Below are 72,089 nucleotides of genomic sequence, written 5' to 3' on the forward strand. Positions count from 1 at the left end.
ATGTGACATTTTGCAAATTGCAAAATTTTCCATTTTTTCACGACATTTTGGTATTTTTCACAAAAAAACACAGACTGTATCGACCCAAATTTACCACTAACTTGAAGTACAATGTGTCACGAGAAAAAAATCTCAAAATCACTGGGATAAGTAAAAGCAAAAAAAAGTTATCCCCACTTAAGTGAAACATGTCAGATTTGAAAAAAATGGCTGTCAGGAAGGCAAAAACTGGCTCTGTCAGGAAGGGGTTAAGAGACAATTTTTGGCCGGCATGCCAAACACAGGACACTGTGGTAAGTGTCAAGCCCCACAAGCCGACCTTTTTCACTGCTTGTGGGCGTGCCCATTTATCCGCAAATTCTGGCTACAGGTAAAATCTTTCGCCCTAGACCACCTATTAAACTACATACCATTTACTGCGGAGTGGGCGATTTTTGGCATACTTCCCGAACAACAGAGGATAACAAGAGGCTGCAAAAATCTATCAGTTGCAATCAGTGCAGCAGCTTGCAAGGCTATTCTACAAAATTGGATTGACCCCTCCCCCCCCTCCCTTAGAGTTATTCAAGGTAAAACTCCACCATCTGTTCATGATGGATTGCTTGGAGACCACACTGCATAAAGAAAAACTCACAAAAACTTATTTTAACACATGGGAGAGTTATATTAATACATTACCGAGAGATTTTCAGAGCAGGATCAAGCAAACCCTCCAGAACACAGAATATTACGAAACAAGATTGGTACAGGGAGATCCACCAATTCCCTAGGATATTGACAAGGAAGAGGGTCTGGAATGGGGGACGGGAGTTTCTGGGGACACGGCCTCCCCGCTGATGATATTTAATAATTGAAACTAAAAACAAGTGTCGAACAATGACTGATGTGGACACAGGTTAATTGTCAATGCTGTTTGTATTTTGAACTTCTTTTATTTTTCTCATTACTCTTATTGTGATTCAAGCTAATATGTATACCAGTAACTCTGTGTTCATGACAACATCACAATTATTTTGTACATATAATGCATTTGACAAATGTATTGTAAGGAGAAAGCATAATAATAAAAAAATAAAACTTAAAAAAAAAAAAATACTGTATATTTACTACTAATATTTAGTACCATTAAAAAATCATGCAGTGTATTCCATAAGGTAAAACCGCTAACCCCCATTGCTTAAAAACTGTTGAAATGTCCTCTAGAAGTTAGAACTCCGGGTGGAACACATTTCCTGTTTCTAATTGGAACGCATTGCTCCGTGCGACGAAACCGGAAGTTCCTCAGCACTGCGTCATACCTAATAAGTGTAAAATTAATAAAATAAAAAACACCTATCTATCTCTAATCTGCGCAGCAGCCTCTTCAGTATAGCACCCACTCCGGTGGGCACCTAAAAAGAACTGGGGATTCTGGGATGCAGTCGGAGGAGCCTACCAATCTAAAAGCTTTGGTATAGGTGCCTGGCTCCTGCGGACCCTCCTACATCCCAATGTGAAGCTGTGTCACCAGGACCATTGAAAGAGAAATGATTTATGCCCAAAATGCAGTATACAGCAGGGTACATGTATGCATAGGATTTGGCAGCATCACGCGAAGGAGATTTTGGGAGAAAGTCCAAATTATAATGGTCAAGGTGGGACTACCGGTAGAATATCTGGATGTAACTATGTATTTTGGGCATAAACCCACAGGTAAGGGCAATGACCCGTTTATACCACCGGTGGAGAACCTAGCTGCTCTGGCAAAAGTAATAATAGCAGGGAAATGGAGGCGCATGAGGCACCGGATTTATACCACGGGATCCATCTGGTAAACCATACAGTAGATAATGAGAAGTACACATACACCAAAAGTAATAATGTAAGAAAGTGTCATCAAACGTGGGAGAGATGGACGCTGTCAGAATTCTATGAGGCTTATACAGGAGTATACACAACTATACATATACATTATACAAATCCACACTATTACACAGGACCAGACAGACACAGGAATAGCTTTATTATAAACTAGTTGATTCATCGCGCCCTACGGGCGCTCTTCACACCGTCGTAAGGGGCTGCGCCCCCTTAATTTGTAAACGTTTGTATATGAGAAATATGGTTAGAATTGTATGAAAGATGCCCTGTATTGCAACTTAGGTGTCCGCGAATTGCAGGAGGGGGGGTCGCGGGGGGTGCCGCGAATTGCAGGTGGGGGGGTTGTGGGGGGGTGGATGCTGCGAATCGCGGGAGGGGAGGGATTGCAGAGAATCGCGGGAGGGGGGTCGCGGGGTGGGTTGCCGCAAATCGCGGGAGGGGGATTACGGGGGTGGGGGTTGCGGCGAATCATGGTAGGGGGGGTCGCGGGGGGTGTGCCGTGAATCACGGGAGGGGGGGTCACGGGGTGGGGTGCCGAGAATCGCGGGGGTGTGTGTGTGTGCCGTGAATCGCGGGAGTGGGGGTTGCAATGGGGGGGGGTGTGACGCGAATCGCCACAAGAAAAAATCAACACAGAAAGGTCAACACATGCAAATGTTGACATAAGTGTGGCACTTCATTGGTGTCCATGTCGACACATGAGAATGAATATGAAAACATTCAAAAAATGAAAAAAAAAAACTTCAAAAACTCATGTCAACCTTTTTCATTGTCGACCATAGCCATGTCAGTGTTTTCCATGTGCAATTTAATTCTGGAGCTGGCGCGAATCGCGGGGGGGTGCCGCGAATTGCGGGAGGGGGGGTTACGGGGCGGGGGTTGCGGCGAATCATGGGAGGGGGGTCGCGGGGTGGGGTGCCGAGAATCGCGGGGGAGGTGTGTGTGTGCCGTGAATCGCGGGAGTGGGGGTTGTGGGGGGGGGGTGTGTGACGCAAATTGCCACAAGAAAAAATCAACACAGAAAGGTCAACACATGTAAATGTTGACATAAGTGTGGCACTTCATTGGTGTCCATGTCGACACATGAGAATGAATATGAAAATATTCAAAAAATGAAAAAAAAAACCTTCAAAAACTCATGTCAACCTTTTTCATTGTCGACCATAGCCATGTCAGTGTTTTCCATGTGCAATTTAATTCTGGAGCTGCCGCGAATCGCGGGGGGTGCCGCGATTTGCGGGAGGGGGGGGGTTTTGGGGGGTGGGTGCCGCGAATCGCAGGAGAGCGGGGTTCATGGGGGTTCCGGTGGGGGGTTGCCGCGAGTTGCGGGGGGGGTGCCGCGAATCGCGGGAGGGGGGTCGCAGGGGGGGTGCCGCCAATCGGTGCAAGGAGGGGTCGCGGGGGGGTTCTTTTTGCCGCGAATCGCGGGAGGGAGGTCGCGGGGGGGGGGGGGGTGTTTTTTCCGCAAATCGGGGGGGGGGGGGGGGGTCACGGGGGAGGGTTTGCCGCGATTCGCGGGGTGGTGGTTATGCCGCGAATTGCGGGAGGGGTCGTGGGGGGGTTCTTTTTGCAGCGAATCGCGGGAGGGGGGGTCGCGGGGGTGTTTTTGCTGCGAATCGCGGTAGGGTGGGTGGCGGGGGAGCGGGTGTTTTTGCAGCGAATCGCGGGAGGGGGGGGCGCGCGGGGGGGGTTGCCGCAAATCGCGGGAGGGGGGCGCTCACCTGGTGGCTGTGGAGTAGCAGTGCTGGGCAACATGGGAAGGCAGTGGGTGTCTGGCACTGTCTGTGGGCTCACTGGGCTGGTTCTCTATCACATACCTCCCAACATGACCCTCTCCAGGAGGGACACAATGCTCTGTTTCTAGACTTCACCTTAATGTATGATTGCCATCACCTGTTTTAAACAGGTTAATTTCTCAGAAAGGTGTTCAGCACAGATGAAGGCAATCACACATTAAGAGGAAAGTCCAGGAACAGAGCGTTATAGACACAGACACCCACTTTGAGTGACAGATGTAGCCAAATATATAGGAGATGGCAGTATACAGAAGGTGAGATAGATGAGGCACAATGTAAGTTTAGTATAACCGGTATAATGGCATCGCTTGTCAGATATAAAGCACATATACACTGCACAGATATAAGGTAGGGGAAAGGATGGGATGTAACTAGGGGTGCCAATCCCGGGGCATTTTTTCAATCCCGGGATTCGGGATTGAAAAATGCTCAATCCCGGGATTGGCTTCCCTAATAATAAAAAACACCCTGGCCGCCCAAGCGCTGGGCGGGTGGGTGGCAGGGACCGCTGGGTGGGAGGGTGGGTGGGTGGCAGGGACCGCTGGGTGGGAGGGTGGCAGGGACCGCTGGGTGGGAGGGCGGCAGGGACCGCTGGGTGGGAGGGCGGGTGGGTGGCAGGGAGCGCTGGGTGGGAGGGCGGGTGTGTGGCAGGGACCGCTAGGTGGGCGGGTGGGTGGCAGGGACCGCTAGGTGGGCGGGTGGGTGACAGGGACCGCTGCCGCTGGGTCCCCGTGAGCGCTGGGTGGGTGAGCGGGCGGGTGGCCGGCCGTGAGTGCTGCCGGCCGTCAGCGCTGGGTGGGTGGGCGGGCAGGTGGCCGGGAGCGCTGGGCGGGCAGCCGTGGACGTGCGGCTGTGCGTGCTTGGAAATTCCAATCCCGGGATTGAAATCCCGGCGTTTTGGGGGCCAAATCCCGGGATCCCGCCGATCCCGATCCCGGGATTGGCCACCCTAGATGTAACATCTTATATCTGTATCATACGCATATTGTAATAAGAAATACTGAATAAAAAAAAAGCAGTGATTGGGTGGACGGTTGTATCCCAGGATGTAAATGTCCCAGGAGCAGCCTGGCTTCCTGCTGAGCTGGTGCCTGGAAGCCTGCAGTATGATTACAGTAATGTGGGGTACACATCAGGATGATTTATCCCAAAATGAGCCAACTTAGATACAATCTCGACCGATTTTATGTAAATTGGCCATTTCACTGCCGTTCTGATGCGATCCCGATCCGATGTGCAGCCCTGCAGATCGTTCGGTCTTCTCTAAGATCCTACCATTGAAGTGGGTTCGGGTCGCGATCACATCAGATGCAGTTCCTGAGCGTGTCGTAGGCTCCGCCAGATCGTGAGCGGGTCATACATTCCCCTAACAACCCGCTCACAAGCTGCATCATGCTGTTGTGTACCCAGCATAAGCCGGCAGCTCTGGAGAGGGGGGAGGGGGCTGGTTGTGTAGGAACATCAGCCATCGGGGGGGGGGGGGGGGGGAAATCGAGCCTGCATTGTGTTGGGGAGACTACTCTCAGGTGATCCCTGTGCATGCAACAGGGGTATCCTCTCATCAATGCTCATGTTTAATGTAGATCTGCTCATCAAAATGTTATTTTTCTGGTATTTACAAAGTATACATTTATTTATAAAACATTTCCCACACTGCAAGCATGGAAAAGGCTTCTCTGATGTCTAACAAGATGTGATTTATTGGTAAAACATTTCCCACATTCAGCATGAAAATGGTTTCTCACCTGTATGTAACCTCTCATGTATAACAAGACAGGATTTTCTGGTAAAACATTTCCCACATTCAGAACATGAAAATGGTTTCTCACCTGTATGTACCCTCTCATGTGTAACCAGACTGGATTTTCTTGTAAAACATTTCCCACATTCAGAACATGAAAATGGTTTCTCACCTGTATGTTCCCTCTCATGTAGAACAAGACTGGATTTAAGTGTAAAACATTTCCCACATTCAGAGCATGAAAATGGTTTCTCACCTGTATGTACCCTTTCATGTATAACAAGATGAGATTTATGTAGAAAACATTTCCCACATTCAGAGCATGAAAATAGTTTCTCACCTGTATGTAACCTCTCATGTATAACAAGACTGGATTTATTGCTATAACATTTCCCACACTCAGAACATGAAAATGGTTTACCACCTGCATGTACCATCTCATGTATAACACGACTGGATTTATGAGTAAAACATTTCCCACATTCAGAACATGAAAATGGTTTCTCACCTGTATGTACCCTCTCATGTATAACAAGAGTGTGTTTATTCCTATAGCATTTCCCACACTCAGAACATGAAAATGGTTTCTCACCTGTATGTATCCTCTCATGTATAACAAGATTTGACTTACGAGAAAACGATTTCCCACATTCAGAACATGAAAATGGTTTCTCCCCTGTGTGATGTCTCTGATGTAAAGCGAAAACTGACTGACTTATAGAACTGGAAGATATTGTATCATCTTTATGGTCTGCACTGTGTGTAGTAAGGTCTGAATGATCAGGAGAAGGTTCCTCATGACTAGAGGGACCAGATGAAATATCTGCACTGGGAAATGTTGGGTGTGTATTGGGGATAATGGGTTTTTCTTCTGGAGAATCTTGTCTGATGTTCTTATCTTCTAGTATATAATCTGGAGACAAGATGAGATCTCCCTCCGAGGTATTCCTGCTTGTGCGCCCATCTACAGGAAACAGATGAATGACGACAGACAGAATTGGTTACATTGAGAAGGAAATGTTCATGGATGTTTTATCACTTACACTGAACATGTCTAATGCTGCGTACACACTGGCCGATATATCGCTGGTCTGTCAGCCAATGAGTACCAGCAATAGGTCTGTAACCAGCGTGATCTCTACAACAGAGCCGATGACCGATATATTGGTGCATTGTGCTATGGTACATAAGGGGAGGGGCCCTAAACTGCACACCCTGGACATATGAGGTGCTACCTGCTGAGACTTGTAGTGCAGCAAGCAGGAGGAGGAGTTTGCAGGTGCACACTAAATATATATGCTAGACCTTTTAATATCTTGCTATATTGCATTTGAGGTTATTAGCATAGTAATGGCCATTAGTATCGGCTTGTCCACCGCGTCCAGGTTACCTCATTAGGACAAGTCCCTAACACTACTCTGGGACAGGTCCAGGGCACAGGGCCCCCCAGGCCAGCCCAGCAGAACCACCCCATGGCATCACATTAGTGTGAAATTAAAGTGATAGTACAAGGGATAGGGGAAATTATATGTGATAGGACTTACCAAGGTAAGAAGTAATATTAAATGTGAAGGGTGCTACATATATATTAAACAAACTAAAGGGGTGATTGAAAGTATACGATATGATGCCATGGAGCAGCCCAGCAACAGCAGCCCAAAGAGCCCTGAGCCCCAAACACGGTCCCACAGACTAACACTCAGCATATATGTATAGTAGGACTTACCCTCATAGTGCCAAGCTGAGGTGTGCAGTCTTGAATGTTGGGACTCCAACCTAATTAAAATCAATTTGCCCTGGACCTGTCCCAGAGTAGTGTTAGGGACTTGTCCTAATGAGGTAACCTGGACGCGGTGGACAAGCCGATACTAATGGCCATTACTATGCTAATAACCTCAAATGCAATATAGCAAGATATTAAAAGGTCTAGCATATATATTTAGTGTGCACCTGCAAACTCCTCCTCCTGCTTGCTGCACTACAAGTCTCAGCAGGTAGCACCTCATATGTCCAGGGTGTGCAGTTTAGGGCCCCTCCCCTTATGTACTATATATTGTGTATTCATACACACTGGAAGGAACTAGAGACGCCTTCCTCCTAAGCTTGCACCCCACCCACCTGTCCCAAATTGATTTTAATTAGGTTGGAGTCCCAACATTCAAGACTGCACACCTCAGCTTGGCACTATGAGGGTAAGTCCTACTATACATATATGCTGAGTGTTAGTCTGTGGGACCGTGTTTGGGGCTCAGGGCTCTTTGGGCTGCTGTTGCTGGGCTGCTCCATGGCATCATATCGTATACTTTCAATCACCCCTTTAGTTTGTTTAATATATATGTAGCACCCTTCACATTCAATATTACTTCTTACCTTGGTAAGTCCTATCACATATAATTTCCCCTATCCCTTTTACTATCACTTTAATTTCACACTAATGTGATGCCATGGGGTGGTTCTGCTGGGCTGGCCTGGGGGGCCCTGTGCCCTGGACCTGTCCCAGAGTAGTGTTAGGGACTTGTCCTAATGAGGTAACCTGGACGCGGTGGACAAGCCGATACTAATGGCCATTACTATGCTAATAACCTCAAATGCAATATAGCAAGATATTAAAAGGTCTAGCATATATATTTAGTGTGCACCTGCAAACTCCTCCTCCTGCTTGCTGCACTACAAGTCTCAGCAGGTAGCACCTCATATGTCCAGGGTGTGCAGTTTAGGGCCCCTCCCCTTATGTACTATATATTGTGTATTCATACACACTGGAAGGAACTAGAGACGCCTTCCTCCTAAGCTTGCACCCCACCCACCTGTCCCAAATTGATTTTAATTAGGTTGGAGTCCCAACATTCAAGACTGCACACCTCAGCTTGGCACTATGAGGGTAAGTCCTACTATACATATATGCTGAGTGTTAGTCTGTGGGACCGTGTTTGGGGCTCAGGGCTCTTTGGGCTGCTGTTGCTGGGCTGCTCCATGGCATCATATCGTATACTTTCAATCACCCCTTTAGTTTGTTTAATATATATGTAGCACCCTTCACATTTAATATTACTTCTTACCTTGGTAAGTCCTATCACATATAATTTCCCCTATCCCTTTTACTAATCACTTTAATTTCACACTAATGTGATGCCATGGGGTGGTTCTGCTGGGCGGGCCTGGGGGGCCCTGTGCCCTGGACCTGTCCCAGAGTAGTGTTAGGGACTTGTCCTAATGAGGTAACCTGGACGCGGTGGACAAGCCGATACTAATGGCCATTACTATGCTAATAACCTCAAATGCAATATAGCAAGATATTAAAAGGTCTAGCATATATATTTAGTGTGCACCTGCAAACTCCTCCTCCTGCTTGCTGCATTGTGCTATGGGCCTGTTTCTGGATGACCTGGTACCAAGTCCCAGAGTGCCGACCTGACGAATAGCCGCTACCCCACCCGGATCCACTCGCATGTGCCCAATGCTGGAGAGATCATTGAAATCTCCAGGGCTCAGGGCAGCTGACGCCATGTGAAGTCAGCTACCCGCCCCTGGCACGAGGCTGGAATTTACATGGGAATGCCCATGAAACACTGGGCGTTCCCATCCATGGCCCATCACCGCCAGTGTCCCCCCCCACAACCGGATGGACTACAGATCGGGCCCTATGTGTACAGGCAATCTGCCATCCGCCCATATAACCCGCTGCAGGAGCCAGCGGTGATTGGCAGCTGAAATGGGCGGGAGCATGTAAAGGTGTGACATTAGTCACAATGGATCAGGCAGGGGGAGAGGGGAACTTGTAGGGGAGCCCGGCACCGGTGAATAGGAGTCCTGCCGATACTGGTAAAGAAAAAAAAATCATACCTTCTCTTTCCCCCCTCATATTACCACATCACCTTGCCCCGGTCACCTCCCCTTTCTGCTCCCACCCTTTCCTACTTGTCGCTCTCTCCCAGTCCCCCCCTTCTCTTTCCCCCCTCATATTACCACATCACCTTGCCCCGGTCACCTCCCCTTTCTGCTCCCACCCTTTCCTACTTTTCACTCTCTCCCAGTCCCCCCCTTCTCTTTCCTCCACCCCGTCTGCCCCCCTCTCCCTTGCTCTCTTCCTTCTGCCCCATCTCTTTATCTCTGCCCCTAGTCTCTCTCTCTCTCATTACCTCCTTATCCAGATGCTGCTTAGACGCAGTTATACTATACTGTACTGTAGCCGCTATCGACTGAAAGTATCATTCACCTATTCTATCAATATAAAATAATTGGCTTCTGGCTACTGAGCTGCGTATATGCACCTTACAGGATCAGCACTAGTGATGGTGGTACGGGTCTGTTCTGTCAGCATACACACGGTGGGATATGAATGCAAAATGCAATTACAGTAACCACCTACAGAAGATTATATCTGTGGGAATTATTATTATAGTGTCAAATATGTACACCTAATATCTTTTTTTATTTACTAGTTAATGCTAATAATCTATACTTCTGTTATAGCGCTCTCTTAATTGTTATTTTATTTGTGTCTAATTAAGTTATACAGAATACCTATTGGGAGCTGCAATAGCCATAAGTCGTCTTAGAATTATCTCGTTAGACAGCATTCATTTTGATTGATTATTATATTTTCAATGTAAAGTATTAGCGCCCGATTATCAGGATTATCATTTTCTACCAGAGAGTGTGGGGAGGAGGCTGGTCATTTATCTGGGCTGGTAACACACAGGGACATGATGTGAGGGGAGAGCAGGAGTATAATAGGGGCTGATGGCTCCTGATGTATGAGATACACCAGAGAGTGTGGGGAGGAGGCTGGTCATTTATCTGGGCTGGTAACACACAGTGACATGATGTGAGGGGGAGAACAGGAGTATACTGGGGGCTGATGTCTCCTGATGTATGAGATACACCAGAGAGTGTGGGGAGGAGGCTGGTCATTTATCTGGGCTGGTAACACACAGTGACATGATGTGAGGGGGAGAACAGGAGTATACTGGGGGCTGATGTCTCCTGATGTATGAGATACACCAGAGAGTGTGGGGAGGAGGCTGGTCATTTATCTGGGCTGGTAACACACAGTGACATGATGTGAGGGGGAGAACAGGAGTATACTGGGGGCTGATGTCTCCTGATGTATGAGATACACCAGAGAGTGTGGGAAGGAGACTGGTCAGATCTCTGGGCTGGTAACACACAGTGACATGATGTGAGGGGGAGAGCAGGAGTATAATAGGGGCTGATGGCTCCCAATGTATGAGATACACCAGAGAGTGTGGAGAGAAGACTGGTCAGATCTCTGGGCTGGTAACACACAGTGACATGATGTGAGGGGAGAGCAGGAGTATAATAGGGGCTGATGGCTCCTGATGTATGAGATACACCAGAGAGTGCGAGGAGGAGACTGGTCAGATCTCTGGGCTGGTAACACACAGTGACATGATGTGTCACTCCCCCTCCAGCAGATCCGCCCAGCTGAGATAGTCCGCCTCCACATTCCGGAACCCCGGAATGAATACAGCTGACAGTGCTGGCACCTGCACTTCCGCCCAGGTGAAAATCCTCACAATCTCTGCCATCGCCATCTTGCTGCGAGTTCCGCCCTGATGGTTTAAGTATGCCACTGTTGTGGCATTGTCGGATTGAACTCGTACTAGCAATCCCTTCAGAAACTCTTCTGCTTGGCACAAGGCATTCCATAACGCTCTCAGTTCCAGTATGTTTATAGGAAGTATTGGATTCCTCCTCGGACCAAAGGCCCTGTAACCTTAGATGGAGCATAACTACTCCCCAACCCCTGAGACTGGCATCCGTTGTGATGACCAACCAATCCCAAGAGCAAAGGGACCGCCCCATCTGCAGAGTCTCTATATCCGTCCACCATTCCAAGGATATTCTTGTTTTCTGAGACAGAACCAGCCGTTCCGGCTTCATTGTATTTGCATTTCCGGACCAGCATGCTAGGATGTTCCACTGGAAGCACCTCGAATGGTATCTGGCAAACTGTAGCGTCTCGAAAGTCGCTACTATTTTGCCCAGTAACCTTACTCCCTGCCACACCTTCGGTGCAGGAGCCTGAATAAGTGTTAGCACCATGTGCCGAATCTCCACTGCCTTGGGATGTGGCAAGAACACCCTGTGAAGGTGTGTGTCCAGGATTACCCCGAGGAATTGCAGACTCTGAGTGGGTGTTAAATGCGACTTGGGAAGGTTTAGCACCCAACCCTGCTCTTGCAAGAACTGTGTCGCAATACTCAGGTGTTCCTGAAGTTTTCCCGCCGACTCCGCCTTGAATAAAAGGTCGTCCAGATAAGAAATAATTACTATTCCCTTTAGACGTAGAGCTGCGGCCATGACCGCCATCACTTTTGTGAACACTCTCGGAGCCGTAGCCAAACCGAACGGCAGTGCCTGAAACTGACAATGGTCTTCTCCAATTGCAAACCTTAGGAGAGCTTGGTGATCCTTGAAAATGGACACATGGAGATATTCATCCTGAATATCTACAGATGCCAGCAACTCCCCCGGCTCTATGCTCAGGAGCACAGAACGCAGGGACTCCATGCAAAAATGATCTACCCACAAGTGAAGATTTAAAGACTTTAAATTTAGAATAGGCCTGAAAGACCCGTCTGGCTTGGGGACTAGGAAGAGGATCGAATAAAATCCTTGTTTTCTTTCCTCCTGAGGCACCGGAATCACTACTCCCTTCTCCCTTCGGGACAAAGCTGCCCCCAAAAGAGTGGACCTCAGTGACGCAGTCCGAGGCAAAGGAGTAGGAACAAATCTCTTGGGTGGAATGCCTCTGAGATTTATCCGGTAACCCTCAGAAATGATGGAAAGGACCCAAGGATCCACTACGGATTCCCTCCACCGGTCCCGAAAGTGCAGGAGGCGACCCCCCACTCTGAGCCCAGAACTGGAGCACCCGCCTCGTCATGCAGAGGACTTATCATCATTTTTGGCTGCATGCTTTTTTGTAAAGGCCCCAAACCGAGACATGGAAGACTTTCCTCTGCTGGCCTGAAATCTGCCATGGCCAGTCTGTCCTCTGTTGGACATCCCGCTCGGAAATGGCGACCGAAAGGATGGCTTGAAAACTCCAAACTTGGAGCCTGAACTCTTGGAGGTGGTGGAGAGGAAGGTACTTTTACCCCCAGTAGCCTGTTTAATGATGGCTTCCAGCTCTGAGCCAAACAATAGCTCCCCCTTAAAAGGCAAGTTCTCAAGGGACTTCTTGGACTCACTATCAGCTTCCCAAGCGTTGAGCCAAAGAGCCCTCCTAGCTGAAACTGAGGTGATAGACACTCTGGACGCCATTTTAGCTCCTTCCTCACAAACATATTCTGCAGCACATCTCAACTTCTCTGCCAGTATGAAAGCCTCAGAATTTTGGTGGAGAAGACCACTCAGTTGCTTCGCCCACTTGATCATAGCTTTTGTAACCCAAGCAAAAGCAAATATAGGCCTCAAAGTATAACCTATGCCTTCAAAAATAGCTTTCAAGCAACCTTCCACCTTTTTGTCCACTGGGTCTTTAAAGGCAGCACCCCACTGGACAGGTAACGCAGTGGATTTAGACAGCCTAGCAACAGATGCACCCACTAATGGGGCTTTTTCCCATAATGTTCCTCTGGCATGGGGTACATATTAGCATACTTTTTAGCCATCAACAGTCTTTTATCAGGAGTTTTTCCTGATTCATTTATAACAGAGGTCATTCCCTCATCAGAGGGGAAGCACACAGGGTCCCTGCGACTCTTTTTAAACACACAAGAGACAGGAGTCTTTTCTTCCTCTGCAAGATTCAGAGTCTGTCTAACAGCCACAATCAAATCCTCAATGCCTGAAGTTAAGGCCTCAGCTTCATCACTCATGTCCCAACTCCAGTTCTCCTCACACACACACACACCATCATCATCCAAATCCTGTAAAATGGGTGGTGTTGATACAGATCCTCTCATCAGAGGATTTTGTAAACTGCTCCATTAAGGCAGTCATTTTATGAACCCCCTGAGCAGTATCCTGCATAGCTTGCAGCAAAAAGGGGCCCCCCTGAGCCGGGGTAACTGACCCCCCAGAAACCAGAGAAGAGGTAAAGTGGCCAGGAGACCCTAACAAGGAATCCTTCTGCCTATTCAAAGCCTCAGTAAGAGCATTCATAGACCTGCCCAACGCCAAAGCCCAAGCAGGTTCAGCTATCTACGTCCTGGGGGCGCGTGACCCACTGGGAACAGCCTCACAGGACGGGCATAAATCCCCCTGATCCTCATGTTCACATGTAAATTTAGCCTCACACTTCTTGCAGTAAATAAGCATGTCCAGCGCTCCCTCCTCCACAGCAGCAGAAGTAAACCCCTCAGCCATGTAAAATACAATGCAAAACGAACAGGCACCGCACAGAGCAATGTATCAGTGTACTTATCTGACTGTATTCCGGTCAGCGATCAGCGAGGGAACCGCTTGTTCGAAGAGACTGGAGTCTGTGTAAAATCACCCTGTCAGCTCCGCAGCGCGGGGAAAAGGCGCCAAAAACACAGTGCAGGAAGAGACCAAGTCTCTGCAACAGCGGGGAGACTAGCCCATCTGGTGCTTTCTCCCCCATCAGCCGCTCCCGCAGTTGTCTCTGCTTACCTCCTTGTACCTCCCTTCCATGGGACCACAATGGAGTCGTCCAACAGCGCCGGACTCCTGTGAGAGACTTCACTTCCCTGGCGGGATTTCAGTCTCTAAACCCTTCAAGATGGCAGGCGCCATCGCGGGGGGGGTCCATCCCCCAAGATCTCCTTCTGCAAGGAGCCGGTTAGGACACCCCCGGGGCCCAGGAAAGTCTCTAACACAGAGACGAAGCGCTGTGTAGAAGGAATAAAAAGTGTCCCTCTGCACACAGAGAGCTGACAGGACGCGCTTCTGTGTGCATGAACTTCAAGTAGAAGTAACTCACTGGAAAACCTGCTCTATCTTCAAAAAAATCCAAAGAAAAAAAACGCAGCTGCGAAGCATAGCACCCGCTCCTGTGGGAACCTAAAACTAACTGGAGCATTATGGGATGCAGTAGGGAGGAGCCTGCTCCCAAAGAAATTAGAAGCATAGGTGCCTGGCTCCTGGCGGACCCTCCTATCCCATCGTGAGCTGTGTCACCGGACTGGATGAAAGAGAAAGAGCCGAATTATACTCACCGATAACTCCTTTTTCTTCCTAGAGATCCCATGGCAGCCATAACACTGGGATGTTTCCCTTCCCCCATAGATTAGACAGGAGTTTTTTCTCTGGGACCGCCCACCTTGTGTATAACAGCCGCCTCCTCCTCCTTCACCTCAGTGTCTTTTGAATGTCTCCGTCATCCTGGAGAAAAAACACAGTAATAACATGGGAGGGCAATCAGTGGCTGCCATGGGATCTCTAGGAAGAAAAAGGAATTATCGGTGAGTATAATTCGCCTCTTTCTTCTACGATCCCCATGGCAGCCATAACACTGGGACATACCCAAGTAAACACACGGGAGGGAAAGCTGCATGAAATATTTATTATCTCGGGACCAGTCAAACTGACATAGCTCCTTGTAAGACATGATTCCCAAAGTGGGCAGTAGATACATTAAGTGCGTAATGGTTAGAGAAAGTATGAAACGAGGTCCAGGTAGCAGCCCTACAGATCTCTGTAATAGATGCCTTCGCCTTATTCGCCCATGATGTGGAAACTGCCCGAGTGGAGTTTGCATGGACGATAGGAGGTGCCACCTTGTTTTCTTTCTTGTAGGCAAATAGGATAACCTCTCTTATCCATCTCAAAATGGTTTGTTTGACTGGTGCTTCTCCTTTCTTTATTCCTTCTGGAATTACAAATAGGTGCTTGGTGGATCTAAAACTCTTGGTTCTTTTCAAGTATATAGAGATGGCTCTAACAAGATCTAATTTGTGCCACATTTCTTCCTCCTCATTCTGAGGAATTGGGTAAAACTCAGGAAGTGTTATCTCTTGGTTGAGGAGAAATCTTGAGATTACCTTTGGTAGAAATTCTGGGTGCGTCCTCAGCACCACTCTATCAGGAAAAACAGTCAGATAGGGTTCCTCAATCCACAGCGCTTGTAACTCACTCACCAGTCTGGCTGAGGTGACTGCCACCAGAAAGACCACTTTCCAGATAAGTAGTTTGAGTGGAATGTCTATAAGTGGTTCAAACGGATGTTTGGATAACACTGTAAGCAATAGGTTTAGATCCCAAGGAGCCACAATAGATTTGATTGGTGGTCTAATTCTCTTAATGGCCCTGCTAAACCTTTTGACCATCTTCTCTTCTGCTAATGGTCTGTCCAGTAGAATGCTCAAAGCAGAGATTTGTGCCTTGATAGTAGCTGTTGCTAAACCTAATAGGAATCCGTCAAACAAGAATTGTAATACTTCGCCAGTGGAAATCTTAGAAAAGTCACCTGAGAACTGACCCCATTTGTTGAATTTTATCCATGTTCTGTAATATGCTAATGAAGAGACATCTTTTCTGGCCTTCAACTTCATATCAGTGACTTGTGATGAGAGGTTATGCTTTTTTAATATTTGCCGCTCAATCTCCACGCCCTTAGACAATGTCACGGGTTCTGAACGTAGCACTGGACCTTGTCTCAGTAGATCCGGTCTGTTGGGCAATTCCCATGGTTTCTGTACAGATAGCCTGAGGGCATTCGAGAACCAACCCCTCCGTGGCCAATATGGTAGGATTGCCACCAGGTCTACTTTGTCCTTTTGTATCTTCTTTATCACCTTGTTTATCAAGGGAGAGGGCGGAAATATGTACCCCTGTTTGAACTGCCATTTGATTGTAAAGGCATCCAACGTCACTGCTTGGGCATGATAGTATTTTGAGCAGAATGTCCTCACCTTTCTGTTGGAGTGAGTAGCCATCAGGTCTACCTCCGGAACTCCGAACCTCTGTATTATTTCTCCGAATACCTTTTCGTTCAGTTCCCATTCTTCTGGATCCAGCAACTTGCGACTCAGGAAATCTGCAATGACATTTCTTCTGCCCGGTATGCACACTGCCGAGACTGAGAGAAGATATCTGACATTATCATCAACTTTCTGCTCCTGGTACCTCCTTGATGATTTATGTGTGAGACCACCGTCACGTTGTCTGACATAATTCTGACGTGAGTTCCCTTGGTATACTCCTTCAATCATCTTACTGCTTCCCAGACTGCTTGAAGTTCTCTTACATTTGAGGAATTAATCACCTCTTCTAGGGATCATACTCCTTGTACTGATACATTTGCCATGTGTGCACCCCAATCGGTTAGACTGGCATCAGTGGTTAGTACCAAATAACTCGGACTCTCCAGACTGGGTCTCTTCTCCTCCAGACCTCTTGTCCACCATAGTATGGATTTTCTTATCGGGCCCTTTAGTACTACTGGATGATGATCGCTGCATCCCCTTCGGATCAGAGGTAAAAGGTACCATTGAAGCTTCCTCATATTTGATTGAGCCCAGGGTATGACTTTTATGCAGGATGTCATCATGCCCAACAACTGTACAGCCATAATCAGTGTCACCTTCTTTGAGTATAGAACAGTCTCTATCATTCGCTGGATTCTTAGGCATCTCTCTGACGAGAGAGCAATATTGAAGTTTACAGTGTCTATTAGGACGCCCAGGAACTGAATATTTTGGCTTGGTGAAAGACAGCTCTTGACTTCGTTTATAACCCAGCCATGCATCTGTAGTGTCTACACTTTGTAGAACTTCTTCTTCCGAATCTCCAGCGATTAATAGATCATCCAGATATGGCCATATTAGGACTCCTAGTTTTCTCAATTCCGCAATCAGGGTGACCAATACTTTTGTGAATACCCTCGGAGACGTCCTTAGCCCAAAGGGTAGGCATGTGAACTGGAAGTGCCTGTTTGACACCGAGAACCTGAGGAATTTTCAGTGATAGGTGTTTACTGGAATGTGATAGTAGGCTTCCCTTAGGTCTATTGCGGCTAAGTATGCCCCTTTCTTTATTCCGGCCACTATAGACGTTAAATTTTCCATCCTGAACTTTATCATTTTTATGTTTTTGTTCAGGTCTCTTAGATCCAGAATTGTTCTGTATTCCCCATTGGTCCTCTTCACTAGAAATAAGTTTGAATAAAACCCTCTCTTGTGATGTTGCCTGGGAATCTCTTCTTCAGCGTTTATTTCTAGAAGTTGTTCTATCTTCAGTGACAATTCCCTTCTTTCTTCCATCGTTCTTGGTATTCTGGATCTTATAAACCGATCTTGTCTCGGAAATCTTGCAAATTCTATTGAATAGCCGTTCTGTATTGTGTTCAGGACCCATCTGTCCCCAATCGTCTTCCTCCATACATCTGGGAATTTCAATAATCTCGCTCCTATCTTGATTCTTTGTAGATAGTCATAATCTTCCACCTCTGTCAGATTGAAATAGTCCACGAAAAGGTTGCCGAAAGGACTGACGGGATAAGTTCGGATTCCCTCTTCTATAGTATGGTCTTCCGGGCCTGTAACTTCTCGCCTCCTTAAAAGATGGTTTAGGTGTCCCAGGATATGGGAAACGATTTCTCCTGTCCTGTGGGAGACGGACAGATTTACCTCCTGATCGTTTTTAAATCATAGCGTCAAGTTTGGATCCAAATAAATAATTTCCTTCAAAGGGTAGTGCTGTCAATTGATTTTTAGAATTTGCATCGGCACTCTATGGCTTAAGCTACAATGCCCTTCTTGCCGTCACTCCAGCCGCCATGGACTTTGATGCAAAAGACACAGAGTCAAGAGATGCTTCACATAAATAATCAACGGATTTTTGCATTATTTCTAAGCTGCGTAATATATATGACTTTGATATCTTGTCTTCTACATCGGTATGTAGGTTGGCTGCCCAGAGTCTAAGGGCACGGGATACAGAAGCAATAGCTACCGATGATTTAAGAGCCCCCAAAGAAGCGGTATGCACCTTCCGTAAAGAATTTTCTACTTTCTTATCCATAGAGTCCTTGAAAGCAGCCGCGTCTTCCACTGGTATAGTTGACCTCGACGTGAGTTCCGCTACAGCTGCATCCACCTTTGGTATCTTACACCATCCAATAAACTCTTCATCCTTGTACGGATACATCTTATCCACTCTGTTACTAAGGGTGAACTTCTTGTCCACATTTATCCATGCTTTAGCAATCATCTCTCTTACTACTTTGTTCAGCGGGAAGGTCCTTCCCCTTCTAGATCGGTCTTCAAATAGAGGATACTTTTCAACCGAAGTACCTGGGGCTTCCTGGTAGTTCATAGCTTTATATATGGTTTTTAACACATTTTCAACAATATCAAGATTGAAGGTCCTGTCATTCCCAACTTCACCCGATTCATCTGTGGAATTCTTTACTGGATCATCCATACCTGATGAACCTTCATCCGATTCCTGACTAAACCCAGCTTGGGATCTGGATCTCTTTGCTATCTGTGATTGCGCAAATTCGTCTTTAGATACAAAATTCTGCTTCATCCATAACATAAGTTCCTTCAGTATGATCAGGTTTCTTCTTTATTTCATACCTTGTGGAATCCTTTTGTTTTATCTCACAATTTTCACATAATGATTTATTCTGACTAGCAGAGAATACTTTGTCACATGACATGCACTTTGATTCAATGTATTTCTTCTTAAATACTCTTTTCTTCGGTACTGGTGTCCTTCTGTAGGCACACTACAAGAAAAAAGGGATTTTTGTAAGAAGTTACCATTCTAATCCCTTTCTCTGATATGGTCCTGGTGACACAGCTCAACATTGGGACGTAGGAGGGTCCGTAGGAGCCAGGCACCTATCCTAAAGCTTTTGGAGGGTAGGCTCCTCCCTTCTGCATCCCGGACTCCTCAGTTAAATCTTGCAAAGTCACTGGAATACATTAACTCAGTACAAATGCCTGCACATATTATATGCACAATTTTTTAAATTTTTTTTTACTTTTCAGCCATATATAACATGAAACATCATGAACACTGGCATACTTACAGAGCGTAAGGGAGGGATCGCTGTGTCACCAGGACCATATCAGAGAAAGGGATTCGAACGGTAAGTTCTTACAAAAATCCCTTTTTCTCTTTCAATTGTCCTGGTGACACAGCTCAACATTGGGACGTTCAACAGCCGGTCCTTTGGGAGGGTACGCTCAGGTCTGCAGCTCTCATCACTGCTCGCCCGAATGATGCATCCTCCGACGCGAACTCATGGAACCTATAGAATTTGGCAAAAGTGTGAACAGATGACCAAGTGGCGGCCCTGCAAACCTGCTCAGCTGTGGCCCCATGTCGAACCGCCCAAGAGGTGGCGACCGACCTGGTGGTATGCGCGTTGATCCTGGCCGGAACAGGCCTACCAACCTTCGTATATGCAAAGGCAATGACCGAACGCAACCACATAGCAATGGTCTGCTTAGACGCAGGCCAACCAATCTTGTGCACATCATACAAGACTAGCAAAGTATCAGTCTTCCCTGTCCACATAAATGCGCAAGGCGCGAACAACGTCCAAATTCCTCAATTTGTCCCTCTTCCTGGAACCCTCTGGGGGTTGAAACACAGGCAGAACTATCTCTTGATCCAAATGAAAAGCAGAGACTACTTTTGGCAAAAATTGGGGTACTGTTCGAAGAACAGCCCTGTCATCATGAAAAATAAGAAAGGGAGACTTGCAGGACAATGCTCCCAACTCTGACAATCTCTTTGCCGAGGCAACACCCAACAAAAAGACAAGTTTCCATGTAAGGAACTTAAGGTCAGCCGACCTTAATGGCTCAAAAGGCGCCCTTAGGAGACACTCCAGATCCAGTGATAAATCCCATGGAGCCACTGGTTGCTTGTAGGGAGGTTTCAACCGTGAAACCCCTTGCAGGAAAGTCTGCACCTCCGGTAGCAATGCTATCCTCTTCTGGAAATCTGTACCTTGAGTGACTGAAGGCTTAGACCAGACGAGAAACCATCCTGCAAAAACTCCAGAAATTTAGAAAGTCAAAATCGCAATGTATTCGACTTCTGCCTTTCACACCACCCAATATAGGTCTTCCAGACCCTATAATAGTTAGCCGAAGACACCGACTTCCTAGCCTTTACCATGGTGTTAACCACAGCCTCTGAGAAACCCTTGTTCTTGAAGATGGCGGTCTCAATAGCCAAGCCATCAAATTTAATGAATCCAGGTGGAAGAACGGCCCTTGGCTTAACAGATCTGCCCTCAGAGGTAGACGCCACGAGTCCACAGACAATCTCTGAACCCTCGAGTACCAGGACCTCCTTAGCAAATCTGGGGCTACTAGAATCACCGGAATTCCTTGGGATTGGATTCTTTTCAACACTCTCGCCAGCATTGGAAACGGCGGGAAAACATAAAGCAGATTCCCCTCCCAGGGGATAGTCATTGCATCCACTGCTTCGGCCAGTGGATCTCTTGTCCTGGCATAGAACCTGGGTACCCGATGATTGAACCTGGATGCCATAAGGTCCACATCCGGAGTTCCCCACTTTACTGTAATCTGGTGAAATACCTGTGGATTCAGGCTCCATTCCCCCTCTAGCAGTTCCTCCCTGCTCAGGAAATCGGCCTCGACATTCTCCACCCCTGGGATGAACATCGCTGACAACGCTGGAACATTCTGCTCCGTCCACAAGAAGATCCGGGAAACCTCCCAAATGGCCAGCCTGCTGCGTGTGCCTCCCTGATGATTCAGGTACGCCACAGCCGTGGCATTGTCCGTCTGAATCCGCAAAGGAAGACCCTGTAATCTTTCTCCACACAGCCCGCAGTTCCAGGATATTGATCGGCAGACTCCTCCGAGGACCACAAGCCCTGAAGGCGAAGGTCAAGAACAACTGCCCTCCAGCCCCTGAGACTGGCGTCGGTAGTGACTACCAGCCAGTCCCAGGACTGCAAAGACCGACCCCACTGAGGGAATCCACCTCCATCCACCATTCCAGGGAAGACCGGGTTTCTGGAGACAGCACTATGCGCTCTGACTTCATGGTCTGAGTATTCCCTGACCAGGATGTCAGAATGTTCTACTGGAATACTTGAGAGTGGAACCTGGCAAACTGTAGCATCTCGAAAGTCGCCACCATATTTCCCAGCAGTTTGAGACACCTCCAAACCGATGGACTCTGAGACCCCAGGATCTCCCGAACCAAGATGGATATGTCCCTGGCCTTTGTCTCTGGTAGAAATACCCAATGTAGATAGGTATCCAGGACAACACCCAGGAACTGGATTCTCTGTGACGGCACAAGCTGAGACTTTTGTAATTTAAAAGCCAACCGTGAACTTGCAAAAACCTGATGGCTTCTACCAAGTGACTCTGCAACCTCTCCGCCGACTCTGCTTTGAACAGCAGGTCGTCCAGGTACGGAATCACAGTGATTCCCCTCAGTCGGAGAGCAGCCGCCATCACGGACATAATTTTGGTGAATACCCTTCGTGCTGTGGCCAGTCCAAAGGGCAACGCCTGGAATTGCAAATGTAGGTCTCCTATTGCAAACCTCAGGAGAGCCTGATGTTCCGGGTGGATAGGAACATGAAGATATGCGTCCTGGACATCCATGGACGCCAAAAATTCTCCATGGTCCAGGCTTAGCAGCATGGACCGTAGAGATTCCATCTTGAAATGGTCTACCCACAGATGGAGATTCAAAGACTTTAAATTTAAGATTTGATAAAGCTACAGGACGCAGTGAAACGCGTTAGGTGACTGCCCCCCACCTCTGGACACAGCTGTGACACCTTTGTTTCATTTGGACATCATTTCCATTCATATTCTTCACTTGGACATTTTGTTCCTATTGGCGGACACCGTGCAAACTACCACTGGTCATCACCATCTACACCAGTGTGGACTGCTACTAAGCACGGAAGCCACATCTGTATTCCATCGCTGGGATCATTCATCTGGGATCGCTGCAGACAAATTCTGGTATTCCGAGTCAACATTCACCAGTCTCGCACCAACATATGGTCTGTTTACACCAAGCGATACTTACCACCTCCAGCGGCAACCATTCCAGCCGCATACATCGTGAGGACTCCCAGCATACTTCATATTCAAAGGATCCACCGTTTATTATTGGTAAAGTGCACTTACCTGCATACTTCATATCAGTGTCAACACAGCTTACTCTGACTGTCCATTGAGGCGGGGCCTATTCTTATTATTTACCATTTTGATATTCATTCCAATTTACGTTTATTCCCCCCCCCCCACTATCTTATACCATTATTGTATTATATTTATTGTCATTGTTTTATTATTGTGATTTTAACAGAATCAGTAAAATTGTTATACCTTTTCATTACTGGTATCCTTCATTGATTTAAGCGCTGCTTCACCCACCTTGTGTGAGTATTTCTTTTCTGTGGTTTTCTTCCAGTGGGGAGTGACTACCTCCACAGTAAAGCAGTTGCTTTCACTGGAGATCCAGCTCATTGCAAGGCGCCTGATTATTCCTAGTGAATACCTTTTTTCCCCTAAATTTAAGATTGGTCTGAAGGACCCGTCTGGCTTGGGCACCAAAAACAGAGTGGAATAAAAGCCCTTCTTCCGCTCGAGGGACCGGGATCACCACTCTAAGAGAGATTGAGCCGCCCCCAGAAGAGCAGCTCCTTTGGCAGTGGTGTAGGTATGAATCTTCTCGGAGGAAGACCTTTGAAGGGAATCCTGTAACCCTGGGATACAATGTCCAACACCCAAGGATCCCGGTCCAACAATGCCCAAGCGTCCCTGAACCATCTCAGACACCCCCCCACCTTGACCACCACTGGGATATTCCCCAGATAGTCATGCTGAGGGCTTATCCTCACCTTTGGTGCTCAGTTTCTTATGAAAGGAACTGAACTTTGACTTTGGGGCCTTGCCCCTGGAGGACTGAAACTTTCCCCTAAATGACTGTCCCCGAAAGGACGCACCCCCTCTAGGGGCGGGCCGAAAGGACGGCCTAAAAGCAGAGAACCTTGAGGACTGTTTAGCTGGAGGAGCCGGCAGGAAAGTACTTTTGCCTCCCGTGGCCTGCTTAATAATCTCTTCCAGCTCGGAACCAAACAACAGCTTTCCTTTAAAAGCCAATGCCTCCAAGGCCTTTTTTGATTCATTATCTGCCTCCCAGGCTTTAAGCCAAAGCACTCTCCTGGCATTGACGGACACCGTGGATACTCTGGAAGCCATTTTGAGTGCTTCCTCCTCAGCCTCAAGCACATACTCCGCAGCTGCTTTTAGCTTCTCAGCTAGCAGTAACACACCTGGATCAGCATGCAAAATTGTACATAAGTCATTGGCCCACACAATCATGGCCTTAGAGACCCAGGCTGATGCTATCACAGGGCGTGAAGTGAAGCCTACCCCTTCAAATATTGCCTTGAGGTTTCCTTCAAGCTTCTTGTCTACGGGGTCCTTAAAGGCTGCCCCCCATGGACAGGGAGCACCGTGGCTTTAGAAAGCCGTGCCACAGAAGCGTCTACCACCGAAACTTTTTCCCAGAAGGTCTGCATGAGCCTCAGGCATGGGGCATAGACTTAAAAATCTCTTAGGCATCTGAAGCCTTTTATCGGGCATTTTCCAAGCCCCTTCCAATAAATCCTGTAAACCTTCATCCGCAGGGAAGGTAACAGTCTCCTTACGCTGCCGTTTAAATACACCTCTTGCAGGAGTTTTATCCTCCACAGACAAACTCAGAGCCTGTTTATCAGCAGTAATCAAATCCTCCACCCCTGGGGCCAAGGAATCCTCAGAGTCATCACCCTGATCCCAGGGGATGTCTGTGTACTCTCCCTCCTCTTCAGATTCAGCAACAAGCAACGGCACTGAATAAGACCTTTTAGGGGTACCCACAGTATCACCATCAAATTTGTTTAACAAATCATTAAATCTGCTGATCCCTTTAGCAGTATCCTGCATGACCTGTAAGAAACCAGGATCTGCTTGGGTCAGAGGCAAGGAGCCAGAGGACTGCTGAGATGATGACATAGGTCTAGGGGAAGATACCAACACATCACTCTGCCTGTCCAGCAATTGCACTAAGGTATTTACAGACCTGCCCAGGGCACTGGCCCACGCAGGCTCCGATTGCTATACCCTCTGGGGTTCACTGCCCATGGGTCTCACACCTGCGCAAGTAATACACAAGCCCCCCTTGACCATCTGTTCAGGGGTAAAGTTTAGTGTACAAACACTACAAGCGCACAATGCATTAAGGGCTCCCTCCCCCAAAGCCACAGACTGTTGCTCAGACATGATGCAAAAGATAACACAGTCACAGTGCACAAAGTACAGGCGTTTTATACAGAGCCAATGTACCACAGTCACTTATCTGTCTGAAGCTTTCAGAAGTGGGGAAATCGATGCCCAGGAAATCCAATCACTCTGCAAGGATCTGTCAGCCAGCTCAGCTCCGCTGCAAGCGTTCGGAATGGCGCCAAAACAGAGTGAGGGAAGAGACCAAGTCCCTGCTGCTGCGGGGTCCGTGGCTTTTGGCGCCAACCACCCCCAGACAGCCGCTCCCACTGTAGGATCTCCTAGTTCCAGTGTCTCCCCCTCTGCTGGGGATCACTCGGAACATGCCTGTGACACACTGCTGTCCTCTCATACAGGAGCTCAGTGTGTAAGCTCCTCAGAAAATGGCCGCCGCCATCACGGAGCGCCTGTCCCCTACGACCCCCACCTAGCGTGAAGCCGGTTTCAGTGCGCTCCGGAGCCCAGGCAGCTTCTTAATAGAAGCTGTAAGCGCTGCACAGGGAGACCAGACAGTGTCTCCCCTGTGCACAGTGAGCTGACAGGACGCGCTTCTGTCAGCTCCTGCTGCGGTGTCAGTGTGAGGATTCAATGAGATTCCTCACACTGTGCCTACCTAGCTAGTGTAAAAGTTAATAAAATAAAAAACTCCTAACAAACTCTAATCCTTCGGCTGCTCCTGCAGCCCTTTAGAATAGCACCCACTCCAGTGGGCACCTAACACGAACTGGAGTCTGGGATGCAGAAGGGAGGAGCCAATGTTGAGCTGTGTCACCAGGACCATTGAAAGAGAAATAATGTATACTAAGTAACTAGAAAATAAAACAACTAAATGCCCAAAACCAAAGGGCTTACCTCACAGGGGCATTATCCAGCTTAGGGGGAGGAAGGCACATCCATATCGGCAAAAGCTAACTCAATGCAAGGAGTAGCGTTTGAGCTCTGTTTAAATAGGGCGACATTAACCCTTAATGCACCGCCAGTCTAATAATCAGGATGGCTGAGCGGAACAAAAATTGTTCCCTGTGTTTCCGGGGAAGTACTTTAGCTGCACACCAGTGTTGCTCTGGGCAGAAGTAAGACGCCGCCGCGTACTTCCGCCCTCACAGTGCTAACTCTGCAGCGTGCAGTCGCGGCTTACAGCCCAGACTGCAGCATGTCTCTTACCAGAGCCGCCTACTTATGCCTTGACTCCCAGACCAAAACGCTGTATCCATGCTGGGAAAGCTTCCTGAAACGTACGTACATAGCGCCATAATGTGACTGCATTTGCTGTGAAGCATTTCACTTCTGCAGGAATAATCAGGCATATGCATAGGGGTATAGATAAATCCATTCCCCCTCACATCTTCTTCTCCCCGGGGAGCCACCCCATAGAGAAGAGGTAACCCTGCTTGAAACAAACAAAATACTCCTACTCTGTCCTCTCTAAACGGACACAGGAAAAAAAGACACTGAGGTGAAGGAGGAGGAGGCGGTTATACCCAAGGTGGGCGGTCCTAGAGAAAAAACTCCTGTCTAATCTATAGGGGAAAGGAAACATCCCAGTGTTATGGCTGCCATGGGGATCGTCGAAGAAATGATTATTCCTCACCTGTGCTGATATCTTTAGGGATTTCCTCTTTATTACACTGCTGATCACCCCTCATATGTGTGTCTTCTGTCTCTGTATCTTCTTTCTTATCAGACACATAAGACTCTTCTCTTATCTTCATATCCGTCACATACGTCTCTTCTTCCTCTGTGTCTTCTGCCTTAATGTCAGTCACATACGTCTCTTCTTCCTCTGTGTCTTCTGCCTTAATGTCAGTCACATACATCTCTTCTTCCTCTGTGTCTTCTGCCTTAATGTCAGTCACATACGTCTCTTCTGCCTTAATATCTTCACATTGAACCTACAAAAAAATATCTCATTAGTAATGTTTGATGCTAGTGAGTTTACACAGTACAATATCCGTGCAGTCACTTAGGAATATTGGGGAGACCCTAATTCCCACCTACCTGATCCTCCTGTGGGGTCCTGTGAGTCTCCTCTGTACAGTGCTGGGAATACAGAGGACGGGGCCATCTCTCTGGGGTATCTCTGTTACTGGGCCCATCTGTAGGACACACAGTGACTGAATATATTGTACATGTGGATTAGCAAATGATACGTGTATATAGGGGGGCCCAATACCTGCTCGCCCCTGTACAATAAAACAAAGTCTCCTCTTACCCAGTGATGTGAGGGCCAAGTGATTCTCCATCATTACATTCCTGCACAGACCCTTGTGTTCCTCTATATACTCCCGTTCCTGCATGGAGAGATAGACAGTGACATCCTGACACCTTATAGAAACCCGACACACACAGTGATACAGTCATCACCCAGACACATCCCCCGGTGTTACTGTATAACGTCCCATTCCCAGTAGTCACCTCTCCGGTCACATCCCATGGTGTTACTGTATAATGTAGCATTCCCAGCAGTCACCTCTCCGGTCACATCTCCCAGTGTTACTGTATAATGTCCCATTCCCAGCAGTCACCTCTCCGGTCACATCCCCCGGTGTTACTGTATAATGTCCCATTTCCAGCAGTCACCTCCCCGGTCACATCCCCCGGTGTTACTGTATAATCCCCATTCCCAGCAGTCACCTCTCCGGTCACATCCCCCGGTGTTACTGTATAATATCCCATTCCCAGCAGTCACCTCTCTGGTCACATCCCCCGGTGTTACTGTATAATGTCCCATTCCCAGCAGTCACTTATCCAGTCACATCCCCCAGTGTTACTGTATAATGTCCCATTCCCAGCAGTCACCTCTCCGGTCACATCCCCCGGTGTTACTGTATAATGTCCCATTCCTAGCAGTCACCTCTCCGGTCACATCCCCTGGTGTTACTGTATAATGTCCCATTCACAGCAGTCACCTCTCCGGTCACATCCACCGGTGTTACTGTATAATGTCCCATTCCTAGCAGTCACCTCTCCGGTCACATCCCCTGGTGTTACTGTATAATGTCCCATTTCCAGCAGTCACCTCCCCGGTCACATCCCCCGGTGTTACTGTATAATATCCCATTCCCAGCAGTCACCTCTCTGGTCACATCCCCCGGTGTTACTGTATAATGTCCCATTCCCAGCAGTCACTTATCCAGTCACATCCCCCAGTGTTACTGTATAATGTCCCATTCCCAGCAGTCACCTCTCCGGTCACATCCCCCGGTGTTACTGTATAATGCCCCATTCCCAGCAGTCACCTCTCCAGTCACATCCCCCGGTGTTACTGTATAATGCCCCATTCCCAGCTGTCACCTCTCCGGTCACATCCCCCGGTGTTACTGTATAATGCCCCATTCCCAGCAGTCACCTCTCCGGTCACATCCCCGGTGTTACTGTATAATGTCCCATTCCCAGCAGTCACCTCTCCGGTCACATCCCCCGGTGTTACTGTATAATGTCCCATTCCCAGCAGTCACTTCTCCGGTCACATCCCCTGGTGTTACTGTATAATGCCCCATTCCCAGCAGTCCCCTCTCCAGTCACATCCCTGGGTGTTTCTGTATAATGCCCCATTCCCTGCAGTCACCTCTCCGGTCACATCCCCCGGTGTTACTGTATAATGCCCCATTCCCAGCAGTCACCTCTCCGGTCACATCCCCGGTGTTACTGTATAATGTCCCATTCCCAGCAGTCCCCTCTCCGGTCACATCCCCAGTGTTACTGTATAATGTCCCATTCCCAGCAGTCACCTCTCCAGTCACATCCCCCGGTGTTTCTGTATAATGCCCCATTCCCAGCAGTCACCTCTCCGGTCAGCAGCTGGATGATCTTATTGGTGAGATCCAGGATCCTCTGCTCCTTGTCTCTCCCATGTATCAGTGAGTGAGGTGGAGGCACTGTGATGGGGCTCTGGGTCCTGCTCAGTTCTCCTGACACACAGGGATGGCAACTGGGTGTCTCATGGTCACTGGATGTCTTCTTCACTACTTTGTAACCCTGTGTATTGGAAAATATACTATTACTGCATGCACTCGCATACTTTGCCCGTACCTTACCGTTTACAATATAAAACACTTCTACTCGCATATAAAGCTATTAACCATACTGCACCATATGTCTCTTTACTTCACACAATATCTCCCATCTCGACCACTCCGCTCTACACAAGATCTGCGTCTCTCTCCTGCACGGATCACTAGCTCCCATTCACTATTGCAGGACTTTCATCGGCCTGCTCCCAGCCTATGGAATGCCCTTCCATGCACAATAAGACTCTCCACTAGCTTCCAAACTTTCAAGTGTTCCCTGAAAACTCCCCTCTTCAGGCAAGACATAATATTTATATACCACACGCATAACACTCTGAGGCACTTATGTATTATATAGCTTCCCTTCTGGACTTGTAACTTGGTGGGACTGCTATGCTATTACTGGTGCCTGTCCTTGTGTTTCCCTCCTATGTCCCTATAGATTGTAAGCTTGCAGCAGGGCCCTCTAACCCCCAAGTCTGTCTGTTGTTACCCAGTTCGTTTTATCACTGTCTAAAATTGTAAAGCGCAAAGGAATCTGCTGCGCTATATAAGAAACTGTAAATAAAAATTATACTCCCAGTCATCACCCTCTATTAGTGCTATGATATGTAATTACCAAAATCCACCAATTAGGTCACTGTAGTAATAATATATCAGTGATATCACTGACACTCTCAGATATCCTCACCAGCATAGTGATGTCCCTGTATTATTACTATAGATATACTGTAAGTGATGTCACATTGACGCTCCCAGATCCCCTCACCACCCCAGCCATGTCCCTGTATTATTACTATAGATATAAGTGATGCCACAGTGACACTCCCAGATCCCCTCACCTCCCCAGTCACGTCCCTGTATTATTACTATAGATATAAGTGACGTCACAGTGACGCTCCCAGATCCCCTCACCTCCCCAGCCACGTCCCTGTATTATTACTATAGATATAAGTGATGTCACAGTGACACTCCCAGATCCCCTCACCTCCCCAGTCACGTCCCTGTATTATTACTATAGATATAAGTGACGTCACAGTGACGCTCCCGGATCCCCTCACCTCCCCAGCCATGTCCCTGTATTATTGCTATAGATATAAGTGATGTCACAGTGACGCTCCCAGATCCCCTCACCTCCCCAGTCACGTCCCTGTATTATTACTATATATATAAGTGATGTCACAGTGACGCTACCAAATCCCCTCACCTCCCCAGTCACGTCCCTGTATTATTACTATAGATATAAGTGACGTCACAGTGACACTCCCAGATCCACTCACCTCGCCAGTCACGTCCCTGTATTATTACTATAGATATAAGTGACGTCACAGTGACGCTCCCAGATCCCCTCACCTCCCCAGTCACGTCTCTGTATTATTACTATAGATATAGGTGATGTCACAGTGACACTCCCAGATCCCCTCACCTCCCCAGTCACGTCCCTGTATTATTACTATAGATATAAGTGATGTCACAGTGACGCTCCCAGATCCCCTCACCTCCCTAGTGACGTCCCTGTATTATTACTATAGATATAAGTAATGTCACAGTGACACTCCCAGATCCCCTCACCTCCACAGTGACGTCCCTGTATTATTACTATAGATATAAGTGATGTCACAGTGACACTCCCAGATCCCCTCACCTCCCCAGTCGCGTCCCTGTATTATTACTATAGATATAAGTGATGTCACAGTGACACTCCCAGATCCCCTCACATCCCTGTATTATTACTATAGATATAAATGATGTCACAGTGACACTCCCAGATCCCCTCACCTCCCCAGTCATGTCCCTGTATTATTACTATAGATATAAGTGATGTCACAGTGACGCTCCCAGATCCCCTCACCTCCCCAGTCACATCGCTGTATTATTACTATAGATATAAGTGATGTCACAGTGACGCTCCCAGATACCCTCACCTCCCCAGTCATGTCCCTGTATTATTACTATAGATATATGAGGTCACAGTGACGCACCAGATCCCCTCACCTCCCCAGTCACGTCCCTGTATTATTACTATAGATATAAGTTATGTAACAGTGACACTCCCAGATCCCCTCACCTCCCCAATCATGTCCCTGTAATATTACTATAGATATAGGTGATGTCACAGTGACGCTCCCAGAACCCCTCACCTCGCCAGTCATGTCCCTTTATTATTACTATAGATATAGGTGATGTCACAGTGACGCTCCCAGATCCCCTCACCTCCCCAGTCACGTCCCTGTATTATTACTATAGATATAAGTGATGTGACAGTGACACCCATAGATCCCCTCACCTCCCCAGTCACATCCCTATATTATTATTATAGATATATGTGATGTCACAGTGACACTCCCAGATCCCCTCACGTCCCTGTATTATTGCTATAGCTATAAGTGACATCACAGGGACACTCCCAGATCCCCTCACCTCCCCAGTCACGTCCCTGTATTATTGCTATAGCTATAAGTGATGTCACAGTGACACCCCCAGATCCCCTCACCTCCCCAGTCACGTCCCTGTATTATTACTATAGATATATGTGATGTCACAGTGACACTCACAGATCCCCTCACCTCCCCAGTCATGTCCCTGTATTATTACTATAGATATAAGTGATGTCACAGTGACACCCCCAGATCCCCTCACCTCCCCAGTCACGTCCCTGTATTATTACTATAGATATAAGTGATGTCACAGTGACACTCCCAGATCCCCTCACCTCCCCAGTAACGTCCCTGTATTATTACTATAGATATAAGTGATGTCACAGTGACGCTCCCAGTTCCCCTCACCTCCCTGTATTATTACTATAGATATAAGTTATGTAACAGTGACACTCCCAGATCCCCTCACCTCCCCAATCACGTCCCTGTAATATTACTATAGATATAGGTGATGTCACAGTGACGCTCCCAGAACCCCTCACCTCCCCAATCACGTCCCTGTAATATTACTATAGATATAGGTGATGTCACAGTGACGCTCCCAGAACCCCTCACCTCCCCAATCACGTCCCTGTATTATTACTATAGATATAAGTGATGTCACAGTGACGCTCCCAGATCCCCTCACCTCCCCAATCACGTCCCTGTAATATTACTATAGATATAGGTGATGTCACAGTGACGCTCCCAGAACCCCTCACCTCGCCAGTCATGTCCCTTTATTATTACTATAGATATAGGTGATGTCACAGTGACGCTCCCAGATCCCCTCACCTCCCCAGTCACGTCCCTGTATTATTACTATAGATAGAAGTGATGTCACAGTGACACTCCCAGATCCCCTCACATCCCTGTATTATTACTATAGATATAAGTGATGTCACAGTGACACTCCCAGATCCCCTCACCTCCCCAGTCATGTACCTGTATTATTACTATAGATATAAGTGATGTCACAGTGACGCTCCCAGATCCCCTCACCTCCCCAGTCACATCGCTGTATTATTACTATAGATATAAGTGATGTCACAGTGACGCTCCCAGATGCCCTCACCTCCCCAGTCATGTCCCTGTATTATTACTATAGATATATGAGGTCACAGTGACGCACCAGATCCCCTCACCTCCCCAGTCACGTCCCTGTATTATTACTATAGATATAAGTGATGTCATAGTGACACTTCCAGATCCCCTCACCTCCCTGTATTATTACTATAGATATAAGTGATGTCACTGTGATGCTCCCAGATCCCCTCACCTCCCCAATCATGTCCCTGTAATATTACTATAGATATAGGTGATGTCACAGTGACGCTCCCAGAACCCCTCACCTCCCCAGTCATGTCCCTGTATTATTACTATAGATATAAGTAATGTCACAGTGACGCTCCCAGAACCCCTCACCTTGCCAGTCATGTACCTTTATTATTACTATAGATATAGGTGATGTCACAGTGACGCTCCCAGATCCCCTCACCTCCCCAGTCACGTCCCTGTATTATTACTATAGATATAAGTGATGTCACAGTGACACTCCCAGATCCCCTCACCTCCCCAGCCACGTCCCTGTATTATTACTATAGATATAAGTGATGTCACAGTGACGCTCCCAGATCCCCTCACCTCCCCAGTCACGTCCCTGTATTATTGCTATAGATATAAGTGACGTCACAGTGACGCTCCCGGATCCCCTCACCTCCCCAGCCATGTCCCTGTATTATTGCTATAGATATAAGTGATGTCACAGTGACGCTCCCAGATCCCCTCACCTCCCCAGTCATGTCCCTGTATTATTACTATATATATAAGTGATGTCACAGTGACGCTACCAAATCCCCTCACCTCCCCAGTCACGTCCCTGTATTATTACTATAGATATAAGTGACGTCACAGTGACGCTCCCAGATCCCCTCACCTCCCCAGTCACGTCCCTGTATTATTACTATAGATATAGGTGATGTCACAGTGACACTCCCAGATCCCCTCACCTCCCCAGTCACGTCCCTGTATTATTACTATAGATATAAGTGATGTCACAGTGACGCTCCCAGATCCCCTCACCTCCCTAGTGACGTCCCTGTATTATTACTATAGATATAAGTAATGTCAGTGACACTCCCAGATCCCCTCACCTCCACAGTGACGTCCCTGTATTATTACTATAGATATAAGTGATGTCACAGTGACACTCCCAGATCCCCTCACCTCCCCAGTCGCGTCCCTGTATTATTACTATAGATATAAGTGATGTCACAGTGACACTCCCAGATCCCCTCACATCCCTGTATTATTACTATAGATATAAATGATGTCACAGTGACACTCCCAGATCCCCTCACCTCCCCAGTCATGTCCCTGTATTATTACTATAGATATAAGTGATGTCACAGTGACGCTCCCAGATCCCCTCACCTCCCCAGTCACATCGCTGTATTATTACTATAGATATAAGTGATGTCACAGTGACGCTCCCAGATACCCTCACCTCCCCAGTCATGTCCCTGTATTATTACTATAGATATATGAGGTCACAGTGACGCACCAGATCCCCTCACCTCCCCAGTCACGTCCCTGTATTATTACTATAGATATAAGTTATGTAACAGTGACACTCCCAGATCCCCTCACCTCCCCAATCATGTCCCTGTAATATTACTATAGATATAGGTGATGTCACAGTGACGCTCCCAGAACCCCTCACCTCGCCAGTCATGTCCCTTTATTATTACTATAGATATAGGTGATGTCACAGTGACGCTCCCAGATCCCCTCACCTCCCCAGTCACGTCCCTGTATTATTACTATAGATATAAGTGATGTGACAGTGACACCCATAGATCCCCTCACCTCCCCAGTCACATCCCTATATTATTATTATAGATATATGTGATGTCACAGTGACACTCCCAGATCCCCTCACGTCCCTGTATTATTGCTATAGCTATAAGTGACATCACAGGGACACTCCCAGATCCCCTCACCTCCCCAGTCACGTCCCTGTATTATTGCTATAGCTATAAGTGATGTCACAGTGACACCCCCAGATCCCCTCACCTCCCCAGTCACGTCCCTGTATTATTACTATAGATATATGTGATGTCACAGTGACACTCACAGATCCCCTCACCTCCCCAGTCATGTCCCTGTATTATTACTATAGATATAAGTGATGTCACAGTGACACCCCCAGATCCCCTCATCTCCCCAGTCACGTCCCTGTATTATTACTATAGATATAAGTGATGTCACAGTGACACTCCCAGATCCCCTCACCTCCCCAGTAACGTCCCTGTATTATTACTATAGATATATAAGTGATGTCACAGTGACACCCCCAGATCCCCTCATCTCCCCAGTCACGTCCCTGTATTATTACTATAGATATAAGTGATGTCACAGTGACACTCCCAGATCCCCTCACCTCCCCAGTAACGTCCCTGTATTATTACTATAGATATAAGTGATGTCACAGTGACGCTCCCAGTTCCCCTCACCTCCCTGTATTATTACTATAGATATAAGTTATGTAACAGTGACACTCCCAGATCCCCTCACCTCCCCAATCACATCCCTGTAATATTACTATAGATATAGGTGATGTCACAGTGACGCTCCCAGAACCCCTCACCTCCCCAATCACGTCCCTGTAATATTACTATAGATATAGGTGATGTCACAGTGACGCTCCCAGAACCCCTCACCTCCCTGTATTATTACTATAGATATAAGTGATGTCACAGTGACGCTCCCAGATCCCCTCACCTCCCCAATAACGTCCCTGTAATATTACTATAGATATAGGTGATGTCACAGTGACGCTCCCAGAACCCCTCACCTCCCCAGTCATGTCCCTGTATTATTACTATAGATATAAGTGATGTCACAGTGACGCTCCCAGAACCCCTCACCTCGCCAGTCATGTCCCTTTATTATTACTATAGATATAGGTGATGTCACAGTGACGCTCCCAGATCCCCTCACCTCCCCAGTCACGTCCCTGTATTATTACTATAGATAGAAGTGATGTCACAGTGACACTCCCAGATCCCCTCACATCCCTGTATTATTACTATAGATATAAGTGATGTCACAGTGACGCTCCCAGATCCCCTCACCTCCCCAGTCACATCGCTGTATTATTACTATAGATATAAGTGATGTCACAGTGACGCTCCCAGATGCCCTCACCTCCCCAGTCATGTCCCTGTATTATTACTATAGATATATGAGGTCACAGTGACGCACCAGATCCCCTCACCTCCCCAGTCACGTCCCTGTATTATTACTATAGATATAAGTGATGTCATAGTGACACTTCCAGATCCCCTCACCTCCCTGTATTATTACTATAGATATAAGTGATGTCACTGTGATGCTCCCAGATCCCCTCACCTCCCCAATCATGTCCCTGTAATATTACTATAGATATAGGTGATGTCACAGTGACGCTCCCAGAACCCCTCACCTCCCCAGTCATGTCCCTGTATTATTACTATAGATATAAGTGATGTCACAGTGACGCTCCCAGAACCCCTCACCTTGCCAGTCATGTCCCTTTATTATTACTATAGATATAGGTGATGTCACAGTGACGCTCCCAGATCCCCTCACCTCCCCAGTCACGTCCCTGTATTATTACTATAGATATAACTGATGTCACAGTGACGCTCCCAGATCCCCTCACCTCCCCAGTCATGTCCCTGTATTATTACTATAGATATAAGTGATGTGACAGTGACACCCATAGATCCCCTCACCTCCCCAGTCACATCCCTATATTATTACTATAGATATAAGTGATGTCACAGTGACACTCCCAGATCCCCTCACCTCCCCAGTCACGTCCCTGTATTATTGCTATAGCTATAAGTGACATCACAGGGACACTCCCAGATCCCCTCACCTCCCCAGTCACGTCCCTGTATTATTACTATAGATATATGTGATGTCACAGTGACACTCACAGATCCCCTCACCTGCCCAGTCATGTCCCTGTATTATTACTATAGATATAAGTGATGTCACAGTGACACCCCCAGATCCCCTCACCTCCCCAGTCACGTCCCTGTATTATTACTATAGATATAAGTGATGTCACAGTGACACTCCCAGATCCCCTCACCTCCCCAGTAACGTCCCTGTATTATTACTATAGATATAAGTGATGTCACAGTGACGCTCCCAGTTCCCCTCACCTCCCTGTATTATTACTATAGATATATGTGATGTCATAGTGACACTCACAGATCCCCTCACCTCCCCAGTCACGTACCTGTATTATTACTATAGATATAGGTGATGTCACAGTGACGCTCCCAGATCCCCTCACCTCCCCAGTCACGTCCCTGTATTATTACTATAGATATAAGTGATGTCACAGTGACACTCCCAGATCCCCTCACCTCCCCAGTCACGTCCCTGTATTACTACTATAGATATAGGTGATGTCACAGTGACGCTCCCAGAACCCCTCACCTCCCCAGTCACGTCCCTGTATTATTACTATAGATATACATGATGTCACAGTGACACTCCCAGATCCCCTCACCTCCCCAGTCATGTCCCTGTATTATTACTATAGATATAAGTGATGTCACAGTGACACCCCCAGATCCCCTCACCTCCCCAGTCACGTCCCTGTATTATTACTATAGATATAAGTGATGTCACAGTGACACTCCCAGATCCCCTCACCTCCCCAGTAACGTCCCTGTATTATTACTATAGATATAAGTGATGTCACAGTGACGCTCCCAGTTCCCCTCACCTCCCTGTATTATTACTATAGATATATGTGATGTCATAGTGACACTCACAGATCCCCTCACCTCCCCAGTCACGTACCTGTATTATTACTATAGATATAGGTGATGTCACAGTGACGCTCCCAGATCCCCTCACCTCCCCAGTCACGTCCCTGTATTATTACTATAGATATAAGTGATGTCACAGTGACACTCCCAGATCCCCTCACCTCCCCAGTCACGTCCCTGTATTACTACTATAGATATAGGTGATGTCACAGTGACGCTCCCAGAACCCCTCACCTCCCCAGTCAGCAGGTAGATGATCTCCAGGGTGATATTTAGAATACTCTCAGTCATGTGACTCTGGTCCTTGTCCATCCTCAGGGAATCAGTGACGTGTCTCATCCTCACGTGACGTCTAGTAAACACTCCGTTTCCGCACCGCTCGGTTGTCTAGGTGTAAATATAATTACAATAAACACCACACAGTACACATGTAACATATTAGGTAAAAGGTGCCCATCCACTAGTCCGATTTGGGCCAATTTCACCCGATCCCGATGGAACGGGCTGAGAAATCGGATGTGTTTGACGTCTGCCTTGGGTTGGATTCACCTCGGACCTGAGCAGGAGGTCGGACCTGCTGCCCACCCGCCGACTCGGCCCTCATCCTGGTGGCTGGGAATGGGGTCGCATGGGATACATTGCATGTGAAATGACAGCATGTGATGCATCGTATGCAGGTCCCAGGTGGCTCGGAGGGGGTCGCATGGCCATACACTGCTGCGATACATCCCAGTAGTGTATGGCCACCATAAGAAAAATCTACACAGAGGCAGAACAGCTGCCTCTAATGTGCACATATATATATATCATACAGAGAACAATGGGTACATGTATAGTATAAGCGCTATAGAATACCACTACAACGTTCATTGTAGTACATGGTTGTCTGAAAACAATTGTAATAGGGCACCAAAGGCTGCTCGCACTGTATAATCATCATACTACTACGAAGATATCAGAGACTCAAAACCCTGAAAAAAATTATATAAAATAAATTTGTTTTGTAACAGGACACCAAAAGCTGCTCCCTAATGGTAATCTTAAAAAAAGGCAGAGGCAGCTGAACTATATAATAATAACACCACACCAGAGGCTGCTCCCTCTGTATAACATTTGTAACAGGATGCCATAGGCCGCTCCCCCTGTATAAATAGGACGGCAGAGGCCGCTCACACCACAGGCTGCTCCAACTGCATAAACAGGATGCCACAGGCCGCTCCTCCTGCATAAACAGAACACCCCCCCCCCCCCCGGTATAACAGGACGCTGCAGGATGCTCCTCCCTGTATAAAAGGACGCAGCAAGCCGCTCCCCATGTATAAACAGTATGCCCCCCCCCCTGTATGACAGGATGCCGCAGGCCGCTCCCCATCTGTATAAAATGACATCACAGGCCTCTCCCCCGTATAACAGGACATCATAGGCCGCTCCCCCTGAATAACAGGACACTACAGGCCACTCTCCCCCCCGTATCACAGGACACCACAGGCCGCTCCCCCTGTATCACAGGACACCACAGGCCGCTCCTTCTGTATCACAGGACACCACAGGCCGCTCCCCCTGTATCACAGGACACCACAGGCCGCTCCCCCTGTATCACAGGAGTCCACCACAGGCTGCTCCCCCTGTATCACAGGAGTCCACCACAGGCTGCTCCCCCTGTATTACAGGACACCGCAGGCCGATCCTTCCCTTATAACCAGACACCACAGGCTGCTCCGCCTGTATAATAACACCAGGGCAGTACAATACCATCACCTGCTGCCAGATACAGCAATATCTTCTCTCGGTCCCCCGTAACCTTATCACCGTGGCTTCTGGAAGTGAGAGGCCTCACCTAAGATTCAGCAGCGCTGCCCCAGCAGGAAGCCGAGATGCTGCCGCCACTGAACGCGTGGATTGGTCTTCGGGAAAATGGCCGCCGCTCCGTTACACAAGGGACAATTATTATGGAACCTTTCTGGTCGTATTATAGCATGGAAACTACTACCGGTGACCGCACCTCACAGAACTCTCTCTGTGCATTCTCTCAATGCAATTGCCGCTTCTACCAGTCTCTTAGTGATGTCTCATTGTGTGTCCTCATACAGCGGCGGCCATTGTGTTGTAGTTTGTACTCGGCTGGGCTCCCAGACTCCCCCGAGGCTGTAGCCACAGTGTATTTCCTGTGTGGGGCAGAGTGGGAGGAGCTGTGTTACCAGGGAAACGTCCCTTCCTCGTGTGCATGGCAGGCAGGAGGGAGAGTGCTGCAGCTGGCACCAGGTGACCCCAGGTATTATACTGCTAGTAACAGCATAGTAGTGATTGCTGGGTGTGAGCCATATGTGCACTTATATCCCTTTTACACCAGAGTCGCGAACCGGGTTATTGCCGCTCCAGTCCGGGCCGGGGCTTGGTGTAAAAGGGCAAATAAAAAAAAAATAACCCGGGTCCTGTTACCCTTGTCCGACCCGGCAAATGTTCAGGGTCGGACACTGGGCTTCCCCGGAGTCAGGGGCCGTGTAAATGGGTGACCCAGTACTATGCAAACAGCAGCAGAGGTGAATGTATGCCTGTGTGCGGCATCCATTCACCTCATAAACGGAGGCTGGGGGCAGTCCAGCAGCTTACTTGGGTGTTGGGTTGGCCCCAGCACGTCGGTCAGCGTTGCAGGGTTGACGGTTGGCAGGTTTCCCGGTGCTTGGAGATGATTTTATCTCCGAGAGCCGGCTCCGGGCATGAATTCACCGGCGTCCCCTACCCAGCATAATTCCGGGTAACGCTGGTGTAAAAGGGAACAACTTCCGGGTCGAATCCGGGTCCAGAAAACTGGGAGCAGATGGCGTCAGAGGGAGGGGGAGGAGATGGAATTAGAGAGAGGTGGAAGGAGATGGCATCAGAGAGAGGGGGGGAGGAGATGGCATCGGACAGAGGGGGAAGTAGACGGCATCAGAGAGAGGTGAAAGGAGATGGCATCAGAGAGAGGTGAATGGAGACGACATCAGAGAAAGAGAGGGAGGAGACAGCATCAGAGAAAGAGGGGGAGGAGACAGGGTCAGAGTAAAGGGCCCCATACATCAGCAATTAATTGTGACAATTTTCAGATATGGAGATGATTGCCACAATTAATTTTAGGTGTGTGGGCTCCCCCTTTTGTCAATCCCAATCAAAATCGCCAATCGATTGCTTAATCAGGTTTTTAAACATGCTTAATAATCTGGTATTATCTGCAGATCCTTTTTTATATGTGTGGGCATTCCCAATTCGTCTTCTTCATCTATTTACATTATGAACAGCTGAAATGACAATTGATTGGGGCAATTTCCAGATATGAAGATGCAATCTTTAGATGGAAAAATCTGCCGATCACTGAAATAAATCTTTAATGTGTGGGCAAAGTCAGATATATTGTAAAATCCATTTATCTGGCCAAAAATCCCTGGATCTGGAAATCCATAAATTGTGATTGCTGATGTATGGGGCCCTTAAGAGCGGGAGGAAATGGTGTCAGAGATAGGTGGAAGGAGACGGCGTCAGAGAGAGAGGTGAATGGAGACGACATCAGAGAAAGAGGTGGAGGAGACAGCGTCAGAGAAAAAGGTGGAGGAGACGGCATCAGAGAAAGACGGGGAGGAGACGGCATCAGAGAGGGGGAATAGGCAGCATCAGAGAGGGGGGATGTGACAGCGTTAGAAAAAGAGAGAGGTGAGAAGTTAGACAGCTTCAGACAGAGAGTGGGGATGAGCATACCTCATTACAGCAGTCGGTGGGAGCACAGCCAGGGGGCCTCTTATGGGGGTGGGCACTTCACTGCATTAGGCCACACCCCCTAAATGACCGCAAATCGCGGGACTGCTGGAAGCCAGCCAGGAGGGTTGAGGGACCACAGCTTCATCCTCAGTGGATGTGCTGCAGCTTGCGTTGGCCGGGCCAAGGTGAGGGGGCCGTGGCAAGGTGGAGCAGGTAGCGCTGAATGCTGCTGATCTTTGGTGCAGTCAGGACTTGGTACAGGGGGGAGCTGCGGGCCCTAGAAACAGCTCGGGCCCGATAGCAGCTGCACCCTTGGTAGTTAGTTACACCATGTCACGTTCTTAGAAGCACCAGCTGTAGTGTAACGGAGGCTGGGTGCTTTAATGTAAGGATGTTGCATCCACGACAGAAGGGAGTGAAACAATAGAATAAAATGAAATTGATTTAATAAAGATATTGCAAGACAAGTGATACTGATGGCACAAATGTTATACTGTAGATTATGCCAATGTAAAAGTCAATAGTCCAATACGTTATTGCCGAATATGATGATGCTTGGTACTTAAAAGAATATTATAATGTTGCTTGAAGAATTGAAGAATAAATGAAGAAGGGATTTGATTGGGTAATTGATGGCTTGACTGAAGGATTGGATGTTTGAATGAAGAAATAACTGGAAGATTGGATGGTTGATTGGAAGATTGGATTATTGGTTGGAGGATTGGATGATTGGATGGAAGATTTAATGATTGGTTTGAAGATTGAAGAATAAAGAATATTAATGAAGAAGACTGTCCTTGCTAGATTGGATCATGGCTGCAATCAGAGACACAAAGGATTGTAGTGGGAACTACAGAGCCAGACCGGAGCAATGATGCATAGGGGTAGACATCATTGTACTGACTGCCGCTCTAACCCGGCCAGTCAGTACTTAACAGGTGGACTGTGTGGCTATTGGTCAGCATATTGACAGGGGAGGCGGAGCCGCACAGGAGAGGCTAAGGGAACCAAAAAGATGGCGGCCGCCAGAGGGGGCGACAGGTTACAGCCGGCAATGAGTGTGCGCAGCTGCGCAAACACCGGCATTCAGACACAGGCCTAACCAGGCACAAACACACATGGTGGTTCAGGTCTCATACCGCTCATGCCCTGCATGGCACCAGAGCACACAGCACCACCGTCACCACGCGGTGACAGCGCGGACACATGTACCCCACCAGTACCAGGGACATAAGCAGAGGTGAGCGCCATAGTGTTACACATGCGGTTAGAGAGCCTAGGGCTGGGCACAGCACAGGGGATTTGGGTGAGAGCCATGGTGGATGTGACACACCACTTCTAATACTGCTAATTACCCACTTTCCCAGTCAGTCAGGAGAAAGTGCATAGTCAGATGCTTTGCATTATATAGGTTTCCTTTCAAAAATATATGGCTTTTATTTTCAACTAACTGGGTTTGTAGGCCATGCCCCCTTGCCGCCAGGCCACGCCTCAAATTTCGGGCGCGCGCCTATGAAGCATGTTTATGTCCCTCTTGCCGTGGGTTAGAAGTTGGGAGGTATGGGTTGCTGGGGCCCGCTAGTTCCACCACCACCACCCACCCTGCTAGTCTATTTATGCTTACTCCGTGCCTATTAGTATTATTCATACTTTTTTCTTCAATTTGTGTCCTCCTTTTCATTGTAAAAAAGTTGGTCACCTTAATATATACAGTGTGTGTGTGGGCGTCTCTAATATATATATATATATATATATATATATATATATATATATATATATATATAGACACACACACTAGTAAGCCTACTCGAAGCAAAAGCTTCGAAAGCTAGTCTGCTACCTTGTGATTGCCTCTGTGTTTGTGCATGTGTGAGAGAAAGAGATGTAGTTTCACTCTCTACCAGCAGATGGCAGTATTTCAGAGACACACAGACACTAGACATATATAGATGATAGGTTGTGGTTGGCAGAGCGGCACTCACCCAAGCTGGGTAACAGATGCTCCGGTGCCCTCCAGAGATAGCAATAGTAAGTTGTAGAAAAAGCGGCACTCGCAGGCTTCATCAATTCAAAAATCCAATAAAATGATGCGTAATTTCCAACATTTGAAGGACTAATGGTGCCCATAGACGGTCCGTTCTCTACTATGAGATGCGCGCTCCCGCACTAGGGATGCGATCCGATGCGATGCGTGCTAATTAAGTGCAGAACGGATCCGTTAAACGGACCGTGTATGGGCACCTTTAAGGTGCCCATACACGTTACAATTATTGTATACAATATCGCATCTCATCGCATCTCGGTTTTGCGATGAGATCAGATGAGATTAGATCTAGTACAAAAAGTATGTGCTGCACCTACTTTTTGTATTAGATCTCATCTCATCTGATCTTATCACAAAACCAAGATACGATGAGATGCGATATTGGGTACTTGTGGATTATCACGGCTCCCACGATGGCCATCGTATGTGAAAAAATCGCATGCGATCGCATACGATTTTGCACTGAAAAGCATCCAAATGCATTGGAATTAGTATTAAACATGTTCAATGGCCCCCAAATGGCATTTTTGAGGCTGTACCACCCCCACTATCAACGCGAAGCGTGGCGAGCGCAGCGAGCCCTGCGAGGGGACGCGGATACCTTCACAGGTATCCGCGTCCCCTCACGGGCTTCACAGGTGTCCGCTCGCCACGCTTCGGGCTCGGTGGCTCGCTGCGCTCGCCACACTTTCTATTCTCAACTCCACGCCGACGTGGATAGTGGGGGTATGAAAAGGTCGTAGGACGCGTACCGCCGCCCCTCGCGGACTCGCTGCGCTCGCCACGCTTCGGGTTCGCATTGATAGTGGGGGTAGTACAGCATCAAAAATGCCATTTGGGGGCCATTGAACATGTTTAATACTAATTCCGATGCATTTGGATGCTTTTCAGTGCAAAACCGTATGCGATTTTGACAAAAAACGGCAAAAACTGTAAAAATCGCATCACATGGCACTATATATGGCATTCGATGGCATGTGATGGGAGCCGTGATAATCCACAAGTACCCGATATTGTATACAATATTTTATACAATAATTGTGTATGGGCACCTTTACTCGGATGAGACTATCCACTTCAGTTCCATCGCCACTACACCACCATCAATTATCTGGGTGTTAAAACCAGTCGAGTACAGAACAAATGGATGGAAACAGACATCTTTTATAAGGCCACAGATAAGAACACTATCTTATACTTATTACTGACACATCAAGAAAACATTGGCCGCTCGTTACCACTGATACAAACCTACAATATCTTCAGAACACCTATTTGATGAACTGCCACCAACGTGGACGCAACATCAAGGACTGGTTAGTCCAGAACAATGTAGCCATACCAAGGAATACTATCTATGGCACTTTTCTAGGCAGGAAACCGGGTGCAAATAAATGCACCAACTGTATAACTTGCCGCTACATGGAGATAGGGAACTAGTGTTTTCCGCTTGGCTGTTCTAGCGGTGCTCTGCACCCTGCCCGATTTAAAGGGCAAAATACGGCCTGCTCCTCTAGCAGCGCCCTGCTAAAACAGCCTCTGCTTTAGTGACGGAGGCGGACGCACCCGCTCCCTTTAGTGACGGCGGTGACCCGGAACCGCCCACAATGGTGACAGCAGCGGAACCGGTCCTCCCCACTTATACTGCCCCTGTGTGGCAGCACCCTGCCCAGTTCCTAGAAGGAACACTAGGGAACTACATATTACATCCTCATTCTGAACACAAAATCCCTATAAAACACATCCTCGCATGTAGTAGCTACCGGATTCGGTGCCCGTGTGGATATGTCTATATAGGCAAGACGTCTTGCACGTTTAAAGAAAGAGTAGGCCGACATCAATCCGTGATCCGAATGGATCTGCAGTTGTATATTTTGCTTTTGCTTAGTTTTTTGTTTAATATTTTTCTATATAATTTGTTTGTATTTCTTATGTCATTTTGCAGCTTCCTACGATTGGTGGCCAGTCGAGGTTATTATAGGCTAGATGGTTTCTGCTGTACCACTATACTGTTCCATATACATATATATATATATATATATATATATATATATATATATATATATATAGATGTTGGCTATACATACCACCCCCACCGGGATCATCAGTGGGTAGACACCCCAAAATTCCTAAATATAGCCCAGAGACACAGACACTTTCTTACCTGAGATAACGGCATTTTCCCAATACAGTATACCCCCTGCAATCTCATGGGAGCCGTGCCTCTCACAGCAATGGTGCCATCCACAGGACTGTGTGTATATAGTAATAGAATGTGACTTCATTAGATATCAGATGTAGTCCCTCGTTTCTATAAGTATTGCGCCCATCAGGGCATATACCACTGAGCCTGAAATGTGTCTGTCATGGTAATGTACTGTTTATTGCATGTGTGTAATGTCTTGTTGTCCAGTGTGGTCCCAGCCAGGTAACTGTCCTGTGTGAGTGATACATAGGAAGTCCGGTACTTGTGTATTATCACGGCGCACAGATCGCAAAATCGCATACCATTCTTTGCATGCAATGCGATGCAATTTTCCTATGTAATTAATGGACTGCTATTTTTTTCACCCGGTGATATCTCTTTGTATCACATCGCATGCGATCGCATGGTGCCGCAAAATTGCATGCGATTGCATAGGGTGCGATGCCATTGACTTTACTATAGAGTTTTATTGTAATTTTGAGTCTATACGCTATGCGCTGAATTGAATGTCTGCTGCACTAATCGCTTAAAATTACTCCCTTAGTAACAATGGATAAATTAGTAAACAAAGAATAAGTGATGTTGTGCGCTGACACACTTCCAGAAAAAAGTGAGGAGATGACCCAAAGGTCAGAATATCAGATGAATAAAAGAAATATACTCTCCTTGTCAACCAATTCTTCTCATTCTCATAATAGTGTGATATCGTCAAAATAACAGATATATTTATTTATACACACTAATAAAACATACATAAAACCACACATTTAGATAGTGAACAATGATGTTGTCCCTTATATAAAGCTAAAGGTGGAGGTTTACCAGAATCTGTAAAAAGGTTTTTCAAATCTGGAAAGCCTCCGGTTCTCCGGAAAACCAAAGGCTTCAGGTGCTTCAAACGAATCCAGTACCGGTAATAGACCCCCTCTGGTGACTCACTCCAGGCTGCTGCAACGCGTATCGGGATCCAAATCTCCCTTTGTCAGGCAGTACTCTGGAGAGTGAGTCACTTCCTCTATTTAAACATATCCCCTCATTAACCTCCGGGTCAAGAAGTCAAATCTTAAAAATACTGTATATTTACTACTAATATTTAGTACCATTAAAAAACCATGCAGTGTATTCCATAAGGTAAAACCGCTAACCCCCGTTGCTTAAAAACTGTTGAAATGTCCTCTAGAAGTTAGAACTCCGGGTGGAACGCATTTCCTGTTTCTAATTGGAACGCATTGCTCCGTGCGACGAAACCGGAAGTTCCTCAGCACTGCGTCATACCTAATAAGTGTAAAATTAATAAAATAAAAAACACCTATCTATCTCTAATCTGCGCAGCAGCCTCTTCAGTATAGCACCCACTCCGGTGGGCACCTAAAAAGAACTGGGGATTCTGGGATGCAGTGGGAGGAGCCTACCACTCTAAAAGCTTTGGTATAGGTGCCTGGCTCCTGCGGACCCTCCTACATCCCAATGTGAAGCTGTGTCACCAGGACCATTGAAAGAGAAATGATTTATGCCCAAAATGCAGTATACAGCAGGGTACATGTATGCATAGGATTTGGCAGCATCACGTGAAGGAGATTTTGGGAGAAAGTCCAAAATATAATGGTCAAGGTGGGACTACCGGTACAATATCTGGATGTAACTATGTATTTTGGGCATAAACCCACAGGTAAGGGCAATGACCCGTTTATACCGCCGGTGGAGAACCAAGCTGCTCTGGCAAAAGTAATAATAGCAGGGAAATGGAGGCGCATGAGGCACCGGATTTATACCACGGGATCCATCTGGTAAACCATACAGTAGATAATGAGAAGTACACATACACCAAAAGTAATAATGTAAGAAAGTGTCATCAAACGTGGGAGAGATGGACGCTGTCAGAATTCTATGAGGCTTATACAGGAGTATACACAACAATGCATATACATTACACAAATCCACACTATTACACAGGACCAAACACAGGAATAGGTTTATTATAAATGGCCGTATACAGAAGGTGAGATAGATGAGGCACAATGTAAGTTTAGTATAATCGGTATAATGACATCGCTTGTCAGACATAAAGCACATATACACTGCACAGATATAAGGTAGGGGAAAGGATAGGATGTAATGTCTCATCTCTGTATCATACGCATATTGTAATAAGAAATACTGAATAAAAATAAGATCTGGGCAGCGATTGGAAGGATGTTTGTATCCCAGGATGTAAATGTCCCAGGAGCAGCCTGGCTTCCTGCTGAGCTGGTGCCTGGAAGCCTGCAGTATGATTACAGTAATGTGGGGTACACATCAGGATGATTTGGCCCAAAATGAGCCAATTTAGATACAATCTCAACCGATTTTATGTAAATTGTCCATTTCACTGCCGTTCTGATGCGATCCCGATCCGACGTGCAGCCCCGCGGATCGTTAGGTCTTTTCTGAGATCCTACCATTGAAGTGGGTTCGGGTCGCGATCACATCAGATGCAGTTCCTGAGCGTGTCACAGGCTCCGCCATATAGTGAGCAGGTCATACATTCCCCTAACAACCCGCTCACAAGCTGCATCATGCTGGTGTATACTCAGCATAAGCCGGCAGCTCTGGAGAGGGGGGAGGGGGCTGGTTGTGGAGGAACATCAGCCAGGACAGTTTCTGCTAGCCTTACATTTAAGAACCCATGGGTAGCTCCCACAGTTTCTAGGGGGTGAATCGAGCCTGCATTGTTTTGGGGAGACTACTCTCAGATGATCCCTGTGCATGCAACAGGGGTATCCTCACATCAATGCTCATGTTTAATGTAGATCTGCTCATCCAAATGTTATTGTTCTGGTATTTACAAAGTATACATTTATTTATAAATCATGTCCCACACTGTAAGCATGGAAAAGGCTTCTCTGATGTCTAACAAGATGTGATTTATTTTTAAAACATTTCCCACATTCAGAGCATGAAAATGGTTTCTCACCTGTATGTACCCTCTCATGTAGAACAAGATTATATTTATGTAGAAAACATTTCCCACACTCAGAACATGCAAATGGTTTCTCACCTGTATGTAACCTCTCATGTAGAGCAAGATTGGATTTATTGCTATAACATTTCCCACATTCAGAGCATGAAAATGGTTTCTCACCTGTATGTACCCTCTCATGTAGAACAAGACTGGATTTATGAGTAAAACATTTCCCACATTCAGAACATGAAAATAGTTTCTCACCTGTATGTTCCCTCTCATGTGTAACAAGATTGGACTTCTGTGCAAAACATTTCTCACATTCAGAACATGAAAATGGTTTCTCACCTGTATGTACCCTCTCATGTGTAACAAGATGTGACTTACAAGAAAATGATTTCCCACATTCAGAACATGAAAATGGTTTCTCACCTGTGTGTTCCCTCTCATGTGCAACAAGACTGGCTTTATGAGTAAAACATTTCCCACATTCAGAACATGAAAATGGTTTCTCACCTGTATGTACCCTCTCATGTAGAGCAAGACTGGATTTATGAGTAAAACATTTCCCACATTCAGAGCATGAAAATGGTTTCTCACCTGTATGTACCCTCTCATGTAGAACAAGATGAGATTTATTTAGAAAACATTTCCCACACTCAGAACATGCAAATGGTTTCTCACCTGTATGTACCCTCTCATGTAGAACAAGATTGGATTTCTTGTTATAACATTTCCCACATTCAGAACATGAAAATGGTTTCTCACCTGTATGTTCCCTCTCATGTGTAACAAGATTGGATTTCTGTGCAAAACATTTCTCACATTCAGAACATGAAAATGGTTTCTCACCTGTATGTACCCTCTCATGTGTAACAAGATGTGACTTACAAGAAAATGATTTCCCACATTCAGAACATGAAAATGGTTTCGCACCTGTGTGTTCCCTCTCATGTGCAACAAGACTGGCTTTATGAGTAAAACATTTCCCACATTCAGAACATGAAAATGGTTTCTCACCTGTATGTTCCCTCTCATGTGTAACAAGACTGGATTTATCCCTATAACATTTCCCACATTCAGAGCATGAAAATGGTTTCTCACCTGTATGTACCCTCTCATGTGTAACAAGATGTGACTTACAAGAAAACGATTTCCCACATTCAGAACATGAAAATGGTTTCTCACCTGTATGTTCCCACCCATGTGTAACAAGATGTGATTTATGAGTAAAACATTTCCCACATTCAGAACATGAAAATGGTTTCTCACCTGTATGTACCCTCTCATGTATAACAAGATGTGACTTAAAAGAAAACGATTTCCCACATTCAGAACATGAAAATGGTTTCTCACCTGTATGTTCCCTCTCATGTCTAACAAGACTGGGTTTATTCCTATAACATTTCCCACATTCAGAACATGAAAATGGTTTCTCACCTGTATGTACCATCTCGTGTGCAACAAGACTGGATTTATGAGTAAAACATTTCCCACATTCAGAACATGAAAATGGTTTCTCACCTGTATGTAATCTCTCATGTGAAACAAGATGTGATTTACGAGAAAATGATTTCCCACATTCAGAACATGAAAATGGTTTCTCCCCTGTGTGATGTCTCTGATGTAAAGCGAAAACTGACTGACTTATAGAACTGGATGGTATTGTATCATCTTTATGATCTGTACTGTGTGTAGTAAGGTCTGAATGATCAGGAGAAGGTTCCTCATGACTAGAGGGACCAGATGAAATATCTGCACTGGGAAATGTTGGGTGTGTATTGGGGATAATGGGGTTTTCTTCTGGAGAATCTTGTCTGATGTTCTTATCTTCTAGTATATAATCTGGAGACACAATGAGATCTCCCTCCGAGGTATTCCTGCTTGTGCGCCCATCTACAGGAAACAGATGAATGACAACAGACAGAATTGGTTACATTGAGAAGGAAATGTTCATGGAGGTTTTATAACTTACACTGAACATGTCTAATGCTGCGCACACACTGGCCGATATATCGCTGGTCCGTCAGCCAGTGGGCACCAGTAATATGTCTGTAACCAGCGTGATCTCTACAACAGAGCCGATGGCCGATATATTGGTGCATTGTGCTATGGGCCTGTTTCTGGATAACCTGGTACCAAGTCCCAGAGTGCCAACCTGACGAATAGCCGCTACCCCACCCGGATCCCCTCGCATGTGCCCAATGCTGGAGAGATCATTGAAATCTCCAGGGCTCAGGGCAGCTGACGCCATGTGAAGTCAGCTACCCGCCCCTGGCACCTTGCGTCACGCTCAAATTTACATGGGCGTTCCCATCCATGGCCCATCACCACCAGTGCCCCCGTCCGTCCGTCACCCCCCCCCCCTCATCCCCTCTCACCCCCCAGCACCTCATCTTACCACATCACCTTGCACCCAGCCACCTTCCCTTTCCGCTCCCACCCATTCCTACCTTTCGCTCTCTCCCAGTCCCCTTCTCTCTCTCCTCCACTCAATCTGCCCCCCCCTCTCCCCTGCTCTCTTCCTTCTCTTAATTGTTATTTTGTCTAATTAAGTTATACAGAATACCTATTGGGAGCTGCAATAGCCATAAGTCGTCTTATAATTATCTCGTCAGACAGCATTAATTTTGATTATTATATTTTGAACATAAAGTATTAGCGCCTGATTATCATGATTTTCCTTTTCCATCAGAGAGTGTGGGGAGGAGACTGGTCAGATCTCTGGGCTGGTAACACACAGTGACATGATGTGAGGGGAGAGCAGGAGTATAATAGGGGCTGATGGCTCCTGATGTAGGAGATACACCAGAGAGTGTGGGGAGGAGACTGGTCAGATCTCTGGGCTGGTAACACACAGTGACATGATGTGAGGGGGAGACCAGGAGTACAATAGGGGCTGATGGCTCCTGATTTCTTAGATAGCTGTAAAGCTGTATTAATAGAACAAGGAAAATACTGTATGCAGTAAATGATTATTACTCACCTGTGCTGATATCTGTAGGGATTTCCTCCTTCTTACACTGCTGATCACCCCTCATATGTGTGTCTTCTGTCTCTGTATCTTCTTTCTTATCTGACACATAAGACTCTTCTCTTATCTTCATATCCGTCACATACGTCTCTTCTTCCTCTGTGTCTTCTGCCTTAATATCTTCAAATTGAACCTACAAAAAAATATCTCATTAGTAATGTCTGATGCTAGGGAGATTACACAGTTCAATATCCGTGCATAGGACACACACACACACACAACCACTGCAATTCATATAGTGACAGTCACTTTGGTATATTGGGGAGACCCTAACTTCCCACCTACCTGATCCTCTTGTGGGGTCCTGTGAGTCTCCTCTGTACAGTGCTAGGAATACAGAGGACGGGGACATCTCTCTGGGGTATCTCTGTTACTGGGCCCATCTATAGGAGACACGCAGTGACTGAGGACATTATATGTATGTGATTATCCTGGGAATACAGAGGACGGGGACATCTCTCTGGGGTATCTCTGTTACTGGGCCCATCTATAGGAGACACACAGTGACTGAATTTCTCTTTCAATGGTCCTGGTGACACAGCTTCACATTGGGATGTAGGAGGGTCCGCAGGAGCCAGGCACCTATCCTAAAGCTTTTGGAGGGTAGGCTCCTCCCCTACTGCATCCCAGACTCCTCAGTTCGTGTTAGGTGCCCACTGGAGTGTGTGCTATTCTAAAGGGCTGCCGGAGCAGCCGAAGGAGTAGAGTTAGTTAGGGTTTTTATTATTTTATTAACTTTTACACTAGCTAGGTAGGCACAGTGTGAGGATTCTCATTAGTGAATCCTCACACTGCTAGCGCAGCAGGAGCTGACAGAAGCGCGTCCTGTCAGCTCGCTGTGCACAGGGGAGACGCTGTCTGGTCTCCCTGTGCAGCGCTTACAGCTTCTTTTAAGAACCTGCCGTGGCTCCGGAGCGTTCTGAAACCGGCTTCACGCTAGGTGGGGATCATGGGGGACAGGCGCTCCGTGATGGCGGCGGCCATTTTCTGTGGAGCTTACACACTGAGCTCCTATATGAGAGGACAGCAGTGTGTTACAGGCATGTTCCGAGTGGTCCCCAGCTGAGGGGGAGATACTGGAACTAGGAGATCCTACAATGGGAGCGGCTGTCTGGGGGTAGTTGGCGCCAAAAGTCACAGACCCCGCAGCAGCAGGGACTTGGTCCCTTCCCTCACTCTGTTTTGGCGCCATTCAGAACGCTTGCAGCAGAGCTGAGCTGGCTGACAGATCCTGACAGAGTGATTGGATTTCCTGGGCATCGCTTTCCCCATTCTGAAGACTACAGAAAGCTAAGTGAACTGAGTATATTGGTTCTGTATATAATGTCTGTACATTTAATGCTGTGACTGTGTTATTTGAGAACATCATGTCTGAGCAACAGTCTGTGGTTTTGGGGGAGGGAGCCTTTAATGCATTGAGTGCTTGCAGTGGTTGTACACTGAAATTTGTCCCTGAGCAGATAGCAGGGGGCGCTTATGTATTTCTTGCGCTGCTGTGAAACCCATGGGGAGTGAACCCCAGAGGGTAGTGCTATCGGAGCTTGCGTGGGCTAAGTCCCTGGGCAGGTCTGAAAATGCTTTGGTGCATTACTGGACAGGCAGAGTGATGGCTGGTAACTTCCCCTAGACCACTGCCATTCTCTCAGCAGTCCTCTAGCTCTTTGCCTCGGACCCAGACAGATCCTGACTTATTACAGGTCATGCAGGATACTGCTAAGGCAATCAGCAGGTTTAATTACTTGTTGGACAAGTTTTATGGTTATTCTGTGGGGACCCCTAAAAGGTCTTATTCAGTGCCATTGTTAGCTGCTGATGAGGAAGGAGAGTACACAGACATACCCTGGGATCAGGGTGATGTTTCTGAAGAGTCCTCAGCCTCAGGGGTGGAGGATTTGATTACTGCTGTTAAACAGGCATTGAATTTGTCTGTGAAGGATAAACTCCTGCAAAGGTTGTTTTTAAGAGACAGCGTAAAGAAACTGATATCTCCCTGCAGACGAGGGTTTACAAGATTTATTGGAAAACCCCTGATAAAAGGCTTTAGATGCCTAAAAGATGTTTAAGCCTGTATCCCATGCCTAAGGATCATGCAGACCTCTGAGAGAAAGTTCCAGTGGTAGATACTTCTGTGGCATGCTTGTCAAAAGTCACTGTGCTACCAGTGCAGGGGGGAACAGCCTTCAAGCAAGGCAATGGTTAAAAGGGTGGGCAAAACACTCCGCCCTCGGATTGCTTCAGCCTGGGTCTCTAGGGCCATGATTGGTGGGTCATTGACCTGTGCACTATTTGACATACTGTTCCTTGTGTGTTGTTACTTGCGGAGAAGCTTAAAGCTGCTGCAGAGTATTTGATTGAGGCTGAGCAGGAAACTCTCAAAATGGCTGCCAGAGTTTCCTCAGTGTCCGTCAATGCCAGGAGAGTGCTCTGGCTTATAGCTTGGGAGGCAGATAATGAGTCTAAGAAGGCTTAGAGGCAATAGCTTTTAAAGGAAAGCTGTTATTTGGATCAGAACTGGAAGAGATTATTAAAGCAGGCCACAGGTGGAAAAAAGCACTTTCCTGCCTACCCCTGCAGCCAAGCAGACATCAAGGTTTTCTGCTTTCGGGCCGTCCTTTCGGCCCTCCCCTAGAGGAGGTGCGTCCTTTCGAGGACAGTCTTTTAGGGGATAGTCTCAGTCCTCCAGGGGCAAGGCCCCAAAGTCAAAATTTGGTTCCTTTCATAAGAAATCAAAGGAGAGGACAAACCCTCCGCATGACTGCCAGGGGTTTTGCCCGGCGGTTATCAAGGTGGGGGGACGTCTGTCACTGTTCAAAGACGCATGGGCACTGTTAGCCCGGGACTCTTGGGTGTTAGAAATTATAACCCAGGGTTACAAGATTCCCTTCATAGGTCTTCCGCCGAGAAGGTTCATTCCTACACCACTACCAAAGGAGGCTCGGCTCCGTACGGCTCTCTTGGGAGCGGCTCATTCTCTTTTAGAGAAGGATGTGGTAGTCCCGGTCCCCAGAGCGGAGTGGAAAAAAGGCTTTTATTCCACTCTGTTTTTGGTGCCCAAACCAGACGGGTCTTTCAGCTGATCCTAAACTTAAAGTCATTAAATATCCGTTTGTGGGTAGACCATTTCAAAATGGAGTCTCTACGGTCTGTGCTGCTAAGCCTGGACCAGGGAGAATTTTTGGCGTCCATGGATGTCCAGGACGCATACTTGCATGTTCCTATCCACCCAGAACATCAGGCTCTATTGAGGTGTGCAATAGGAGACATACTCTTGCAATTCCAGGCGTTGCCCTTCGGTCTGGCCACAGCGTCAAGGGTATTCACCAAAATAATGTCAGTAATGGCGGCTGTGCTTCGACTGAGGGAAATCACAGTGATTCCATTTTTGGACGACCTGCGGTTCAAAGCGGAGTCAGCAGACAAGTTGAAGAGTCACTTGGCAGAAGCCATCAGGTTTTTGCAGATTCACGGCTGGCTTTTAAATTTACAAAAGTCTCAGTTGGTGCCGTCACAGAGACTCCAATTCTTGGGGGTTGTTCTGGATACCCAGTTGCATCGGGTGTTTCTACCAGAGGCAAAGGCCAGGGATCTGGCTGCCTTGGTACAGGAGATCCTCGGGTCTCAGAGCACATCAGTATGGAGGTGCCTCAAACTGCTGGGGAAGATGGTGGCGTCTTTCGAGACGTTACAGTTCGCCAGGTTCCACTCTCGAGTGTTCCAGTGGAACATTCTGACAGACTGGTCAGGGAATACTCAGACCAAGATGTCAGAACAAATAGTGTTGTCTTCAGAAACTCGATCCTTCCTGAAATGGTGGACGGAGGTGGATTCCCTTCAGTGGGGTCGGTCCCTGCAGTCCTGGAGCTGGCTGGTAGTCACTACCGACGCCAGTCTCAGAGGCTGGGGGGCAGTAGTCTGGGACCTGCGTCTGCAAGGCTTGTGGACTTCAGAGGAGTCTGCCTTACCGATTAACATCGTGGAACTGAGGGCTCTGTGGAAGATGTTTTCTCTGGCGGGAGAAAGATTACAAGGGCTCCCTTTAGGGATTCAGACCGACAACGCCACAGCTGTGGCATATCTGAATCACCAGGGAGGCATACGCAGCAAGCTGGCTATGTGGGAGGTGTTCCGAATCTTCTTGTGGGCGGAACAGAATGTTCCAGCATTATCAGCAATATTCATACCAGGAGTGGAGAATATAGAGGCCGACTTCCTGAGCAGGGAGGAGCTGATGGAAGGGGAATGGAGCCTGAACCCACAAGTATTCCACCAGATTACACTGAGGTGGGGAACCCCGGATGGGGACCTGATGGCATCCAGGTTCAACCATCAGGTACCCATGTTTTATGCCAGGATGAGGGATCCACTGGCAGAAGCAGTGGATGCCATGACTATCCCCTGGGAGGGGAATCTTCTTTATGTTTTTCCGCCAGTTCCAATGCTGGCAAGAGTGTTGAAAAAGATACAGGCCCAGACAATTCCAATAATTTTAGTGGCTCCAGATTGGCCAAGGAGGTCCTGGTACTCGAGGCTTCAGAGATTGTCTGTGGACTCGTGGCGTCTACCTCTGAGGTCAGACCTTCTAAAACAAGGACCGTTCAACCATCTGCATTCAGCTCGATAAATTTTGACGGCCTGGCTGTTAAAACCGCCATTTTGAGGAATATAGGATTCTCAGAGGCGGTGGTTAACACAATGATTAAAGCCAGAAAGTCAGTGTCTTCTGTAAATTATTATAGGGTCTGGAAGACCTATATTCGATGGTGTGAAAGACAGCAGTCACACACACATCACGATTTAAAATGGCTAAATTGTTGGAGTTTTTTACAGGATGGCCTTTCCTCTGGGTTAAGCCTTCAGTCACTCAAAGTACAGATCTCGGCCTTGTCAATTTCTTTCCGAAGAAGGATTGCATTAATACCGGAAGTACAGACCTTCCTGCAGGGGGTTTCTCGATTGAAATCTCCCTACAAGCAACCAGTAGCGCCATGGGATTTATCTCTGGTTCTGGAGTGTCTTCAGAAGGCGCCTTTTGAGCCGTTGAGGTCGGCTGACCTTAAATTCCTTACATGGAAACTGGTATTTCTGTTGGCAGTGGCATCAGCAAAAAGAGTATCGGAGTTGGGAGCTTTGTCCTGCAAGTCTCCCTCCCTTATATGTCATGATGATAGGGCTGTCTTTCGGACAGTACCCCAAATTTTTACCAAAAGTAGTCTCTGCTTTTCATCTAAATCAGGAGATAGTTGCCACTGCTGCGGGGGGCGTGACTTGGAGTAGTATGGTGTAGCAGCAGCACGCTGTAGCTCCCTCCGCTTATCCGCGCTATCATGCTATAATCCCCCCTGGTGAAGTCTCAAGAAATCCTGAAAACCCAAAGAAACCCCAATAATTATTGTTAATGTGCGGGTAAAAGCTATTTGCTCCTGTACCTTACGCGCGGAGTCTGTTCTGAATGAGAGACACTGGCTGCAGGTCCCTCACGATCGCGACGGAACTGTTTCTCTGTGCTGAGTTGCTGCACGGCCGCCTGGAGGGACACGCGCTGGACTTCCGGCGGGCGCGCGTGTAGACAGAGCCGGGACGTGAGCGGCAGGCAGCGGCACAGACAAGAGGCGGATAGGCGAGAGGCAGTCACGCAGGACCCTGCTCTCGCTCCCCCGTCTGAAACGGGTCTCAGGCTCCCTGCTGCCCTGCTTACATCGAGAGACTGCGCAAAGAGTCGGCACAGAGAATCCGGCTCACTGGCGCTGAGAATCGGACACCACTGGCTATTATTGTTGAGGACTGGGCACCAAGACACAACTGCTGGGCTCATTGAGCCCTATACTACGGCACAGGTGCATGGAGTTGTGGGGCAAAGATAAAGCAGGTGTGTTGGCTGCAGTAAAGCATCTGCCAAAGGACAGCCTGGAAGCACAGACACCAGCAGCTGCCAGGATAACAAAGAGGTGCTACTATTACTTTGCGGTCCCTCTCTTCTTCTAAGTGGACACATAAAACAAAGTTGTGGTAAACCAACTGATCCGGCCGATACTGGTACTTCCTGGACCAGTGGAGTATACCAGGAGTTGGGGGCAGAGCTCTGTGCGGTGGGCACACCACTAAAGGTACTATATATATATATATATATATATATATATATATATATATATATATATATATATATATATATATATATATATATATATATATATATATATTTTTTTTTTTTTTTTGGCTATCATATTTTTTTTCCTGCTTCACCATTTACTCCTCGCTGTGAATTTAAAGGGGTAGCCGTGGAGGATAATAGTTGTGGACTAAGTATACACTGCAAGGCCCCCTTAATTCTGTGACATACTGACGCAGACAGGTGCCTATTCTGAAGCTGGTCACTCTCTTACTGGGATACAAGAGAAAGGGAAAATCATTGGTCCGTATTAATCTTATGCACGTAACTGTTTTCCCTACCTATCCCACCCTGCTCGAACTGAAATATGGGGAAGACTGGTACTGCTGCGGCGGCAGCTGCTAAGCTAGAAAAGTACTCACGAAACGCTCAGTCGTCCAGATCCAACACACAAAGTGTTCCAAGTTCACCAGCCCCACATACGGAAATAGACAACTCCATTAACGAGCCAGTCCATTCTACACAGCAAATAATACAAGCAATATCTGAATCAGAGCACAGGGTCACGGAAAAAATTGGCCAAGTACAGTCAGATGTGTCCGTGCTCCGACAAGATTTGCAGAAAATGCGTGAGAGGGTAACAGAAACAGAGAACCGTATATCGCAGCTGGAGGATGACTCCTCCCCGTTAAAAAGAAAAGTGGAGGACTTATCAACCCAAGTGGCAACAGTTCAGTCTAAGCTCTCAGATATGGAGGGCAGACTGAGGCGAAACAATATACGAATAGTAGGCCTTCCAGAGAGAACCGAGGGCACCGATCCAGGAAAATTTGTTGAAAGTTGGATGACACAACTATTCACTAAGGAAGTATTCTCTCAACAATTTGCTGTTGAACGGGCACACAGAATACCGGGGGGAGCACCTAAGCCCGGAGTCCCCGCAAGAACATTAATAGTTCGCTTCCTGCATTTCAAAGACAGGGACACTGTGCTACGTTTGGCCCGAGTAAAGGGTGCACTTCTGTATGATAATCATGCAGTCTCTCTGTATCCCGACTTTGCCATTGAGGTACAGAAAAGCCGGGCCAGCTTTTCACAGGTCAAACGCAAATTGAGAGACAAACATATACAGTATTCAATGCAGTTCCCAGCGAGACTGAGAGTTGTCTATGAGGACTCAACCCATTTTTTTAACAATGCCGCAGAAGCAGAAAAATGGGTGGAGGAGCGTCTCCGCACTATGTGAAGTTTGGGGGTTTATACATAAAAAATTAATTTTTTTTTTTTTTTTTTGGGTGCCAGGAGATAAAGTAGGAGAATCTATGTGATGAAGTAGACTCTCCATAACAACTTCTGTCTATATGTGGGAAATAATGTCTATGTGTTCTCTATATATATATATATATATATATATACGTAACCCTCATAGATACTTGCTGGCACAACACTACGGGCATTCTGGTTGTTAATTTATTTTTATGTACTTGCAATTTATCTTTTTTTTTTATTTAAGATGATGCTGACTATGTTAGATAAAGCTGTAGATCTACGTGATGAGGTAGATTCTCTAGCTATGATGCATATTGCAGCATTGGTGGTTTATTTATCTAGTTATTTATTCTTTTTCTCCCTCCCTCTTCTCTTTGGGTCCATCCCTTTTTGAGGCATTAGTAGCTAAAGTAGGAGAATAGAGATTCTGGTTGGCATATACTATGTGTATTCTTGTACCTAATTTCTCCTCTTTGGGGATATAATATTTAAGAAGGTGGAGAATATGATAGATAAAGCTGGGGATCCAGGCGATGTGGTGGATTTCCTAGCCAAGGAAGTGAGAGATATACACTGGTACTGTATCTATTTTTTATTATTTTTCTTGGTGTTTCCCTATATGGGTTTTTTTTTTTTCCTCATTTAAGACGATGCTGACTATGTTAGATAAAACTGTAGGTCTACGTGATGAGGTAGATTCTCTAGCTATGATACATATTGCAGCATTGGTGGTTTATTTAATTTAGTTATTTATTAATTTCTTCTCTCCCTCCTCTTTTTGGGTCCATCCCTTTCTGAGGCACCAGTAGCTAAAGTAGGAGAATGGAGATTCTGGTTGGCATATACTATGTGTATTCCTGTTCCTAATCTCTCCTCTATGGGGATATACTATTTAAGAAGGTGGAGAATATGATAGATAAAGCTGGGGTTCCAGGCGATGTGGTGGATTTTCTAGTCAAGGAAGTGAGAGATATATACTGTTATTTTTTTTTTTTTTTTGTCCCTTCACCAGGGTAACGACTAAGCAAAGGGGGAGTAACCATAAACTACAGATAGAGGTAGGAAATTATTTCCTGCATCTCCCAAAAGGGTTAAGTTAGGTAGTTTATTTTATCTAGGGAGTTAGGTATTCCTCGGGGTGAGGTTATACAGGGCGGGCTAGGGTGGGTACCAGGGACGATACTAGGGAAGATGTCTGGGTTGGGGTCTATAAATGTATGTCTTTATTATTATTATTTTTTTTTTATTGTTAATAGTCTTTTCAATATGGATGTTTAAGGTCAGAGAGAAAAAGCTTGAAACTCAAACTGTTACGTATCTTAATGCAATACTCGTAGAGCGCAGAGTGAAGTCAATTGTGCTCATTAATACTATGAATCAAAAAAATATATATAAATATACATTATGACTAAACGAGCACTGGGATTGAATATTATGAGCTGGAATGTCAGAGGTCTAAATAATAACATCAAAAGATCCCTTGTGATGTCTCAGATTCGTAAATACTCGGCAGACATAATCTGTCTATCTGAAACACACTTATATGGAGATAAGATCAAGGCATTAAAAAAGCCTTGGATCGGATCCGCGTTTCATTCAACCTTCTCCCAGAACGCCAGAGGTGTAACAGTGCTGGTAAAAAAAACTGTGAATTTCCGTGTCGATAAGAGCTTGTTAGACACAAAAGGAAGATTTGTATTTCTTAAAGCTGTAGTAAATTATAAACCTCTCTATATAATAGCCATCTATATACCACCGCCTTACAACAATGAGGTCCTCCATGAATTATTAAAATTCATAGCAGACTATCCTGAAATTCCTATACTCTGCATGGGGGACTTTAATAATGTAATGTGTAAAAACTTAGATAGATGGAAAGAGTGTGGCGTAAAAATGTCTACCTTGAATAAAGGTGCCCCCACTCCCTTTTCTAAAATAATAGCGGAATTGGGTTTAATAGACATCTGGAGGCAGAGGAATCAAGAGTCGTTACAGTTCTCATGCTACTCACCCTCATACAACACCTACTCAAGAATAGACCTTGCCTTGATATCCCCTATACTAGCTCCTGCAATTACTGATGTAAAATACCTAGCTCGGGGGATCTCAGACCATTCTCTCATCCTGTTAACTATCGATCTAACGTTGGATCGTGGAGAAGTGGCCTGGAAACTAAACCCCTTTTGGTTGGAGCAGATGGGCACAGATAGAGCCCTGACTCAGGATTGGGAGGGATATGTCTTGGATAACAGGCAATATTCTAACATCGACATTAAACATGATGCCCTAAAAGCAGTGATGCGGGGGACATTCATAAAAAAGATCACAGAGATAAAAAGAAAGGGAAAGATAGAGGAAGACAATTTGGCAAATAAATACCAGTTGCTTGAATGGGAATATATTAGCTCTGGGAATGGCAGTGTCAGAATACAGCTAATGGAAGCAAAACAGGAGTGGGTGGAATACTTGTATGATAAGACAAAAAGACAGATGCAGTTCTCCAGGCATAGGCATTACTATCAGACAGAAGTGGGGGGTAGCTATCTGGCATATTTGGCCAAAGGCGAAAACGGTAATAATGCAATATCCAGTATCAAAAATCCCCAAGGGAAAATATGCTATACGGCCGGAGAAATGGTGGAGGTTTTCTCGGGGTATTACTCTGACCTATATGATTCGGGGTGTATAACAAATCAAAAACAGATAGAGGAGTACCTGAGTCCAATAGATATGCCATCCCTCTCTCAGGCAGATTCAAATCTGCTAGAAGCCACATTCACTAGGGTGGAGGTAGGCCAGGCTATATCATCTCTTCCGGCTTCTAAAGCGCCGGGAAGGGACGGTATTCCTGCCGAAGTCTATAAAAAGTTTGCAGACTTTTTTGTTCCCTACCTTACAGAGTTGTTTAACTCATTATTGGAATGGGGCTCACTCCCGGCTACTATGTCAGAGGCACTGATTATATTGATAATAAAAAAAGATAAGGATCCTCTACTCCCTGAATCATATAGGCCAATCTCGTTGTTAAATACCAACGTAAAAATATTGGCGAGAATCCTAGCCACACGGCTTAATAAAGTAATAACCTCCGTAGTACACCCAGACCAGGCAGGGTTTATGCCAGAGAGAGCCACAGCTCAGAACCTGCGACGTTTATACCTTCACCTACAGAGAGGCCAGAGTTTAACCCCTTCCTGACAGAGCTAGTTTTTGCGTTCCTGACAGAGCCATTTTTTTCAAATCTGACATGTCTCACTTAAGTGGGGATAACTTTTTTTTGCTTTTACTTATCCCAGTGATTTTGAGATTGTTTTTTCGTGACACATTGTACTTCAAATTAGTGGTAAATTTGGGTCGATACAGTCTGTGTTTTTTTGTGAAAAATACCAAAATGTCGTGAAAAAATGGAAAATTTAGCGATTTGCAAAATGTTAAATTTTCTGCTTGTGAGACAAATAATCATACCACTCAAAATAGTTAATAACTAACATAGACCATATGTCTACTTTATATTTCCATCATTATTTCAACTTCCTTTTAATTTTTTTGGACACTAGGAGGCTTACAATATGAATAGCAAATTCTCAAATTTTCAAGAAAATTTCAAACACTGATTTTTTTAGGGACCAGTTCAGTTCTGATGTGACTTTGAGGGACTTGTATGTGAGACACCCCCATAAATGATGCCATTTCAAAAACTGCACCCCTCACAGTATTCAAAACAGCATTTTGGAAGTTTGTTAACCCTTTAGGTGTTTCACAGGAATTAAAACAAAGTGTAGGTGAAATTTCAAAATTTCATTTTTTTTGCAGATTTGCAATTTTAATACATTTTTCTAAGGAACACAGTACATTTTACTAGAGAAATGTGACTAAAAATTGATTCCCCCAATTCTTTTGTTTTCATAAATATCCTATATGTGGCCCTAGTGTGCACGTTGACCAAACCACAGGCTTCATAATAGAAGGAGCACCTACTTGATTTTGGAGACTCCTTTTTATGAGATTATTTTTTAGGCACCATGTAGGTTTCTAGGCACCATAAGATGCTAAAATTTAGGAACCCCCCCACAAGTGACCCCATTTTGCAAACTACACCCCTCAGGGAATTCATCTAGGGGTATAGTGTACATTTCAAACCCCCAGGGGTTTCACCAATTGTGGTACAACTGGGCAGTGAAAATGAAAAATTAAATTTTTTTACACAAAAATGCAGTTCTGGCTCAAAATTTTTCATTTTCAGAAGGTATGAAGGAGAAAAAGCACCCCAAAATCTGTGCCCCAATTTCTCCCGAGTACGGCAATGCCTCACATGTGACCAAAAAATACCAGTTGGGTGCATGGCAGGACTCAGAAGGGAAGGAGTGATTTTTGGATTTTGCAGCACAGATTTTGGTGGAATGAATGGTGGGTGCTATGTTGCACCAATACAGTGGAACCCCCCCACAAGTCACCCCATTTTGCAAAGTACACCCCTCAGGGAATTCATCTAGGGGTATAGTGTACATTTCAAACCCCCAGGGGTTTCACCAATTTTGATACAAGTGGGCAGTGAACATGAAAAATTACATTTTTTTACACAAAAATGCAGTTCTGGCTCAAAATTTTTCATTTTCAGAAGGTATGAAGGAGAAAAAGCACCCCAAAATCTGTGCCCCAATTTCTCCCGAGTACGGCAATGCCTCACATGTGACCAAAAAATACCAGTTGGGTGCATGGCAGGACTCAGAAGGGAAGGAGTGATTTTTGGATTTTGCAGCTCAGATTCTGGTGGAATTTTGGTGGGTGCTATGTCGCATTAGCAAGACCCCCCAAGCACCAATACAGTGGAACCCCCCCACAAGTCACCCCATTTTGCAAACTACACCCCTCAGGGAATTCATCTAGGGGTATAGTGTACATTTCAAACCCCCAGGGGTTTCACCAATTTTGATACAAGTGGGCAGTGAACATGAAAAATTACATTTTTTTACACAAAAATGCAGTTCTGGCTCAAAATTTTTCATTTTCAGAAGGTATGAAGGAGAAAAAGCACCCCAAAATCTGTGCCCCAATTTCTCCCGAGTACGGCAATGCCTCACATGTGACCAAAAAATACCAGTTGGGTGCATGGCAGGACTCAGAAGGGAAGGAGTGATTTTTTGGATTTTGCAGCTCAGATTCTGGTGGAATTTTGGTGGGTGCTATGTCGCATTAGCAAGACCCCCCAAGCACCAATACAGTGGAACCCCCCCACAAGTCACCCCATTTTGCAAAGTACACCCCTCAGGGAATTCATCTAGGGGTATAGTGTACATTTCAAACCCCCAGGGGTTTCACCAATTTTGATACAAGTGGGCAGTGAACATGAAAAATTACATTTTTTTACACAAAAATGCAGTTCTGGCTCAAAATTTTTCATTTTCAGAAGGTATGAAGGAGAAAAAGCACCCCAAAATCTGTGCCCCAATTTCTCCCGAGTACGGCAATGCCTCACATGTGACCAAAAAATACCAGTTGGGTGCATGGCAGGACTCAGAAGGGAAGGAGTGATTTTTGGATTTTGCAGCTCAGATTCTGGTGGAATTTTGGTGGGTGCTATGTCGCATTAGCAAGACCCCCCAAGCACCAATACAGTGGAACCCCCCCACAAGTCACCCCATTTTGCAAACTACACCCCTCAGGGAATTCATCTAGGGGTATAGTGTACATTTCAAACCCCCAGGGGTTTCACCAATTTTGATACAAGTGGGCAGTGAACATGAAAAATTACATTTTTTTACACAAAAATGCAGTTCTGGCTCAAAATTTTTCATTTTCAGAAGGTATGAAGGAGAAAAAGCACCCCAAAATCTGTGCCCCAATTTCTCCCGAGTACGGCAATGCCTCACATGTGACCAAAAAATACCAGTTGGGTGCATGGCAGGACTCAGAAGGGAAGGAGTGATTTTTTGGATTTTGCAGCTCAGATTCTGGTGGAATTTTGGTGGGTGCTATGTCGCATTAGCAAGACCCCCCAAGCACCAATACAGTGGAACCCCCCCACAAGTCACCCCATTTTGCAAACTACACCCCTCAGGGAATTCATCTAGGGGTATAGTGTACATTTCAAACCCCCAGGGGTTTCACCAATTTTGATACAAGTGGGCAGTGAACATGAAAAAGTACAGATTCCTACCTGTTAATATGCTTTCCTCTACTCCACCATGGCAGCTAACTCATGGGTTAAGTCCCGAAGGGTAGTACTCTGGAAGGAAACAAAAAAGAACACTGGCCCCTATATAAGCTCCACCTCCTTAGGACTCAGTGTCTTGATTAAATAGCACACAACACACCATTATACATCAACTTAAAACATAACCACCAACAACCGGGCGGGATAATGCTGCCATGGTGGAGTAGAGGAAAGCATATTAACAGGTAGGAATCTGTACTTTCCTCTACCTCCCCATGGCAGCCAACTCATGGGTAATACCCAAGCAGTTACCACACTGGGTGGGCATAATAACACAATACTGATAATATAATGAAAATAATGAAAATAAGGTTACATCACCTTACTTAAACAACTGCGCTCAGCACCTTCCTACCAAACCGGGCGTCCGCCGACGCCGCTACATCCATTCTGTAATGTCTGGTGAAGGTATGTACTGAGGCCCAGCATGCCGCCTTACATAACTCCTGAATTGACGCCGCCTCCTTCTCCGCCCAGGAGGCCGACATTGCTCTCGTTGAATGAGCCTTCAAGCCCATCGGCGGGTCTTGACCCCTAACTCTGTACGCCTCCAGAATACAGGATTTGATCCACCTTGAGATCGTAGTCTTGCTGGCCCCCTGCCCTTTATTCTTCCCCTCGGTAAGCACGAACAACCTTTCTGTTTTTCTGTGAGATTTGGTCCTTTCTAAATATATTTTTAGCGCCCTAACCACATCTAGCGTATGTAGCCTCTCTTCCTTTGAGTTAGCGGGGTTCGTGCAGAACGAGGGCAGGACAATCTCCTGATTAATATGAAAGGTGGACACCACCTTGGGCAGAAACCGCGGATTCGTCCTTAGAACTACTTTATCAGGAAAAAAGTTCAAGAAGGGTTCTTTTGCCCAAAGGGCCTGGAGTTCCGATACTCTCCTTGCAGATGTGATAGCTACTAAAAACACCACTTTCATAGTAAGCAGTTTCAACGATACTTCTTGCATAGGCTCGAAAGGATTTTCTACTAGCGCGTTCAAGACCAGATTGAGGTCCCAAGGTGACAGCGGGTTATGGAATGACGGCTTTATCCTCTTAGCTGCTTGAATAAATCTTTGAACGTACTTATTATCTGCTAGTCTCCAGTCCAGCATGGCCGACAGAGCCGAGACCTGCACCTTAACTGAACTAACGGACAAATTCCTGTCCAGACCCTGCTGTAGAAACTCCAGCACCGCGCCTATCTCCTTTGACTGATTGTTTCTTGACTTACAGAACTCCACGTACCTCCTCCAAATTCTATGGTACGTAATGGACGTAGATTTTTTCCTGGCCTCGAGCAAGGTCCTTACCACTCTACTGGAAAAACCTTTCCTCTCTAACATACGTGTCTCAACAGCCATGCCGTCAGTTTCCAGGTGCAGGGCTGCGCCTTCCATAACCTGTTCTGACCTATTAGGTTGTTCAGATCCGGCAGGTGCCATGGGTCTGCTATCGACATCTCCAGCAGTTTGGAGAACCACGGTCTCCTTGGCCAGTACGGAAGGATCACTATTGCGGTCACTCTTTCTTGTTGAATTTTCCTCAGCAGCCTTGCTATTATTGGGAAGGGTGGAAACGCGTACACAAATTCTGCTTCCCACACTGATGTCAGTGCGTCCTGCTTCTCTGCCCCCGGCTCCCAATGCCTTGAGAAGAATCTCTGGAGCTTTGCGTTTCTCCTGGTGGCCATGAGGTCCACCTGAGGTTGACCCCACATTTTTACGATTTGCTCGAACACTTCCGGGGACAACTCCCATTCCCCCGGCTGCACAAGCTGCCTGCTGAGGCTGTCCGCCTGCAGGTTCTCCTTGCCTGCCACAAACACCGCCATGAGATTGTTTACGTGGCTCTCTGCCCAAGATATTACTTCCGATACCTCCGACATGAGCTCTCGGCTCTTTGTCCCCCCTTGCCTGTTTAGGTAAGACACCACCGACTGATTGTCGGACCTCACGACAACGTCTCTTCCCACTAGGCATTTCTGTAGGTGTATGCAGGCCATCAGCACTGCCCTCATCTCCCGGACGTTTGAGTGCTTGGCTCTTGCTTCCTGGGTCCAGACCCCTTGAACTATCTGTTCTCCACAGACCGCTCCCCAGCCTGTCAGGCTGGCATCCGTGGTCACCACTTTTTGTTCTGACACCGCGAACACTCTCCCCTCTTCTAGCCTCGGTCTGTCCGACCACCATGCTAGATCCTGACGCGCCCTTTTCGACAGGACAATCCTTTGGGACTTGTTTTTTCCATCGCCGTCCCACTGCATAAGAAAACAGCCTTGGAAAGCCCTCATATGGAATCGGCCCCATTGCACTGCATCTAGAGCCGCCGAAATGAGTCCTAGCACTCTCATGCAGTCCCCTGACGAAATGCTCTTTTTGCTTAGGAGAGAGGATACTTCGCGTCTTAGCTTCTGTCTTCTGTCCTCCGTTAGCTTGATCGTCATGCGATTCGTGTCTATCCAGACACCCAGATATTTTGCCGCCCTTGCCGGGACGAGCTGACTCTTCTCCTGGTTTATCAACCACCCGTGTTGTTCCAGGTACTGCTTTACTTGGGACGTACTCCTCTCTGCCTCTTTCCTTGTCCTGGCCATGATCAACAAGTCGTCGAGGTATGGCCACACGCAGATCCCCTGCTGCCGCAGGTTGGCGACCAACACCACCAGCACCTTTGTGAATGTCCTTGGGGACGTAGCCAGGCCGAAAGGCAGGGCGACAAACTGATATGTTACATTTCCAAGACGAAATCTCAGATACCTGTGGTGCCCTGCGTATATTGGTACGTGCAGATATGCGTCCCGAAGGTCTATTGTGGTCAGAAATGACCCTTCCACAATATCCGGTAGGATAGACCTTAGTGACTCCATCCTGAATTTTTTCGTTATGATGAACGTATTTACTCTTCTCAAATCGAGGATCGTTCTGAAGCCTCCTGAAGGCTTTCTGACTATAAAAAATCTTGATTGGCAACCTTTCCATTCTTGCTCCTTTGACACTTTGATCACTACTTTCTGGTTGATCATTTTTTGTAAACTGTCCAGTAACGCGGCCTTTTCTCTCGGCTCCCGGGGTATTGGAGACTCCGTCCTCCAGTAACCGGGGAACTTCGCAAACTCTATTTTGTACCCGGATTCTATTATGTCCAGTACCCATTTGTCCTGGACGGATTGGGACCAAATCTGCTTGAACTGCAGCAGTCTGCCCCCAACTGTCTCTCTGGCGTCATTGGGTAGAGTGCTTTGCGGAATACCTTCCGTCTCTGCCCCTTTGGCCTCGAAAAAAGCTCCGATTCGCCCAGGACCTTCTGAAGCTTCTCCCCGGTCTATACGCCCTTGCTTCCTTAAAGTCCTGCGACTGGAATTTAAGTGACCTGTTGAAAAAGGGTTTCTTCCCCTTATCCTGCGGCAGCCACACCGACTTGCCGCCCGAGATCTTGGTGATGATATCATCCAGCTTGGAGCCAAATAGATACTGACCCTGAAATGGTAGGGCCAGCAGTTTCTGCTTCGACTGTGTGTCTGCTGCCCATGGCTTAAGCCAGAGCGCTCTTCTTGCTACTGCCATCGTGGCGCTTGATCTTGCCGCTAACTTCACCGCATCTACAGACGCATCACACATAAACTCCACGGCAATCTGAATGTTCTGGATGGTCTTTATCAGATCTGACCTCTGAATTCCATCCAGCGTGTCTGACTCTAGGTCATGACACCAGGACCTCATTACCCTGGCTGTTACCGCCATGGCTGCGGCCGCCTTGATTGCTGCCCCCGAGGTGACATGCTGCTTCCGCAGACTGACCTCCATCTTCCTTTCCATCGCGTCTTTAAAATTGTTCGCGTCTTCCAGAGGGAGCGTCGTCTTTTTGGAAATTCTTGCAATCGCCGCATCAACCCTCGGGGCTTCCTCCCAGTGTTTCACCTGCTCACTCTCGAATGGATACATCTTGGCTACCCTAAGTGGCACCGCCACCTTTTTATCCGGGTGCCTCCATTCTTCGTCCACCATTTCCTTCAACGCCTTTGTTAACGGAAATGTTTTACTTTTTTCTTTTTGTCCTGGAACAGCAGGTCCTGCAATTTCTCTTCCCCCTGAGTCTCTTCTATTTTCAGAGACTTATTGATAAGAACCAACAGGTTCTCCAATAACACTGGGTTAAAGTCAGCCTCTGCTTTATCCTGCGCTATCTCTCCTTCTTCCATTTCCTCCTCTCTGAATGCCGGTCCTTCTGCCGAGTCTTGGGATCCCCCTGAGAGCTCAGCTCTGCTCCTTTTTGCCTGCATTTTTTCCACATCCTGCTTTGTCATAAACGTGTCCGCCAACGCTGTCTTCAGCATAGACACCAATTCGGTCATCTGGGGCATACCCATCTGTTGGGTTAGTTTGCAGGCGCTACACGAGGAGCCTATCCACATATCCGGCAGGGCCTTGTCACACAAACTGCACTTGGCAGGATGGTGTTTCTTGTGCTTGGCCTTTGCCTCAGCCTGCCCCTTGCTTGTGTCTGACCTAAAACACATATATCACAGTCAGTACCCGAACTGCTTCACCAACCAGTGTTTATCTATGGCTTACCCTGACTTTCTGTGCTGCTTCTTCCCCTCATCCATAGTGACAGCTTTAAGCCTGCAGCTAAAGCAAATAACACAGAGTAAGGATGATGATAACTCCTCCAGCTAATGCTGTCAGCGGAGTCTTACCGTCTGCTGGAATACTGCGTGCGTACACTTCACTGCTCCCCGCAGTCTATCAGCTCTCACCGTTCACTGGCTTCAAAGAGCTTGCTGGCCCGCTTTTAGGAGCTTCATGCTCCGTTTTTAAAGATTACCGGCGCCTTAATGACGCGCCCCCCGGTGCGTGCGGCGCGTCCGTGACGTCAGACGCCCGCCGCACATAGCCACTGGGCTCACCGCCCGACGGGCGCCCAGCTCCTGCGTCCCTGCGTGGCGCTGACGTCAGACGCTTACACGCCGGACACCCAGCTTCCGCCCGACGGGCGCCCGGCTTCAGCGTCTTCTCTCCTGCCCCAGACGCCGCACGCCGGACTCGACCTGCACCAGCCCATGTCCGCCGCCATTACCACGGACGAGCGTGCTCCCTCCGGCAGGTTCCAGCAGACCTCAGGTACCCCTTACTGCCCTCGACAGCGGGGACCCGTTTTTTCCTCAATCCATGCCACACCCCCGACTGCTCTAGGCAGCGGAGAGGGCTGCAGCTCAGGGTAAGCCCTTCCACTACCCTGGAAGGAAAAAAAAAGACACTGAGTCCTAAGGAGGTGGAGCTTATATAGGGGCCAGTGTTCTTTTTTGTTTCCTTCCAGAGTACTACCCTTCGGGACTTAACCCATGAGTTGGCTGCCATGGGGAGGTAGAGGAAATTACATTTTTTTTACACAAAAATGCAGTTCTGGCTCAAAATTTTTCATTTTCAGAAGGTATGAAGGAGAAAAAGCATCCCAAAATCTGTGCCCCAATTTCTCCCGAGTACGGCAATGCCTGACATGTGACCAAAAAATACCAGTTGGGTGCATGGCAGGACTCAGAACGGAAGGAGTGATTTTTTGGATTTTGCAGCTCAGATTCTGGTGGAATTTTGGTGGGTGCTATGTCGCATTAGCAAGACCCCCCAAGCACCAATACAGTGGAACCCCCCCACAAGTCACCCCATTTTGCAAACTACACCCCTCAGGGAATTCATCTAGGGGTATAGTGTACATTTCAAACCCCCAGGGGTTTCACCAATTTTGATACAAGTGGGCAGTGAACATGAAAAATTACATTTTTTTACACAAAAATGCAGTTCTGGCTCAAAATTTTTCATTTTCAGAAGGTATGAAGGAGAAAAAGCACCCAAAAATCTGTGCCCCAATTTCTCCCGAGTACGGCAATGCCTGACATGTGACCAAAAAATACCAGTTGGGTGCATGGCAGGACTCAGAACGGAAGGAGTGATTTTTTGGATTTTGCAGCTCAGATTCTGGTGGAATGAATGGTGGGTGCTATGTTGCACCAATACAGTGGAACCCCCCCACAAGTCACCCCATTTTGCGAAGTACACCCCTCAGGGAATTCATCTAGGGGTATAGTGTACATTTCAAACCCCCAGGGGTTTCACCAATTTTGATACAAGTGGGCAGTGAAAATTAAAAATTACATTTTTTTACACAAAAATGCAGTTCTGGCTCAAAATTTTTCATTTTCAGAAGGAATGAAGGAGACAAAGCACCCCAAAATCTGTGCCCCAATTTCTCCCGAGTACGCCAATGCCTCATGTGTGACCAAAAAGTGGCAGGACTCAGAAGGGAAGGAGTGATATTTGGATTTTGCAGCACAAATTCTGGTGGAATGATGGTGGGTGCTATGTCGCATTAGCAAGACCCCCAAAGCACCAATACAGTGGAACCCCCCCACAAGTGACCCCATTTTGCAAACTACACCCCTCAGGGAATTCATCTAGGGGTATAGTGTACATTTCAAACCCCCAGGGGTTTCACCAATTTTGATATAAGTGGGCAGTGAACATGAAAAATTACATTTTTTTACACAAAAATGCAGTTCTGGCTCAAAATTTTTCAATTTCACAAGGAATGAAGGAGAAAAAGCACCCCAAAATCTGTGCCCCAATTTCTCCCAAGTACGGCAATGCCTCACATGTGACCAAAAAATACCAGTTGGGTGCATGGCAGGACTCAGAAGGGAAGGAGTGATTTTTGGATTTTGCGGCTCAGATTCTGGTGGAATGAATGGTGGGTGCTATGTGGCATTAGCAAGACCCCCGAAGCACGGTGAAATTATGAACCTAATATTCCATAGATGTGTGGTATCATTTAAAACACTCCTTTATACATAGGCCGGGTTTGTCGGGGCAAGTGTCACACTGGAAAATAGTTTGCTTTCTTATTCCCTTTTTATAGCAAACTTTGCACCTTTTTTGTGTCCTGCCCTTTTTTCCAGTGGAGGGGATTTCATCAGGAAAATGCTGCCCTGGTACAATACGGGGGCCAGTACTAGAAGTACTGGGGCCCTCTGCCTGCTGGTTCCCAAATATTAGGCCCTTTATGACTTCCTCTTGAAAGTGCATAAATGTCCCCCTCTGGCCGGTAGAACGGAATAGCACGTAAGCGTTATACAGTGCCATCTGGATGATATACACGGCCACCTTCTTGTACCAGATTTTTGTTTTCCGCAGGGCACTGTACGGCTTCAGTACCTGATCTGAAAGATCCACTCCGCCCATGTACCTATTGTAATCCAGGATACAATTAGGTTCGGAGGTGTGGGTACTGGTACCTCGTACAGGGACGGAGGTGGTACTGTCTCCGTGAATTGTTGTCAGTATAAGGACATCCCTCTTGTCCTTATATTTGACCAACAACATATTTTCGTTGCATATTCCCCTGCTTTCACCCCTTCTCATTACTTGGGCAATGTGCGTTTTTGGGAGGCCTCTTTGGTTCTTGCGCACAGTACCGCAAGCTGCTGTACCTCTTGAACCAAGGGCCTTAAACAGGGGGATGCTAGTGTAAAAGTTATCCACATAGAGGTGATAACCTTTATCCAGGAAGGGGTGCACTAAATCCCAGACAATTTTCCCACTAACACCTACGAGGGAGGGGGGGCATTCTGGCGGTTGAATTCTTGAATCCTTCCCTTCATAAACCCTAAACCTG

At 46.8% G+C, this 72,089-nt stretch overlaps 2 protein-coding genes across 4 annotated transcripts; both read right to left on the reverse strand.

Annotated features, from left to right (window-relative positions):
• Window positions 1-5,147: 5,147 nt before the first annotated feature.
• On the reverse strand, window positions 5,148-50,970 carry LOC146010223 (uncharacterized). The gene is made up of 3 exons (XM_083151259.1): window positions 50,794-50,970; window positions 47,904-49,703; window positions 5,148-6,073 (listed from the first exon to the last, which is right to left on the reverse strand). Exons 1-3 carry the CDS (start codon window positions 50,912-50,914, stop codon window positions 5,379-5,381), a joined length of 2,616 nt encoding a protein of 871 aa, XP_083007385.1. The 5' UTR covers window positions 50,915-50,970; the 3' UTR covers window positions 5,148-5,378.
• Window positions 18,970-39,112, reverse strand: LOC146010207 (uncharacterized). 3 transcript variants are annotated; one of them, XM_083151233.1, is made up of 7 exons: window positions 38,646-39,112; window positions 37,122-37,274; window positions 28,413-28,604; window positions 26,839-26,917; window positions 26,625-26,740; window positions 26,218-26,518; window positions 18,970-19,066 (listed from the first exon to the last, which is right to left on the reverse strand). In XM_083151233.1, exons 2-7 carry the CDS (start codon window positions 37,224-37,226, stop codon window positions 19,023-19,025), a joined length of 837 nt encoding a protein of 278 aa, XP_083007359.1. In that variant the 5' UTR covers window positions 37,227-37,274; window positions 38,646-39,112; the 3' UTR covers window positions 18,970-19,022. The 3 variants fall into 3 exon arrangements, with proteins under 3 accessions (XP_083007359.1, XP_083007357.1, XP_083007360.1); XM_083151231.1 differs by having other exon boundaries at window positions 38,725-39,096; XM_083151234.1 differs by having other exon boundaries at window positions 26,625-26,722; window positions 38,725-39,083.
• Window positions 50,971-72,089: the final 21,119 nt, after the last annotated feature.

This window comes from Crinia signifera, chromosome 6 (genome assembly GCF_055691185.1).
Source record: "Crinia signifera chromosome 6, ASM5569118v1, whole genome shotgun sequence".
In the NCBI taxonomy this organism is placed as follows: domain Eukaryota; kingdom Metazoa; phylum Chordata; class Amphibia; order Anura; family Myobatrachidae; genus Crinia; species Crinia signifera.

Bases quoted from the DNA above. Each gene is read 5' to 3' on its own strand.
- LOC146010207 (XM_083151233.1), bottom strand. From the start codon at position 37,226: ATGAGACACGTCACTGATTCCCTGAGGATGGACAAGGACCAGAGTCAC. The intron at 26,918-28,412 runs GTGACTGCTGGG...CTCTCCATGCAG, and splicing joins TCCAGCTGCTGACCGGAGAG to GAACGGGAGTATATAGAGGA. The intron at 19,067-26,217 runs GTGAGGAATAAT...TTTTTCTTGTAG, and splicing joins CCCTAAAGATATCAGCACAG to TGTGCCTACAGAAGGACACC.
- LOC146010223 (XM_083151259.1), bottom strand. From the start codon at position 50,914: ATGAAGATAAGAGAAGAGTCTTATGTGTCAGATAAGAAAGAAGATACA. The intron at 49,704-50,793 runs GTGAGTAATAAT...TGTTTCCTGTAG, and splicing joins CCCTACAGATATCAGCACAG to ATGGGCGCACAAGCAGGAAT. The intron at 6,074-47,903 runs GTGAGAAACCAT...GACATCACACAG, and splicing joins ACATGAGAGGTTACATACAG to GGGAGAAACCATTTTCATGT.